At 45.5% G+C, this 60,948-nt stretch overlaps 3 protein-coding genes across 5 annotated transcripts; 1 reads left to right on the top strand and 2 right to left on the bottom strand.

The window, feature by feature from the left end:
• Positions 1-3,042: 3,042 nt before the first annotated feature.
• Positions 3,043-6,754, bottom strand: KCNRG (potassium channel regulator). Its single transcript, XM_009990734.2, has 2 exons — positions 5,606-6,754; positions 3,043-3,691 (listed from the first exon to the last, which is right to left on the bottom strand). The coding sequence occupies exons 1-2, from the start codon at positions 6,181-6,183 to the stop codon at positions 3,439-3,441; spliced, it is 831 nt and encodes a 276-aa protein (XP_009989036.1). The 5' UTR covers positions 6,184-6,754; the 3' UTR covers positions 3,043-3,438.
• A 3-nt stretch (positions 6,755-6,757) lies between these two features.
• On the bottom strand, positions 6,758-12,755 carry TRIM13 (tripartite motif containing 13). 2 transcript variants are annotated; one of them, XM_086620771.1, is made up of 2 exons: positions 12,733-12,755; positions 6,758-9,109 (listed from the first exon to the last, which is right to left on the bottom strand). In XM_086620771.1, the coding sequence occupies exon 2, from the start codon at positions 9,101-9,103 to the stop codon at positions 7,877-7,879; it is 1,227 nt and encodes a 408-aa protein (XP_086476897.1). In that variant the 5' UTR covers positions 9,104-9,109; positions 12,733-12,755; the 3' UTR covers positions 6,758-7,876. The 2 variants fall into 2 exon arrangements, with proteins under 2 accessions (XP_086476897.1, XP_086476888.1); XM_086620762.1 differs by lacking the exon at positions 12,733-12,755 and adding an exon at positions 12,298-12,324.
• Positions 12,756-23,953: 11,198 nt separating this feature from the next.
• Positions 23,954-35,960, top strand: SPRYD7 (SPRY domain containing 7). Of its 2 annotated transcripts, XM_086620741.1 has the most exons (5): positions 23,954-24,069; positions 25,397-25,513; positions 28,569-28,735; positions 30,375-30,477; positions 35,362-35,960. In XM_086620741.1, the coding sequence occupies exons 1-5, from the start codon at positions 23,964-23,966 to the stop codon at positions 35,457-35,459; spliced, it is 591 nt and encodes a 196-aa protein (XP_086476867.1). In that variant the 5' UTR covers positions 23,954-23,963; the 3' UTR covers positions 35,460-35,960. The 2 variants fall into 2 exon arrangements, with proteins under 2 accessions (XP_086476867.1, XP_086476875.1); XM_086620749.1 differs by lacking the exon at positions 25,397-25,513.
• The last annotated feature ends 24,988 nt before the right edge of the window (positions 35,961-60,948 follow it).

The raw sequence follows: 60,948 nt of genomic DNA, 5'->3' as shown, positions 1-60,948 counted from the left end.
CTGCCAAGATTTGGGTGTAAGTACTCAGTTTAACACATAATCTGGTTTTGACCTGAAGGCTTTCAAAATCACTCAGGCTCGTAGCTGATCTGGGCTCCCATCAACCGAGTTCACTTCTAGTCGTACAGCCATTATCTTCTGCACCAGCATCCCTCTGAACTCTCTCTGCTGATGACACACGACACATCTGCTCTCTGCTCTATCGCTGCCCATTCGGGACCTCAGAAGGGAAGGAGCAGTAAAAATATCAGCCACTGCTTCTCCTAAATAACTGCCTCGGTGCCTGTGGGATACACTGCCTACCATTCCAAAGAGGGCACAGAAAAATTGTCATCCTGGTTCAGCAACACTTTACAGTAACGTAAACTTACAAGGTGGAGGGCAGCAGCTACCCAGGCCAGCTGAAGGTCCTCCTAGTAAATTGATGCTATTTTTATATTCATTTGTCTGCAAACAAGCACACTTTCACCCCTTCCTCTGTGATTACTGCCATTTAATTGTGGCTTGAAGCTACACTTGTAGTTGTACAATCGCTGCTTTCACTTTTTGTACACAGAAAGCCAGAAAGGTGCCTTCCTTTGACGAACCAGCTGAATATCAAATTATCTTCCATTAAAAGTCATGGTTATCCTACTGGTCTCAGTCAAACACTTTCACCAAATTTCTGTCAGGTTATTGACACGCATGTTCTCAAACTTATTTAAACAACTATTAGTTAAAAAAAAAAAACACCAAACACCCAAAAGCATTGCACAAGAACCACGTCGTGTTCCCTGCAGGTGCACAAATGACAAAAGGTGACACTTCTCAGTTCAGTGCTAAACAGATTAAACGCTAGAAGAACTTTGGGAATCCAAACTTGCTGCCAGTCACGTGCTTCGCTTCAAAAAGATGCCTGGTCTGACAGGACACTGTCACACAAGGCCACCAGGGTAAAGCATGCATGGTCCTTGGAACAGAGGACAGGAACTTGCACTGGTATATTTTTCCAGAGCCAAAATGTGACATTCATAGAATGATGTTTATGCTGAATAAAAATTAACCCACGAGGAGAACCAGAAAGTGTTCAGCACTGGGCCATTGCAAGTTGTTACTGAAACGGTTATACCAAATATTAATTTTTCCAAAGCCACGGAGCGTGAGCGATGGCATAGGGTAAAACTCCAAGGCTTTTTAAAAATGGAAATATTTCCTATTTATTTTAAAATAGTAATTCAAACTTCAATTCCCAAAGTGGCTGCTACAGCAAGAATAAACTCACTACTTCTGCGGTAGGCGAGGTAGCCTAATTTTGTTACTAGAAAGGGTTCTGAAACCGGCCTCACTTAGCTTACACTGCAGCTGCCAGTGGTCATTTGAGGTGTGACGTTTAAATACAGCCTGAATTCTGGGGTTTTTTTCCTTTCCCTGTAAAAAGTTCTCACTTTTGTCTTGTGTTTCTTGCTATTATTTGTAAGTCTCTTCACCAAGAGTATTTACAGTCACTGATTCACTCAATACTCATCATTGGTTTCAGTTTTATCCCAATTTGAGGAATGGGAACTTTTCTGGAAAGTCAGCACATGGACCTCAAAATGAACTTAGAAAGCAAGTAGCTTTGTCTTTGTAGTACAGCAACCTGTCAGGACAGCTGTCACACAGCTTGTCTGCTGTGTCACCTGAACGCAGCCATCAGCAGTCTGACATCAAAGTCCACTGTGAAAGGCCTTCTGAGACAGACCGGCACAGGTGGTCATCACAGACCAGGTCAGGCTGGAAGGGACCTCAAAAGATCGTCTGGTCCAACGTTTCATGGGAAAGGGAGCCCAGGTGAGATTATCTAGCCCACTGTCCAGTCACATCTACAAAAACTCCAGTGATGGGGACTCTACCACAACCCTGGGGAGGTTGTTCCAGTGAATGGTGGTTCTCACTGTAAAAACTGTCTTCTATCAAGATGAATATGAACATACTGACATTACTGACAAAAGAAAATTCCATTCAAACTGAAAGCATCCATGCTTACATTCCTCAACATTCATTACATTATATAACCTGTAAGCAGCTTAGGAGTTGTAGTCCCATAATCACGTTGCTCTCAACCCAGACAGCTCTAGAACAAGCCAAGAGAACCGCATTGTTGCCACTCAACTTCTGAACTTGTGTCAAGCTAAAACACACTACAGTAGTAGCAAGAGAAAAGAGACATTTGACAGTGGCACCACTACTCTGGGAAAATCCATTCCATTAAAACTCCTAACGGCAAGAAACAGATGGGTGATTCCCACCACCCACCCCCATTCTTACGTGCTGCAAGTGAAGTAGTAAATTCATGTTTTAAAGCTAACAGAAAGCCACAGCTAATCAGTCAGCCAAGAAAGTCCAAACGAGTTCTACTTGGCTGTAACTTTGGAAAGGTGGTGTTTCATCAACAACAAAAGTCGGATTCAAATAATGAATCCTTGAAGTTATCACTATCTTCTTTCCCTGCCTTGAAGGGAGGACAAAAGATTTTTAATTTATAAGGCCTCATTAACTTACCTCTCCTGGTACCTGAAATAATTTTGGCATCTTTACAAAGCATCGCACAGGGCTAACATTCCCAAGGCTTTTAAAGCCACTTCTGCCAAGCTTTCCTCCTAAATATGTTTTGCACTTAACAAGCATTAAAAAATCCTTTGTACTATTTTAAAATTGCACTAATTCTTCCATCTGAAGGGCTGTTTATGACATTTTCATTCTTTTTATAATTAAAGCTCTGAAGATTAACTGACCCTTTGTTCACAACTGTTTTCTGAAGACCTTTATTGTTTAATTCTCAGCACTGAAGAACAGCTTAGAGCCTTTGGAGTGAGAGGACAGAGGAGCATTCTGCAAGAGACAGGAACACGTTATTTCACGGACAGTGGTGGTGGCTTCACAAAAACACATTCTCATGTCTGGAGCCACACATCGATACAACTTGGGATGTTTCCCTTACGTTGCTTTTGGCTAACTGCAGGAGAATCAGTTTTTATGTATCTTTTGAAAGTCGAAGCAATATCCAATCGTTGAGGTTGTTGGGACAACAGTTGTGTCAAGCTGTTACTTTTTCACGTATTAGTAGGCATTTAAAATCTACTTACAGATTAGCACAGAACATAAAAATTATTTTCAGGAAGGAATGGCTGATCTTTTTGTGAGTCCTAACACAAATTTCAGCCACAAACAAAAACAACCCTTGAAAATGCTGGAATCTGGTCCACAAAACCAGTAGTGAATCTGCGGCTCTTTTATTTAGAGTTGAAAAGGGTAGAGCAGTAAAAAGCAGGAAAACATTTTTTTTTTCCAAATACTTGAAAAAAAAAATTGTTTGTTTGTTACTTCCCTCGATAGTTGCAGTTTCAAACAACCCAACAAAAGAGGCCACTAGTGCTGACACACCCCTCTTCCATCTTCAAAAGACGAAAGGAAAAGGCTTTATTTCCCTTTCTGCACTTGGCTTCTCTTTGCCTGTGCTGTCCGGCAGCTCCCGGGGGTCTGGTTCACCGTGACACCAAGGCCTGCTGGCCTCCTCATCCTTTCAAAACTGTAGCATTCGACTTTTTCTTCACGGGAGACTGTCCTGGTGCTTATGAGGCGAAATCCACTTTTGAGTAAAGTGTCAAGCAGCAGGCCCAGCACATTAGCACCATTAATCAGCTTTCTATTATCAGGCTTTATGGAAACGTACCTAAAATAAGAAAAAAGCAGTTACAACACACTTTAATCACTTCTTGAAGGATGGAATCAAATTTTTTTTGAAACAAACCAGGTCCTTGGATGGTGCAAGTCAGCACAATTGCACAGGTTTGCAGCAACCAAGGTTCTGGATGTTTTTTCCTCCTCTGAGGAAAATTTCACTGTTTCCCTTGTTGTAAGAACAGTAATCCTCAGCTCGTCCAGTTATACGTTAGAGAGGAAGAACTTTCACCCCCACACCAAAACTTTCTGAAGAAACAGCTGCAATAACCTCCATCCCATCTCATTTCGTGGAGGAGAGGCGAACGGCATGCTCTATACAGCGCTGCAACAGTTCTTCAGGTACAAGTAAATGACAGAAAGGACAGTGGAGCCACATTCACCCCAACAGCATCACTTCTCATTACACGGGATCTCTCTCTACAAACAGTGACATTTATTGCAAAGTCATCCGTACAGCAGGTCTTGTGGTAATAAGTATGAAAATCGTTTTCACATTGCCTCAAATGATTTTACTTGATATAAAGTACAGTTTAAGAATCTATCCAGACATTTCGAGGAACAGAAGTCAGGTAAAAATACTATTACAAAATACACAAGCTGACAGGGGTGAAACTGTTCCACAGTTCACAGAAAGTACACCAAACATTCATGGGAAGCACAAAAAAGGTGAGAGAGTCCACATCACCACAAAGAGTAAGTCAATAGAAATTCAGCAGGCAACATAATCAAACTTCACTTGTTTCATTAATCAAGGTCAGCTTTTCCACTGATCTGCAAAGGAAAATTTTTACCAAGTCTGAAAAAATAAAGGAAAGAATCAGGAATATTTTTCCCACTATTTAAGTTGCCATAAGCTACTCAACCAATTGTTAGTCCGTTAAAATTAGTAATACATTATAAAACTAAGGTTTGGCACATAAATGTACGTTGCTTTGCAAATGCAAAGTAGTTTTTCTTCTACTTGCTTGTCTAAGAAAAGCTAGAAGAAAGATAAACCTAATTGACTTTATTTTAAAAAATAATCAAAGGATTGCTGTGTTGATTCAGATATTCAGAGAGAATAATCCTTCTGGAACTCTTTCAGTAAAATCTCCATAAAATTCCAGATGTTCTAACAGCCACAGAGGGCAAATTAGGTTACATTTTCTTATACAGTAAGAACGTGTCTCCATACAATAGAGATATTCAGCAAAAGCTTGTTTAAAAAAATGTAAGTTGTCATTAGAATATGATACTGCTATCACAAATGTCACTGATATACAGTAATCTTAATTAAAAAAAAAAGAAACTGGCTCTGAATTCAACGAAAACCCACTGTGTAGCATACAGTTAATAAACTACCCCTTCTCCCTCCCCCCAGTAAAAAGCTCTACAAAAGCTTTCCAGTGCCTGAACTGTAATCTGAGTTCTACTGGTGTTTTCAACCCTGTATAGCCTTTTTTCCATATGAGTGTCTTTTGGGCTATGAGCTAGTGGAGATTTTAGGCTTCTCCAGTAGTTCACTCCTTATTTATTTTGTTTCTTTTGCTTCATTTTACTCTGTGTTTTTTTTACTCTAGTCTTCTAGAAGGTTACTGATGCCATGAAATTCTAAAGCCTGGGAGAACAAGTGGAGAGGAAAGGGCAGAGAGAGAGAAAGACCCAAGAGAACTCAAAAAACAACCATTGCAAACAGTATTTTAGAAAGCTGAAGAACAGGCAAATCGGTCAGAAATTAAACTGAGTATTTCAGAAGCAGAAAAAGGTAACATTAAACCAGCAGAAAGAAGGAAACATATCTCTCTTCTCTGAGACAGCTGTCCAACAGTTTCTTTAAAATGAGCTTTGCTAGCACATAGCATGTCCTTCATGAACTAGAAGTCACAGACATTTCCACAATGAGAAGTCACACTAGGGAGGGTACCTGGCCACAAACTGGTCACCAGCAGAGTAGTCAGTACCGCACTGAAAAACCATGTCGTGATGAGAAGGTCTTTCCAAAGGAAGTGGAACGAGTGGTTTCTGAGAAGGAAAAGGGCTGTTCCAGCTCTGTCCTGACTGCAGCCCTGTAAACACGGTGATCTGTTCAGCTAGTGTCTCAACAGTGGTACTGCAGGAACCAAAGATCCGGAAAAAGGCCTGCATCTCTTGGAGAGAAAAGCGCACTTCCAAGATCTCCAGCCTTGGCTTCAGCAAGTGTTCCTGGCTCAGGAGGTCGGCCAGAGGGTAGAGCCCATAGAATTCTGCTTCTCTCTGCAGCCTCTGGTAGTCTGAGAAATCAGCAGGTAAGGAGACCTGAAGAGTCCTCAAGAAGTCCATGATGTAACTAAACAAAGTTCCATCTCTGTCCACAAAAAACTCTCCATTGACTAGTTTAAATTCTCGGTCATCATCGTTCAACATCTGTGCTAGCCGGGACTCAGGGAACTGCTGCAAGGTGGAAGCCCGGGTTACAAATCTCATTCCTCCCACGCTCAGAACGACCACCTCTCGATTACTCATCGCGATCTCAGCCACTCAAGAATTGTAACTCTCTGACCTAAGTGTTTGTGACTTGATCTTTCCTAAACTGCAAGGCACCTGCAGCTGCAAGAACAATTCGGTGCTTTTAGCGAGTGTTTGGAGCGAGGTGTGGAGCAGCAACAGGCCTGCCAGGCAACAAAGATGTAAATACCATGTACAATAGTTTTGTTTGCAGGGCTTGGTTGCTCGGAAACTTTGATTCTTGGAATTTCATGTTTTAATTTTGAAACCAACAGCTTGCAAGGACTACTAGAAGACAACAAACCAACTGTCACAACTTACTAAACCTTAAGAGAGGCCAAGGAATATCCCCAAAGCACAGCACGTGTTACATCTGTTTTCCAGAAATGTCAACTAAATGTTTTCATTCTACCTAGGCTGTCCATAGGACTACTGCAAGAATAGGTTAGACGTGCTTCAAGCAACATATTTCAGTGTCGTACGCTCTTCAGGAAGGTCGCTTCAGTGAACTCGCGCTTACAGTCCACTTTAAATTACTGTTATCCTACAGCCAAGTCAATGCACTCAGAAAATTCAATTCACAGAATCACAGAATCACAGAATGTTAGGGATTGGAAGGGACCTCAAATTCACTCCTGAAACAAGGTACACAAAACCACAGTAGCAGCAGAAGAGCCGACACATGTTCCAGCGCTAAAGCACTTCCAAACACTAACAACATCCATACTCCTGTCACATTACAAACTCTATTCCAAAGAGCCATCCCACCATTTTCCCCAGCTCTTGGAATCATGACTGGGAGAGACAGAGAGGAAGAGGAGAGAAACCGCTCTACCTGCCACCTTTGCCAGGCTAGAGCGCAAGCTGCCTTCCCGCGGCTGACCCATCCCTGCCTTTCGCCGCTCAGAACTGTTAAGGCCACTTTTTAAGAAACTCTGGCTTCAGAGAAACACAGATCTAACAAGACAGCTCAGACACGCCAACAATTTGATGCTGGAAAAGTAAACTGTGAAGTTTACTTGTTCTTCTTTTACCAGCCTCAACTGATTTCTCTTTACCCCTAGAATTTATGCTTGCCCCGAAGATATATTTTTGTATAGAACATGTAAACAATAATTGGTATCTACAGTAACCTGAATGCACGGGATAATTACAACATTTGGTTATACCAAAACCCCACGTATTTCTGTTTCAAGTGAGAAGTAGCATCCCCAGATGGTTCCAGAACATGAACGATGCACTCTGCATTTCGCAGTGGAAGGGCAGTCCTCAACAAGCCTCTCAGTACAGCACTCTTCTCCATCTCCGCTCTTCTTCCTGTTTACAAACACTCCCCAGTTAGAAAAAATAGCAATAAAAATTAACTGTGATCTTTTAGGAAGTGACACTTTTTATCTTATTCTACAATTACATTAACATTAAACTAAGTACAAAGTCCGGCCCTATATTTTGGTAAGAAAAATGATTTACAGTGAATAATATTCCTATAATCACCGCTGAACGAAGAATCCAGAAACAAATGTGGTTTCCAAAGCTCCGTTTCATCTTCCAGTTTATCAGTGCTCAAACTACGTGAACGGTATGAATACTTTGGAAACATTTTGAATCTTTCAATGTTTTCACTGACAGTCTTAAAAAAAACAATTAATTTTACAAAGTTCTGTGTTTTCTTCACCAGATCTCTCATAGTTCTTACATTTCAGTAGGGACTTTACAACAGTTTATATTTGCACACAAACTGTGCAACATTATCCAGCACTACCAACGTATAGTTTTTACACTTTTCTCTTAGAAGTGAAGCTCCATCTGTCATCTGTTCCCAGTAGAAGACTGCATGATCTGCAATCTCCACAGTATCTGCCAAATAGGACAAGCTAATTGTAAAGAATTGAGATTTCCAGCACTGGAGATTGTCGACGACTGACTCCACAAAGGACATTCTGGTGACAGCAAGAATAAGCAAGCAAATAAGCGAGGTCACTATCAGTCTGCGTGAAAAGACTGAGGGAATCTTGAATTTAAGAGTGTTGTTTTCCTGAGGCAAGGAAAGTTTGTCCACATCAACTAGTTTTATTCCATTCCACTGGCTGGTATCAAAGCTCTTCATTGTAGGGCTGATGTCCACACTGGAACAAGGTAAAGGGGTTTCTTTGAGCACCTTGATTTTTTCCCTGAACTCCTGCATCTGTTGCAGAAATATAATGGGTTCGGACACATCTTTGAAGGCCTCTGCGATGTTAAAAGCCATCCGTTGCTCTTGCAGAATTGTGTTCAGTTTATTGATTTCCGGATCGTAGGCCTGCATCACAGCAAGCTTCATGGTCTCAAAGTCAGAGAGAATCTCGTTTCGCTTCTGCTCCAGCGTGTGCTGCAGCTTCTCAAAGAACTCCTTCACTTTGTCAGAGTCTTTGGTCAGCATCTGCAGAGCTTTCCTCTTACTGGTTTCTAAGGTATCCAGCCGCGAGAGGGCATCTCCACAGCGCCAAGTTTCAAAGCCCTGAAATAGGGTTTCAAAAGCCCGCTTCTCCTGGGAATAAGCTTCTTCGATAGAACAGAACACATGCTTTTTATGGTCACCACGGGTGGCACAAACCCCACAGATCAGCTGCATGTCTGTCTGGCAAAAAATGTTAAGGGGTTGCCCACTGTGCACTTTGCACACAGGCATTTTTGGAGTTACTTTGATTTTGTTATACTTCTCCACGATACCTTTCAGGGAATAGTTGACTTGCAAGCTGTTGACTCCAGTAACAGGAGTTTCCTTCCTGCATGTGGGGCATTTGAAAGGGGACAGCCTCCAAAGCACATTCCGGACGTTTCCCTCAAGAATTCCTTCCAGACACTTTCTGCAGAAATTGTGCGAACAGGGCAGGACACGAGGATCATCAAACAGGCTACAGCAAATGGGACAGGTGAGATCTTCCTCTAGGAGCTCCATCGTATCCTAGGAGAGAGAAGAAAGATGGTAACAGAACTTACAAAACTTATTTCTCCAACAGGGGAACCATGCAAAAACCGATCTCCAGCTGAAACACAGCTCAATGAGAGAAGGATCTACTTTTTTCTCAAGTATCCTTAAGACAGAGCCTCCGCTGGGTTCCTGCCACCAGTCCAGTCAGCTGTGGAAGGCGGCCACCAGATGGCAGGCAGAAGAACGACTCGGCGTCCGGGCAGAACCATGTTTGGATTCTCAGCTAGAAATGCAGGAAAAGAGGGCTCGCCAAACCCAGCAAGGACTTTGAATGAAAATAACTCATGTACTCATAATAACAGTTCAAGACTTCCACCTTTCTTCACTGATGTAACGTCCAGAAACTGGATTTTCACCAAAGACACCCAGCCGATACGCCCTGCTAAGATTTGTCTACTATCTGCTTGCTCAACTCATCCCAAGCTTACAGTTTCAAACTTCATGCACTGCTACTGTAAGAAGACAATACTAAAGGGGACTTAAAAAGTCCAGCTTCAGAATTTCCTCAGCTACAGAATATGTCACGTGGCTCTCTGCTCTACCTGCAAAGACAAAGGGGAGTCACCACTCACTTAAAAAGTTAGCTTTTCTCTTCCTCCTGCAATACTCTTAAATAACCAAGTGAATGTGTTATCGTTGAGCTACTCAGCACAAATTTAAATTCTTCAAAGAACAACTGCCCATAATCACAGAATCACAAAATGTTAGGGATTGGAAGGGACCTCAAAGGATCATCTAGTCCAATCCCCCTGCCGGAGCAGGACCACCTAGATCAGATCACACAAGAACGTGTCCAGGCGGGTTTTGAACATCTCCAGAGAAGGAGACTCCACAACCTCTCTGGGCAGCCTGTTCCAGTGTTCTGTTACCCTTAATCCTCGATAATTCATCATGAAACAAAACCATTGACCATTTTTACTCATCCACAATCTCTGTTTCCAATTCCATTCTCACAGCATGCATGCCTTCACAATTTGTTTTTGTGGACAGGACCTAAAGGAAGAGGATTTATCATGCAGTCCTTTGTACTGGAAAGCCTCACTGAAGGGACCCGGCACACTACCCTCCCAGTGCCTCCACCCAAAGCCAAGTTCTCAGATGCAGACGCCTTACAATTTACAGCATGCTCTAAGAAAACAAATAGCTAATAAAGACCAATGTGGGTCTGTCTTCGCCAAAACTCTCAAACACTCCATTCTGAGCTATAATTAGAAAGATGCTTCCCTGGTATAAAGTTGTTCCATATTATACAATATGTATTCATACACATATGTAATAAAACTCCTTTTATAAGGAAGAGGATGTTTTTTTCCCCCATACTCGTGAGTCTTCCTCTTTATGAATAGTTCCCTCTCTCCAACTTGTACTCACAGCTTTTAGCCATGATAGCAGCACAAAGATCAGTTTTGGTCAGGTGTTAAGAGGGTACCAACTACCAAACTAAAAGACAGTTCTCCATCTTTTAGTAAACGGAAATTCACAATGCAGAAAATATTTACTCTGGTCCGTCTCCTTTACCGGGGAGGATTTTACTTCTTAGTTAGGGAGCTGGAAAAGCAGCTGTGCATGCCTGACAGTGAGGACTGCAAACCACTGCAGAAAACGCTTACTACAACACATTCCCTCAAAATTGCAGGACAAACACTGAAGGCTTTCATGCTTCTAAAAATACAAAAAACATACACAAAAAGTTTTCATGATCCAAAAATACCCCATCCTGGTGCATTCCAAACCCACTTACCCAATTAAATAATTACACTTTATAAATATAACTAAATTTCAAAACCATTATAATGACATCATTAAAAAAATAGGATTTTTAAAAAAGAAACGGGCAATTCTACAAGCTTTTTCCCCCCTCCCTCTTACGACACCAGTAACACCAAACCAAAAATACTGAAAACTTGTACGACAGGTTGGGACAGCTGAACTTCTGTCTTGTTTAGGACTTTAATTTCAGAGTAAGTTGCCTGTGGATTGAAACATCCCTTTGTATTAGCAACTTGGTATTTGTGTGAGGAATGACAGTAACATTTCAACTTCTCTGCTGGGAATTTCTCTGTGTAACTTCTGATCCAGGTTTGGATGGCCCCAGAATTCCCCACGCGTAGCACACAGACAAAAAGGCATAGTGGTTTCTTCCTTCACTTGAGCTACGTAAACTCTCTGGGTCCAAACCCAGCGGATGTCACCCATCAGAAAGAGCAACCTGCACATTTTTATCATTAGGAAGAAGAATGGCAAAACAAATCAAACTATAAACGCAAAAACAGCCACAGTAGTTTTTTCCCACGCTCCAGAGAGAAATTCATCTAGCACGCTTCTCAGCACAGAAGTTGGGTTTATCAGCCAGCAGCAGGCTGAAAGCAAAACTGAAATTTCACCAAGCTTCAAACAAAACAAAAAGACAGCTCTTAAATTACAAGTTTCCTGCAATGTTGTGTAAGTATTTTAAATAAAACTTGACCGAGTCAGGCTGCATTTCCACAAGCAGTTGAGCTAGTCAGGAGAGGTCTCGTCTCCCTTCCTCCGCAAGGACCCTGGTCCTTGTCGGGATCAATTCTACCAGCCTTCTGTCAGACTGGTGTGTTGAATCAGCCCATAAACGTGTCCTGCGCAGATAAGGCAGGAGGAAGGGAGATGGAAGCTTCTCCTTCCAGCAGTAAATAATCTTTACTCTGCTCACCCCGTAGGTAGGAACCGCAACCTAATGATGGGGTCAGCGTAGACATTTTAAGATGGAACGATTGACCTCCAGCTGCAGTAGATATCCAGGCGGCCAAAAAGAGCTGAGGAAACTGGCCATGCTTTAAACCTGTTAATTCACTGCCAAAGTTTTTTCCCGGAGTACCAGGTAGATCCAACACGTTCAGCCTTCAGGAAGCTAGAAAGGCCTGCAGAAATAAGCAATTCTGGTTCAGTGCAGTTACGGCCCCAAGAACACCATTTTCACGGACACGGTTTCACAACGCGCCGAGCGCCAACACGCACTCCCCCACTGACCCCCTCGTCCCTCCGTGCAGGCAGGAGTCCCCTCACTGCTTCTGGCTACAAGCCCTCTCCGGCCAGGGAGGGATCCCCGGCACCCAGGGCACTCCCGCCAAGCCCGGCCGCACCCCCCCGCCGCCGGCCACGGCCACCACGGCCTCCGCGGCGCTCACCGCCGCTCCGTCGGGCACCGCGGCTCGGCGAAGGGCGGCCCTCGGAGTCACCCTGAGCTCCGCGAAGGATGAACCGGCAGCGGCGCGTACGCGGGACGAAGGCTGCGAGCGAGACCGACGGCAACGGCCCCGGCAGCCGCCCGCCGCGCCGCCACCTCGCAACGCCGCGGCGTTCACTCGCCCAGCCGGGCCTGCCCCTCCCGCCACCGGCGCGGCCCGCGCCGCCACAGGCCCCCGCTGCTCGCTACCCCGGGCCGGGGCTCGCGGGGAGGCCGGGGGGAGGCGGAGGGCCCGGGCTGCCTCGGCCGCCCCCCCCGGCGCGGCGCCGCGGCCGGCCCCCGCCGCCGCCCCGCTACGGGCCCGAGGCTGCCGGCCGCCGCTTCCGTCCCCCACCCGCCGCCCGGGCCTGCGCCCGGTCCGGTGCTCCCCTCTCACCTCGGCGAGCCGCGGCAGCGCGGTCAGCGGCAGCGGGCGATGCCGAGGGCCGCCATCCGCCGGCCGCGCCGCCGCACGCCCCTCCTCGTCGCGCCCCGCCGCCGCCGCCGCCGCTTGGCCAAGGAGGGTTGGGCAGGCCCCGGCCCGCAGCAGCGACCGGCCCGGAGCCGCTGCCCGCCGGCCTGGACGCGGCGCGCCCACCCACCTTGGCCGGCAGCCGCCTGTTCGGCCCCAAGGCATCAGCTGCGGCGGCTCCTCGGCGAGGAAAGACCTCGCGGCTGCCGGGAGAGAGGGACGGGCGTCCTCCGCGGATGGCGCCTGTCGAAGCCGGTGGCCAAAGTCTGCAGCCCACAGGAGGCTGCCTGAGCCTCCGCCGAGGTATTGACGGGTTTCTGGTGTTTATTCACTCCGCTAAATTGGACTTTGGACTGCAGCTCCCAGGCGCGTGTTGCACAGCGTAAGGAGCGCTGCTGGGTGCCGATCCCGCTGAGCATCTTCCACCTCCCGAAAGCACTTATTGAAAAAACCCCACATCATTTTAGCCAGATACCCTTATGTGCTTCGTAAAAAGATGGAAATGCATTCATTTGTGCCGTAGTGCACTGGCTGTACCATTTCCTACTAGCGAATCCGTTAGAGAGTGACGCGGCCTGTCAAACCTATGCAGGTCTCCTGCAGCAGCACCGACTAGTCCCACACCGACAGAGCAGGAGGGATCCCGTGTCCGCCTGGGAGGACCCTCTAGTTACAGGACTGTGAAACGGGCTGGAAGTGCTGAGATTGTGGAAACCTTTGTGATGTGTATCTTTTTTGCAGTCCTTCTGTTAGTTCTCAGTCAACGTAACAGCTCTTGCATCAAAGCCAGCTTGAACTTACTTCCGAGTTAGACTTTGTGGAACGTTACACCAAAACACAACGTTGTTCCAAAAAGCACGTACTCTGCCTCCTGCATCCCTGTCACTCCCTACTCACTCACCCACTGCAGTCACGTCACTCGTCAGCACAGGGGAGACTATTCATGTTCAGGACTACCCACACAAGTAATGTCAGAGGCTAGGCAGTATTTCTATCAGATGAAGCTCCCTCATGCACCTGACATGTTTCTTCCAATTGTTTAGGAATCTGGATTTCAAAAGCCACTCAATAACAGTGGCTGTGGTTCACCAATTTACTGCAGCCAGAAGAGGAAGAGCTTTCCTCTTCCTCGTCTTCTCTCCTTCTGCCTCCAGCCAAGCTGGCCTGCCCTCTCGGCTGGACTCAACGGGAACAGTTTGACCAAGGACAAGTATTTTCGAAAATCCCCTTCATAGTGCTCACACACTTGGGCATTTCATCCACCATCTACGGGAGCATGGTCACAGAAGGTAGAGTTGTTGCACAAAAGCAACCAAGACCTTTAGGTGCACTTCAGCGGTCTGCTTGTTTCTTCTTAATTCTCCAGCATCTTCTTTGCTGTTTATTAAAAGCAAGTGATTCCAGGTAGTTTCTGAGAGGAAATGGCTTAATCCATTCCTCAGCTACCCAAATTGCATTCAAGTGATATCCCAATGCTTGTGCATTTGTGCTTTCCAAGTCTCCTTGTCTATGCTTTCCCAGCAGCCATTTTATATCAAGAATTTCCTGATTCTACTAATCTTCAATTTTATGGTTAAAAACATCAACAACAACATGGCATTTGAGATTCCTCACTCATTATAAGTTCATATATTTCTCATATAACTTTTTTCCTGATATATTTCTAGAGTACATTTTATTCTCTATTAATTCTTTGGGCTGGTCCTACTCCGTCTCCTTATAAATGAAGAAGGAGCTGTGTGGGCATGAGAGTGGATGCCTGCCCACCTGGTATATCTCCTCTTCATGAGAACCATCTCAAAATGCTCTTGTCCCTCCTTACCTGGGCTTTTTTCTGCCAAAGATGAAAGCTTAAACTGCTGGGCAAACGCAGCACAGGATTTCTATTCTCGGTGCATAGAGACAGTGCCCAGTCAGCAGCAGTACTTAAGCGTACCATGGCTGTCCTGAGCATGACCAAATGCAATTTGGGTGTTGTATCTGATTGATATAGTTGCACACAACTGTTTTGCACACATGTAAGTCCACCTTCCTATACTACCTAACTATATAAGTGGCCTCAAGTTGCACCAGGGGAGGTTTAGATTGGATGTTAGGAAAAATTTCTTCACCAAAAGGGTTGTCAATCATTGGAACAGGCTGCCCAGGGAGGTGGTTGAGTCACCATCCCTGGAGGTATTTAAAAGACTTGTAGATGTGGTGCCTAGGGACATGGTTTAGTGTTGGACTTGGCAATGCTAAGTTTACGGTTGGACTCAATGATCTTAAGAGTCTTTTCCAACCTAAATGATTATATGATTCTGTAAGTATTTTGTATACACTTTGATGTTCATAGAGGTCTTTCAATAGCAGTTTGCTTCTTTCTGAGCTTGCATTCCTTCATCTGAGAGCACAGAGTGTCTTCCCAAAGCAGCATCAGAGGCCATTTGTTGAAGCTTCGGAGAAAAGTTCTGGCTGATGGAAAAGGGCGTTAGTAGATCTCTGGCAATGTTTCCCTATCTAATAAGGAAAAAAACCCAAGAAAAATCTGGGCTCAAAGGAAAGGGCCAGCTTGGAGGGAAGAGTTAGGACAAATGTCACTTACCCATGGGAGGGTTCAAAATACAGGGGTAGGAGTTCAGAAGGAATTATAAAATAGTGGCAACTTCCAGCTTTACGAGATAAACACCGTGTTTGTTGTAAGACAAAGGGATAGCACCTATTGTCATCTTTAAACTACAGAGAGAACCCAGATCACGGCTCTTCTACTAAGCATTATGACAGGAGATTTCTGAGACTGAAGCTGTTCACTGTGGTTCAGTCAGCAACCTCAGAGCTGACGGCTACTGCCCTCCTCACCTGAACCAGCCCTGCCAGCCTTGGCAGTTGCTTTATGGAGCTGATTCAACCTGCTAAGCCAGCAGAACACTATTCCCTTTTCCTTGCCCAGGTTAGTTTTCTGCTGATTCAATGAACTAAACCAGTTCGGTGCAAGATTAGACAATCACCAGATCTAACATCAGAGGAGTGAGGAAAAGAGGAACAAGATTTTCCCCTTTCTGTGGCAGCAAGCCATTAAAGTCACTCAAGCTGTAACAGGTAATTTTACCCTGAGAGGTAGATTCACGGGGGGTTAAGCCAAGCTGAGACTGTGCTACTGGCAAAAGAGATTAATTCCATTCTTTTCCCTTCCCTTAGTCATGCTTTCCTGATGCCTCCTCTCTGCTGGCTCCAACGTTCATGCGGCCACATGTTAGGCTAGATCCGCTTGCCAACAGAGCTGAAAGCTAATCCAGTTTGTAAAAAAAAAAGTTTTCAGTGGGATCAGTTTTGGCAGCCAGCTGATCCCGCAGCCGAACAAACACCAATGCCAGGACAAGCCAGCGAGGGGGCCTGTTTTGGTGGCAGCCTGCACACACGTCAGCATAAACCAAAAGTGCCCCCACAAGCCCTGATTTCACAAAGGCTTCCAGCCAGCTATTGCCGGTGCTGCTGCCAAAAGTAACACAGCCTTGCCCTTCGGCCACACCAGCTGCTCATTCCGGGCCTCAGGCACCCCCTGTGCTGTGCTAGAGAAGATGTCTAACACAAAACTGGTTGATAAATGTAGCTGCAGTTAAAAGAAGCCTTTTTTTTTCCCGAGTTTGTATTCCTCATCAGTAAGGCTTCTCTGAAGCCACACTACCAAAGACATGTCAGACCGTAATTGTCTCCTAGGGTGAAACACCAAGGAAAAGAGGTGAGTTGAGGGCATTTTTCAGTCTTATCCTTGGCTGCAAGCCCGCCTTTTAGTTCCCACTGAAGGAGGTTAAGGCTTCACGTCTCATTACAGAGGTGTCAGAGCACATACAAGGGTACGCTCTGGCGTCGGGACAGTGACTTCTTGAAGCATGCTGCTTTCTTCAGCTGTGCTGGTGTGGGCATACCCTCAAATGGAGAGAGGCAATTTGAGATGTACGATGTAGTTGCTGTGAGGACCTAAATACAGAAATAAATCTGCAAGAGCTTTGATGCCGACAGCACCTTCGTAAGAAGATGCTGTAAGATAACACAAATAAAGGAATTATTCAAACCAGCTCTGTGTATCGAACACCTTCCTCATGCATAAAAGTTTCACAACTATATCGTATCTGACTCCGTTTCTTTTCAACAGATACATCTGGACTATATTAAACACTCCAAACGAGGGATCAGAGAAAGCAGTTTCTTGTTATTGTTCCATAAAAGCTACTTTTAATACGCATTGTAGAAATACCAGGCATTAAAAATCCATGAAGGATTCTCAGCGTTTAAAACGATCAACTGCTGTTTTGAGGTCTGAATTTCAGGGACTGCCTTGATACCTGCAGGGTCTCCGATGACTATTTTAGCGGTACTGAAAAGCTCTGCAGTTTTACATTCCGAACTCTGACCCACGCAGCTAAATAATATTTAACACTTTGCCAGATTTTCTTGCAAGGCGTGGGGCGGAAATCGACGATGATTTCGGTTATCTCCTTAGCATATTTCTATTTATTTACAAAGAACGTACAGCCACGTCCCATTTCCTTGCACGCAGAGGAAGCAAACGGGTTGGGGGGGGGAGCACTGTGCGGCAGTCCAAGTTTGCTGCTCTAGCCAGGATGCCTGCCCAGAAGAAGCTGTCCCTTGGCTTTTTCTCAGGGCCATGCACCACTGCTTCTCCCACTGTCTGCTGGCTCTCGCATGGTGTTTCCGGTCCCGGACATGCACACAGGCAAACACAGCTGCAACCAATCTGTGCTCTTGCTGCCGCGTTCGCAAGCCGTCCCCAGAGAAACCTCTCTGACTTTCCCCAAATTAGTGCTTGCTCATACGAGTGAGCTCATCTTAGCGCTTGGCCATGTAGCCCTGTGCCGTGGGCAGCGGTTTCTAGTTTTTAGCTATCTTACGCCATAAAAGAACTTAATTGCTCCTTCCTGAATGAAGCGTGGCCAGCACGCCTGTCAGTTTTAATGAGGTTTGTGATTGCCTATAGATCAAAGCTCTGCTCCGGTGGGTTTTTGCTCATATTGCATAAAGAGCAGAGGAGAAATGACCTCCAAAATAAATAGAACAACGAGGAACATAATTAATTTTCATATACAATTTCTTCTATGACTTGGCAAGCGTCAGATTAACTGCATAAAACAGAAGACTTCCTACAGAATGTTAATCCTCACAAGAACACATTATAATGAAGATTTCAAAAGTACAAGCACAACCTGTTTTTCATCTGAGACCTTGTCTGTATCATCTTCCAAACCACAGGCCTGACCCTGGGAGTGGAAGGACTGCTTTCAATAAACAAACCTTGATTTTCCAGTCCTGCATCATCATTTACTTCTGTGCAAGTTGCATGGAGACGTTACTAAATCCGTTCCAGCCTATTTAATAACTTCTTTTTTCATTGGTTTTCACAGGTGTAAATGCCTCCACAAAGTTCGTGGTAGCAGAGAGGCAAGCCCCAGTGGTTTTTACTAGCAGGGCGAAGAGGAATTATTTTTCTGAGAACAGATTAGTCATGTTGTATTACATGCTGTAACAACGGGAGAGAGTTCCCCGCTCTCCTGCGAATTTGGCATTATCAAGGAATATTTCTGAAACACACTTGTCTGCGGCCAGTAGATCTACTTTGCAGGGCTAATGAGAGACAGTTGTATTTCGTGAATGAAACTCTGAGTTAGAGAACAAAACAAGCCAATGACCATTGTTTTCCTTCAGCAGGACCTCCAAATATGCCTGCATTTATGAAGTGGATGGGGCTGGTCTTTCTCCTGTTCTTCTAACATGGTTCCCAGACAAAATGTCTCTGCTGCTACTGTTCAAGGAAATAAAGTTAAAACCCTGTGAGCAACAAACATGTTTAGGCATGCTGAGCATAATTTTGCTTCCAGTGTGGGAGGGTCCTAAATACTTGGCCTCCCCAGTGAAAGAAATGCACATTCAAGAAAGGCAGAAGCTGAATTAACCCTTCATTACCAAGCACAATTCTAATTCTAAATATTGGAGACCAGGTCTTCATTTCCTCAGGGCAGCTCTTTGTGCAATGTAAAAATTTTGGCCTTCAAATATGCTCTAAACAGGCTGACAAGCACATTTACAAACATGGTACTATCCTGCTGGAATTGCTTACCTCCGAGGAAGGCATACCAGTAAGCCATGTTTCTTACCAGCTGACTTTTGCCTTACTTCCACTGGACCAACATTCTTGTCTGCTTGATTTTGTCTGGTGCCGGAGCCTTCACTCAGGGCACGTGTACATCTTCGCATGACCCGTTGTGGCACTGAGCTGTCACCAGCCACTGTCAGAGTGCTCAGCAGCTGGGCTCTGCACCTGGAGGGAGACAGGAGGGGCGCAGGGATGAGAGCTGCACTGACCTTGGCCCCCCGAGGCTTCCTGCCCATCGAGCACATAGGCACCGGAGTCAACATGCTCTGAAGCAGCACCGGTGACTTTTCCAAGCTGTGGCACGCACTTTACTTCACACGTGCTGCAGTCTGCTGGCCTGTAAAACCAGCCTCTCAAGTTAAGAAAGCAGCGGAGCAGGAAAACTGGCAGCAAGGCGCAGCCAGCCACTGCTCCCCAAAGCCCCATCCCCTTGAGTCCAACTGATTTGGCAATGCTGACTTCATGTGGTGAGATGCGTTCGTATTCCCACTGCTCATTCTGGGGAAGAAAGGACGTACTGGGGCATAGAGAGAAAAAATGGAATGGGGAGTCATCTGAAGGTTGAGTCTCTTTCTAAGTTTGTTTTTTTTTTAACTATATTAACATTTGTCATTTAGCATTTCCTGTAACAAACCCACAGTGTGTGACAGACAATAAAAATCCCGCAGTGCCTTAAATGGGACTAATTATGTGAACAACAAGCTACCAGTGAGGATCATGATGCCCTCCACACGAAATAAATAAGCACCAGTTTCCACCTAATATTTGCTTCTTAGAAGTTCAAGACTAATCCCATTTGGCATATTTTAAGGAAGTGAGCTCTTGACCCCAAATGTTTATGGGCTGTAACAGTAAGCCCAATAAAAGAAAGGAAGCATATTTTAAAGCTGCTCTTAAAATCAGATTGGTTTTAGGCACAATTTTGAGAAAGACAGCGTTTCACCTCATGTTTCAAGTACAGGGGTAAGTGTGACTGATACAGCCCATCCAGACCAATAAGATGTTTCTTGCTATGAAGATTTCTTTTAACAAGGGTTTTTGAATATCTGCTTAACCCCTTACCCCTCCCAAGAGATATAATGTTGTACCACATGGGTTACCTTAGTTGCACCATACATATTATATACTGTAATAAAATGTTAAGGGACCTTTCTAGGTGAAATGCCACTAAATAAGACATCAGCTGAAAATCGGGAGAAAGAAAAATTTCATCTCAAACTGGTTTGGAAATAAATTAGTGTTTAAATATAAGTATTTAAATCATCTGCTGTCTGCAAAACATTCTAGATCAGCAGTTCATGGCACAACAATTATCAGATTCTTTTTTAGGTAAATAAAAGTGTGAAGTAGGTACAGGTGGGCTTCTATAGCCATGTTATCACTATTTACTGTATTTGTTAGAGCCATGTTTGTAGCCCCTTTTCTGAATGCTGTGTGCTGTAGGGACAGACAGGGGAGACGAGGAGGAGGTGTTGCCCTCTACGTCAGTGACCAGCTGGATTGCATGGAGCTCCGCCTGGGAATGGATGAGGAGCTGACCGAGAGTTTATGGGTCAGGATTAAAGGGAGAGCAGGGACAGGGGACATTACAGTGGGGGTCTGCGACAGGCCACCTGACCAGGAAGACGGAGCAGATGAGACCCTCTATAGATAGATAGGAGCAGCCTCATGTTCACGAGCCCTGGTCCTCATGGGAGATTTCATCCAAACTGATACCTGTTGGAGAGACAACCCAGCAGGACATAAGCAATCCAGGAGGTTTCTGGAATGCGTTGATGATAACTTCCTTCTCCAAGTGATAAAGGAACCAATGAGGAGAGGTGCTATGCTGGACCTTGTTCTCACCAACAAGGAGGGGATGGGGGGGAATGTGAAGCTCAAGGGCAGCCTTGGCTGTAGTGATCATGAAATGGTGGAGTTCAAGATCCTTAGGGCAGCGAGGAGGGTGCTCAGCAAGCTCACTACCCTGGACTCCAGGAGAGCAGACTTTGGCCTCTTCAGGGACCTGCTTGGTAGAGTACCATGGGATAAAGCCCTGCAGGGAAGAGGGGCCCAAGAAAGCTAGTTAATATTCAAGGATCACCTCCTCCAAGCTTAGGAGCGGTGCATCCCAACAGAGGAAGGCAAAAACACCAGGAGGCCTGCATGGATGAACGAGGAGCTCCTGGACAAACTCAAACACAAAAAGGAAGCCTGTACAAGGTGGAAGCAGGGACAGGTAGCCTGGGAGGAATACAGAGAAATTGCCCGAGCAGCCAGGGATGAGGTTAGGAAAGCTAAAGCTACATCAAGGGCAACAAGAAAAACTTCTATAGGTATGTCAGTGATAAAAAGAGGACTAGGGAAAATGTGGGCCCTCTCTGGAAGGAAACAGGCGGCTTGATTACCCAAGATATGGAGATGGCTGAGGTGCTCAATGACTTTTTTTGCCTCAGTCTTCACTGGCAAGTGCTCCAGCCGCACAGCCCAAGTCACAGGTGGCAAAGGTAGACTGGAAGAATGAAGAACTGCCCACTGTAGGAGAAGATCAGTTTCGAGACCATGTAAGGAACCTGAAGGTGGATAAGATGCATTCGCGAGTCCTGAGGGAACTGGCAGATGAAGTTGCTAAGCCACTATCCATCATATTTGAGAAGTCATGGCAGTCTGGTGAAGTTCCTACCGACTGGAAAAGGGGAAACATAGCCCCCCTTTTTAGAAAGGGAAAAAAGGAAGAAACATGAGACATCCTTATCTCTAAATTGAAGAGACATGGATTTGACGGATGGACCACTCGGTGGATAAGAAATTGGCTGGATGGTTGCACTCAAAGAGTTGTGATCAATGGCTCAATGCCCAAGTGGAGGCCAGTGAATGGTGGTGTTCCTCAAGGGTCAGTAATGGGACCAGTGCTATTTAACATCTTTATTGGCAACATGGACAGTGGGATCGAGTGCACCCTCAGCAAGTTTGCTGACAACAGTAAGCTGTGTGATGTGGTCGACATGCTGGAAGGAAGGGATGCCATCCAGAGGGACCTTGACAGGCTGGAGAGATGGGCCTGTGAGAACCTCATGAAGTTCAACAAGGCCAAGTGCAAGGTCCTGCACATGGGTCGGGGCAATCTCAAGCACAAGTACAGCTGGGCAAAGAATGGATTGACAGCAGCCCTGAGGAAAAGGGCTTGGGAATGATGGTGGATGAGAAGCTCAACATAAGCCGGCAATGTGCGCTTGCAGCCCAGAAAGCAAATCGTATCCTGGGCTGCATGAAAAGAAGCGTGGCCAGCAGGTCGAGGAAGATGATTCTGCCCCTCTACTCTGCTCTGGTGAGACCCCACCTGGAATACTACGTTCAGTTCTGGGGCCCCCAACGTAAGAAAGACATGGACCTGTTGGAATGAGACCAGAGGAGGGCCACGAAGATGATCCGAAGGCTGGAACACTTCTGCTATGAAGACAGGCTGAGAGAGTTGGGGCTGTTCAGCCTGGAGAAGAGAAGGCTCTGGAGAGACCTTCTAGCAGCCTTTCAGTACCTAAAGGGGCCTACAGGAAAGCTGGAGAGGGACTTTTGACAAGGGCATGTAGTGATAGGACAGGGGGTAATGATTTTAAACTGAGAGAGGGTAGATTTGAGTAGATCTAAGGAAGAATTTCTTCACTGTGAGGGTGGTGAGGCACTGGAACAGGTTGCCTAGAGAAGCTGTGGCTGCCCCATCCCTGGAAGTGTTCAAGGCCAGGTTGGATGGGGCTTTGGGCAACCTGGTGTAGTGGAAGGTGTCCCTGCCCATAGCAGGGGGGTTGGAACTAGATGATTTTTAAGGTCCCTTCCAACTCAAAGCATTCTATGATTCTATGACAGCTCTAGGGCTTCTGCTAAAAAAAACTCTTGTGTAACCCAAAGGCCACAAATCAAACTACAGATTTTTAAATTACGTGGCCTTCTGCCTCTATGAGATCTCAAAGCGTGCTTTGCAAAAAAATGATTAAGTTCAACGATAGCATGCTGAATTTCCACTGTAGGAGTCTTTACAGTTAAGTTCAACTGGCCCTGAGAAAATCAGGAAAAAACGTTCTGCCAAAGCTTTTGAACAGATAAGAAAGCACTCTACAAGCAAACAGGACTCAAAAAGTTCAGAGTTAAGACTCACTAGTTGGACAGGTCTGGAAGATGAGGAGAAAAGGGCAACCCATAGGGAGCAAACACTATGGAGGCAGGCAGAGAGCCCTAGAGGTTGGAGAGACAGCCGGCCCCGCTGGGCCCAGCTGCACAAACCTTTCGCTTCAAGGAGTCCTGTCTCTTTTGACTTTTCCAAGAATTAAAAAAAAAAAAAAAAAAAGAAGGGAGAGGGGGAAAAAAAAGGAAAGAAGATAAATGGGGTTCTTGTTACTTAGAGCCAGGAATAACCGACCAGTAAATTTCCATGAAGCAGTCCCTTCCCACACGGCCCAGCAGCGCGAACTTCGTTGGGGTGACACCTACCATCTGCCCATCACGATCACTGCCCTCTTTTTATATATATATGTATATATATATATATGCACACACATCTATACGTATTTGTATAAATTGTCCTTCCAGTGGCGGTGCGCTGAGGCTGCGCGCTGCCGGCGGAGCCGCCGCCGCGCTCCAACTCGGCTCCTCAGCTGCGGAGGAGGAGGAGGAGGAGGAGCAGGTTTCCGGCTGCACCCGTTTTAATTTAAATTTTCACTTCCTGAGGAAAGACGGGATTTTAATGGGATTTTTTTAGCCCGTACTGGAGTTAACGACACCCCCGGCGCCGCGCCGCGTCCGCAATGTCGCACCGCCCCCCGCCATGTCGCGCCGCGCCCGCCATGTCCCACCGCCCCCCGCCATGTCGCACCGCCCCCCGCCATGTCGCGCCAGGGCGGGGAAGGGGCGCCCGTCCGCTCCGCCGCGCTGCGCGGCGCCACCTCCCGCCCGCTAGGGGGGGCTGCCGCCGCTGCCAGCCCTCCCCGCCCCGCCGGCAGCCGCTGCGTCTGCGCGGCGCGGCGGGCTCCGGCCGGTCATGGCCGCCTCCGTGTTCTGCTGCTTCTCCTGGTGCAGGAATGGCGGCGCCGGCCACATCCCGCTGAAGGAGATGCCGGCGGTGCATCTGGACACGCAGCGTATGGGTAAGCGGGGCGGGCCTGGGTCTCTCCTCCCCGCGGCGGGAGCCGCCCGTGACGGGCCGGGGCCGGGGCCGGGGGGCGGACGCCTCCCCGGGGGAAGGCTGCAGGCCCGGCGCCCCGGGCGCCTCAGGCGGGTAACCTGTGAGGGAGGCGGGTGGCCGGGGCTGTGCTTCCCCGGGACGCTGTTGGCGGGAAGCTTGAACGCGGAGCTGGTGGGGGTGTCGGGTTGTTTAATACGGTGTAACGGTACCGGCCCGAGGGAGAATGTGCACCTGCCTTTGAAATTTATCAGCTCTCCTCTCAGTGAAGCGGACTGGGAAGGTCGCTTTTTGGCTATTTTATTAAAAAAAAATAAATAAATCTCGTTTTGGTTTATATTCAGTTGAAGCTCGTCAGCAGAATGAGTGTGTGGGAGCGTGCCTCAATCCCAGAGGGGATGTTGTGAGCGTGGAAGGCTGCCCGATGGGGGCTGAAGGTCTCGGTCCGGTTGGGCAAGGGATGGTGGTTGGGAGCAGAGAGGGGGATGTTATGGCAAGAAAGTTACAGAAGGAGCCAAGCCATCCAGAGTCTTGTCCATACCGCTTTTCAAGCATCATCCTTAGGATGAGCTATTCACAAAACCATGCCCAGGCTTTGTTGAGGAGAGAAGCAATCTGGGTCAGCTGCAGCAGAGCTGGGAGAAAAGCAGTGTGGCCGATCCAGGGGTCCAGGGCTCAAGCGCATTATTAGCCTGTTTTTATTCAGTTGTATCAGTGGACTTTGACTGTCTCCCATGTGCTTGGCCATGACAACAGTGCCTAAAGATGAAGCCTTCCACTGGAGAAAGAAAACTTAGCAGAGGGTTTTTTCTCTCTGTATTGGAAGGCATGTTTCTAGTGAAAGGATTTTTTCAGACGCCTTGCAATTCCATCAAACATTTCTAATCAATTTGCCTTTCCTTGTCTTTGCAGATTTTTTTTTCTCCAGTACATAGAGACAGGGTACAGGGCTTTGGTCTCACTGAATCCTTTCTGACTAAATTGTAAGTTATGCTTCTGATGTGGCTGAGCAACGTTATAATCAGCATGGTGCTGTAAAACCCAAGAGGCAAAATTAAAGCAGCATATGGATTTTAAATAAATAAACCCTAGTGGAAGGATGAACTAACCTGTAAACAGCCTTCTTTTTCTTACATCAAAGCATGGCCCATCATCATAATTCTCACAGACTAATGAAGCTTTTACTTGGGGCAGAAAGAACAAGAACTGTTCTCTATGTTTAGGGCTCTGAAGGACTGGTTCCAGACTTCAAAAAATGTTTTGAAGTTTTGTGGGTTTTTTTCTTCTTGCAGGAACAGATGTTGTCGTCGTTAAAAATGGCAGAAGAATATGTGGCACAGGAGGCTGCTTAGCCAATGCACCTTTGCATCAGAACAAGAGCTATTTTGAGTTTAAAATCCAGTCCACAGGTTAGTCAGCAAAAATGTACAACTTTAAACTTGGAAGGTATGTCAGATTGCCTGCTGGTGGTCAAACCTCCAATACGGAGCACATGCATCTTTCTAATTGCATCCTTGAACTTGTGAACTTTGGAGAGTTTTACAAGTTGTCATTGTGTAAAAGTAAATTTCTTTTCTTTTCTTTTTTTAATTTGTGGCTCTGAAATACTAAAAAGAATTGTAAGTATTTTACTAAAGGAGTGCCAATACTAAAACACTGTATTGTTTTGTATAGAGTTACATGCATGTTTTTCAGTTAGCATATTTTAGAAATGGTTTTTGCTAAATGAATGTTTATGACCATGTAAACCACTGTAGCTATGAAGTTGGGGTTTTTTTTAAATAGTGCAGTTTATGCAGCAGTATTTGTAGCTATTTGTCGACCTTCATTCGCTTTTAACATGCACTGTGTTTGCCCAAGCAAGGGTAATGCTCCTTGTGCTACACTTTGCTCTTCAAATCAAATGTGCAGTGCTTATTCCGACACCGCCTTATCAAGAGGAGCCTTTCAGCACTCTCTTTCGTCATTTGTTTTGCACAGATCTAATGCAAGGCAGCTGAAAGTGAACGAGATTTGGAAACATTACACCTTTACTAAATACAGTCAGCTTCACTAGTACAGAGTGCACTCCAGGCTTGCCGGTGTTCTAACATTAAAAATCAGCCTGTATTTTTAAAGACAACAGACGCTGTGAAAATGAAGCTGTTCTTTTCCTAAGTGTGTAGGGGGCGGGAAGAAGAAAGGAAGTGTTAGTCGAGAGACAGGCCTTACGACACCAGCTGGAGCTTGAACCTGGCGCTTTTTGGTTAAGGGCTGTTTGCATTCAGTTGGATTGGAGTGCAGGCAGCGCCAACACAAATTTGTCGAAAACACCTTGCGGTCAAACCAGTTGTTTAGTTTTAAACTACATATAAACCCCGGATCAGTCTTAACTTGACAATTTTAGTATCCTTTCTGCTGGGGGAGGAATCTACTGCAGCTGTTGTTCATATATGGTCATTATTCATGCAGATACAGTGTCCATGTTCTTATACTTGAGAAACACATTAAATAAAGTCGCCTGGTCCTTATGAGCCATGTCTCGTCTATTCATGTGCCCCAAGGCAGGAGAATTGTAGATTGCTTAACTTAAAACTTTAATTCCCAGAAGTGTTCCTGTGCCATCTATTAGGGGTTGTCTCTGGGGTCACCCTGACTATTGGAAAGTTTTCTGAAGTCTAATCTGAATCTTGTTCACACTGTTTTCCTTGTCATACTGGGCATGTAAGTATTAGAATAAACTGTTCTGCAGTTTTGTCTTTTGAAACTAATTTTCTTGTATTTTTTGCCTCGTTTTAGTCTTCTGTAGATTAAAGAGTCCCAGGCTGTTTTTTGTTTTCATCATCTCCTTAATAGATGATGTTTTTAGTTTCGATTGGTTTTGTTGTTTCTTCTAGAATATCTCTAATTGACCTGATTTGTCTTGAGGTATGATGCTTAAAATGAGTGCTTTGCTCCAGCTGCAGCAGCAGTACACATCCTTCATCTGCTGTGCATACAGTATGTCTGCTTTATGCATGCCATACATACAGAAGTTTTTGACAACAGTAGGGCACAGACTCACCCTCAGCATGTGGTCTGTGATAGCCCCCAAATTATATTCTGTGAACTGGTTGCCAAGTCACTATTGTGTTTGTGCCACTCGCTATTCCTACTTACCTGCTGTTCTTTGTAATTCAGACAAAGCAAATGCATTTTCCTTATTTCAGACCTATTAACCGATTTGTCAGGATTATTTAAAACTCAAGGGGCCTCTGAAAAGCTTGCAGTCCTGTCAGGTTGGTATTGGCAGCATGTTTAATAAGCACATCGTCATGATATCCAAGTCATGGATGTGAATACGGAAGAGTGTGTGACCTTGTGCATTCGGTGCAAAACCTCAAGCCCCACTTGAGTCATCTTTTTTGATTTGACAGAGTGCTGCTGGTGAGCAGTCCTGGAATACAGTTTTCTAACCAGTTGTGCATTCATATTGCTGTAACTGTCTAGATCATGTTTTCAATGTTGTATGAGTTTCAAAAATGTTACCAAATCATGATTATCATATTTACAATTTCTTCTTTTTCCCTAAGACTAGTCTAACCAGCTGAAAAAGGAAGTAGTGTTGTTCACAAATCCATGCTAGTTGAATTTATGTTTTACATCCTACTATAGTCTCAGAGTTTGTTTTCAATATTTTTCTGGGAATAAAGGTTAAACTATGTGGTTACAATTCTCTGAATCCTTCTTTTTCAGGATAGATGCTGTTTATCTTCAGTCTCTTGTGACTGCTTGTACTGGGCCTGGCCAGGATGCAGTTAATTTTCTTCATAGCAGCACCTGTGGTGCTGTGTTATAGATTTGTGACCAAAACCGTACTGATAACATGCTAGTATTTTAGCTATTGCTGAGCAGTGTTTGCACAGCATCAAGGCCTTCTCTGTTTCTCACTCTGCCCCCTGAGTGAACACGATTGAGGGTGCACAAGAGATTGGGAGGGGACACAACTTGGTGGATAACCCAAACTAACCAAAGAGTTGTTCCATGCCACATAATGTCACGCTCAGCAATAAAAGGGAGAGGAGAGAATTTAGGGAGGTTAGCCAGCTTTTGCTTGGGAATTGGCTGGGCATTGGTCTACCCCATGGGAGGTCGTGAGTGATTGCCATTGCATCGCTTTGTTTTGCTTTGCTTTCTTTCTTTCTTCTACCTCTCCTTTGCCTATTAAACAATTTTTGTCTTTACCCACAAGTTTTCTTGGTTTTACTCTTCCTTTCCTCTTCCTCCATCCCACTTGGGCCTTTGGGAGGAAGTGAGTGGCTTGGTGGTACTTAGCTGCCTACCAGGGCTAACCCACACTAGTCCTGGTCTTTCCAAGAGATACTTACTGGTAGTACCACCATGGCACTAGTTAAAAAATACATTCTTTCTGCTGTCCTGCTTCAGTTAGATAGTCTTCAAAATAATGCGTGTGTTTTTTCTTACCATATTAATGTCACATTTTAGGGATTTGGGGTATTGGAGTTGCAACCCAGAAAGCAAACTTGAATCAAATTCCACTTGGTCGAGATGGCCATAGCCTGGTAATGCGAAATGATGGAGCTCTCTACTATAACAATGAGGAGAAAAGTAGACTACCAGCAAACAACCTTCCTCAGGAGGGCGATGTGGTGGTGAGTTTCTTAAGGCTTCTTTATTTCCCCAACTGTTCCCAGAATCCTCTTATTTACAGCTCTGTGGTCAGAATGACCATTCCAGTCAAATTGTTTATCTTTCATCTTGCTGTTTGGAAAGCGCTGATACAAACTCCCGTTGTGTTTGAACAGATTAGCGGCCTGGATATCAGCGGACATCAGTCTCAGCACTGATATGTTTCTAAGGAGGGACAGGCTTTACCAGTGTTTGAAAAGTAGCCTCTGATGCTCAGTTGCAGTATCTACCTTATGGATAAGTCCCATCGCAAGGATCCTATGTTGTTTGAGATGAGACCTTCCTGAGCAAATTATGTGCTGGAATGCATTACTTAGCTATGCGCCATGCCCATCTGAACTCAGGATCCCGTTGCTAACTGGTTAATGATTAGAAGGACAGAGCTGAGCAGAGATAGGTCCTGGGTGATAAATGAATTGTATTTTTAGCCAAATTTTTGTAGGGAAGGAGAGATACTAAGTGGGGAGAGGGTAATGCTTACTGAGACAATTAAGAATGAGAGGAAATGGAGAATCTTAAGACTTTTTGAATCTTGTTATTCCAGGTTTCTCAAAACATCTTTAAGTGACTTTGTTCAGAGAGTTGTCTTTTATTGCTGTTGTTTTCTCAATGTCCCGTTAGAGATTTATTTTCAAAAATATGTGGGAGCAATGCAATGAAATTTAGATCTTTTATTGCCACTACTTTTTCTTGCTGGGTAACCTTGCCTCTATATAGCAATGGCTAGAAATTTTATCTTTAGAAGCCCTAAAAAGTTATGGTTGACTCCTCCATTCTTTACTCTCAGGTACTGTATTATTCTTTTAATCCCCTTCTGAAATGTTTTTTTTGGAGGGTTGCAGGCTGTTCCAGGGTTTGGCCAACGTACGTAGTCCGAACAGCTTCAACTAATCACAAAAAAGTAGCTGATGTGTTACTGCCAAATCCTCAGTTTTAATAAATTTCAATTTATTTTGTTCTGTCATGAAAATGGATTTCTGAAGTACTGAATGACAACACAAATTGTCACACTCAGCCATACCAAAACTGAGAAAAATCATTTAGCCAACAAATAAGCAATTTATTACCTTAGTGTTTGCTTTCTGCTCTGTAGTCAGCATATTTGTAGCGTTGTGTATGAAGCCGCGGTCTGCTGCTGCTGGCAGAGTGAATGAGCTGAGAGGGATTTCTGTATGGCAGTATGGATAGTTAGACTTAATTCATGGCATCACTCTTTATTAAAGTTATTTCCGTGAGAGGATATAAACAAGAAGTTGGCAAACTGCTTAATACTCAGAATAAGTGAAAATTTTGTGTTTCTTTAACTCGGTGAGTAATAGTTTGGAAGTTTGTTTTGTAAACTTAGTAAGATGCGGCGTGTGGAACTGTGCCGCATCCGAATTGAATGCGCGTTAAGGAATCCTGAGTATTTGAAAATACAAATGTTACTGGTCATTTATTAACTTCTAGTCCTTTGCAGGAATATTTCAAGTGAGATTTTGTAGGATACTGTGGTTTGCATAATGGTGTTAGAATCTGCCTGTGGCTAAGAAAGCTAAATTAAGTAGCAGTCTTATGTGTATAAACTTGATGCTTTTTTTGTTAATTTTCTCTGCTGTTTAGGGCATTACATACGACCATGTAGAATTAAATGTATATTTAAATGGGAAGAACATGCATTGTCCAGCTTCAGGAATCCGAGGGACTGTCTATCCAGTGGTCTATGGTAAGTCAGGGGTTGTCAAACTGTTTCACGGTATGGACAATATTTCTGTACCAAGTCTCTCTTGCAAGCTATGTATTCTTCTTAAATGGAACACACATCAGTCATTTATTTTCGGCAACTACAACAGTAAATTGCATGAAAATACAAAACTAGGAAAACACAAAAGTATATTTTCACCTAATTCTTAATGCTGCTTAATAGCTAGAAAAAAAACCACTGCTTACTGACTACTTACAGTGTCCACATCCAGCAAGCTGGGGAGTTACTGCACTCAGTCTAAAAATTGCCATGTAAAAAACCTGTGAAACAGATGAAAAAAATAAAACCAATAAATTTAAAGTAATGTAGACTTGTGGGCTAATCTGATCAATCTCTGAAGCTTGGTATGTATGCCTGGAATACTGCATTCAGCTCTGGAGTCCCCAACTCAAGAAGGACATGGAGCTGCTGGAGCGAGTCCAGAGCAGGGCCACGAAGATGATCCAAGGGCTGGAACACCTCTCCTACAGAGACAGGCTGAGAGAGTTGGGGCTGTTCAGCCTGGAGAACAAAAGGCTCCAGGAAGATCTTATTGCAGCCTTCCAGTACTTAAAGGGGGCCTACAGGAAAGCTGGAGAGGGACTTTTTACATGGGCGTGTAGTGACAGGACAAGGGGCAATGGCTTTAAACTGAAAGAGGGAAGATTTAGATTAGATGTAAGGAAGAGATTTTTCACTCAGAGGGTGGTGAGGCACTGGAACAGATTGCCCAGAGAAATTGTAGATGCCCCATCCCTGGAAGTGTTCAAGGCCAGGTTGGATGAGGCTTTGGGCAACCTGGTGTAGTGGAGGGTTTCCCTGCCCATGGCAGGGAGGTTGGAACTAGATGATGTTTAAGGTCCCTTCCAACCCAAACCATTCTATGATTCTAATGATTTCACATACTTCATAACTGCATTCAGTGTCGAATATGAATAGATACTGAATTGCTGTTTGTATTTCGTTACGGAAGTAATAACTTAAATGTAGTACTCGTACAGCTGCTTGCTGTATAGTGGTACAGCTCTTTGCTGCTCTACCAAATCGATGCCCAGTTTTGAAATCTAGCAATTGGTGAGCAAATTGTGGTAGCTGTTTTACCAGCAACCATTGATACAACACAGCAGTTCTGTACAAGAAACAAATACCCTATCCAATTAATCCTTGCATAGGCAGTTTGAGAAAGAATTTATGAATTATGGGAGCTGGAATTTGGCCAAGACCTGTGTTAATAATTTACTCTTCTGGAACTTGGTGGTGTTTTTTTTGTTCCCAAGTAGTCAGAATTCTGTTTAACATCTCATCCGAAAGGCAGCGCTTCCCCCCCTAGCTCAGTGCGTCATCAACGTGACGCTCCGAGTTGGCTTGTCACTTGCAGAAAATGGTAACTGCTCATCGGATTCCCTGTGTTACACCTACTCCAGTTTGTCTTTATTCCTATAGGAGCTTCATCTAAGTAGTAGCCTCTTCTAAAATCGTTTTGCTCTTGAGATACCATTAGCTATCTGATGAGGATAACTTTTTCATTTCATGGTTGGTCCTTGGTGAATCGTTGGCACATTCCCATTTATGTCTTGATACATTTGTAATACTGAATTTTATGAAGAGGAAGAAAATATTCTAGATGTGTTGTGGAGCCTTTGAAGTCTATAAACGTAGTTGACAAATGATATCTTTCCAAACTATTGGAGTGGGAATTTTTTATATGGTCATTCTGTGATGCGTCCTTGAGCCACGTGATGGCGCTGGGAATATGCTGTGGCCGGCAGCAGCTGCCCTGCGGCACTGCCGGATCTCCTTCTGCAAAAAGCCTCACTAGCAGCAGGAAAAGAGTTGCTGTGTAATAACTGATTGTTACATCTTCCCTACATTTTGGAAGCGGTGCTACATAGCATGAAGAACACAGGTTGCTTTCAGAAAACATTTGGTGGCATGTTAGCCTGCTGTAAATCGTCTTTCTCTCTGACTAAGGAAGTTCTGTGCCTGGGGAATGCAGTGACCTTTTATTGCCAGGCTCTTATTATCGTCTTCCACAAGTGGGCATAATTTCATCATAACTGTCATGTCTCCTACATATAGTTATAACAATTGAATCCTGCAAAGTGCTTCTGCATGCGACTTACCTGGTGTAGGCTTTAACTATAAATGTCCTTTAATGTGAACTACTTCTAGTTACGTGAAAGGATTAGACCGTAGAGATTCATAGAATGGCACAGGCTGGAAGGGACCTTAGAGATCATCTAATCCAACCTCCCTGTCATAGGCAGGGACGCCTCTCAACTAGATCAGGCTACTCAAGACTCTGTCCAACTTGGCCTTGAACACCTCCAGGGAGGGGGCATCCACAACTTCTCTGGGCAATTTATTCCAAAGTCTTACCACCCTCATACTAAAGAATTTCTTCCTAAGATCTAATCTAAATCTGTTCTCCTTCAACTTAAACCCATTTCCCCTTGTCCTATCAGTGGACACTCTTGTAAAAAGTCCCTCCCCAGCCTTCCTGTAGGTTCCCTTCAGGTATTGGAAGGCAGCTATTAGGTCCCCCCGAAGTCTTCTCTTTTCAAGGCTGAACAATCCCAGCTCCCGCAACCTGTCCTCGTAGCAGAGGTGCTCCAGCCCCTGGATCATCTTTGTGGCCCTCCTCTGAACACGCTCCAACAGATCTATGTCTCTTTTATGGTGGGGACACCAGAATTGGACGCATTATTCGAGGTGGGATCTCACAAGAGCAGAGTAAAGGGGGAGAATCACCTCTCTTGACCTACTGACCACGCTTCTCTTGATACATCCCAGGATGCAGTTGGCCTTCTGGGCTGCATGAGCACACTGCTGGCTCATATTGAACTTCTCATTTATAAACACCCCCAAATCCTTCTCTTCAGGGCTACTCTCAACCCACTTTGTGCCCAGTTTGCATTTGTGCCTAGGGTTGGCCCGGCCCAGGTGAAGGACCTTGCATTTTGACTTGTTGAAGCTCATGCAGTTAGCACTGGCCCATTTCTCAAGCCTATCAAGGTCCCTCTGTATGGCATCTCTTCCCTCAAGTGAGTCCATGGCACCACACAACTTGGTGTCATTGGCAAACTTACTGAGGGTGCACTCAATGCCATCATCCATGTTGCTGACAAAGATGTTGAACAGCACTGGACCCAGAACAGACCCCTGAGGGACACCGCTTGACACTGGTCTCCATGTAGACATTGCACCATTCACCACAACTCTTTGACTGTGATCATCCAGCCAGTTCTTTATCCATCGAGTGGTCCATCTGTCAAATCCAAGTTTCTTAAGCATTGACCCAATCCATAATTCAGACATATATATAGATACGTATCTTAAAAGAAACATGATAGAGCAGGCAAACACGGTGTCAAGCTTGAAAATGTAAAATAGAAAAATGGACTTAGAGGTTGTTCCCCACAACAGTTGTACCTCAGGCACTTTTGAGGAATTGAGATGTGAACACTGTGTAAGTACTACAGAACTGTACTAAAACACTAATAGGAGTTTTAACTGAGGAGTTAACTAGGAATGAAAAATTGCTGCCTTGGCTCTGAGATACCAAAACATGGAGATGAAGCTTTTCTGGTTTGATCTGGTGTTGCTAGTGTACCAGGTTTGTCCTGGAAGAAGTTGTCTTTGAAAGGGATCTTGCTTTTCTGTCTGCTTGAGTATTTCAATTTGCTAATGCAGTACATGAAAGCTTTGCCCTGAAAATCCTCAGCAGCTTCTTTTTTATATTCTGCATTGAAGGTGGTAACACCTGTGTCTCAGGTTACGCAGGGGATCCAAGACTAGGAGAGGTATTGTAAAAAAACCAGTAACTTCCAACATGAAGAAGCAGTCAAAGAAGCTTTCTTTGAATCACATGCTAAAACAGATGGTTTAACATCAACCACTACAGACATCTGAAACTTGTAAACCTCCAGAAAAATTGTTGCAGACAGCTGACGCTCCAGCAGAATTAGGAAGAGGACAGAAAAATAGGCAGCTGAGAAGGTGACAGCCCTGCAGTATGTATCTGGTAGTGTCCTTAATCTACTCTGCCCTCGTGAGACCTCACCTGGAGTACTGCGTCCAGTTCTGGAGCCCCCAACATAAGAAGGACATGGACCAGTTGGAGAGGGTCCAGAGGAGGGCCACAAAGATGATAAGAGGGCTGGAGCACCTTTCCTATGAGGACAGGCTGAGAGAGTTGGGGCTGTTCAGCCTGGAGAAGAGGAGGCTCCGGGGTGACCTTATAGCGGTCTTCCAGTACCTCAAGGGGGCCTACAAGAAAGATGGGGAGAGGCTGTTCAGGAGGGCCAGTTGTGATAGGACAAGGGGTAATGGTTTTAAAATAGAGGGAGGTAGATTCAGATTGGATATTAGGAAAAAATTTTTTACCATGAGAGTTGTAGAACACTGGAACAGGTTGCCCAGAGAGGTGGTGGATGCTCCATCCCTGGAGACGTTCAAGGCCCAGTTGGACGAGGCCCTGAGCAACCTGATCTAGTTGGAGATATCCCTGTTCCTTGCAGGGGGGTTGGACTAGATGACCTTTGAAGGTCCCTTCCAGCCCTAACCATTCTATGATTCTATGATTCTATGATCATAGGCAGCATCCTCATTGACTTAACCAAGGACCATTACTGACTAAAGTAAACAGCAGAAAAGAGACATTTTGGTCTCCTTGGGTATGTGTGTAGGGCTTTAGCAAGCTTGTTGAATAGATTTCTTTTAATTATGTTGTACATAGGTAATGGATGTATTGGAGAATATTCTTCATGGTTTGAGCACAGTATGTAATCTAATAAGATGGTGTAATAGAGGATGAAACTGTAAGTGTTCCTTCTCTCATTCCTTCTGTTTGATTCTCTTCTGCAGTTGATGACAGTGCCATCCTGGATTGTCAGTTCAGTGAATTTTATCATACACCTCCACCAGGGTTTGAAAAGATCCTCTTTGAGCAGCAAATCTTCTGAATGTCTTCGTACCGCAAATTTGCACCCTGCACTGTTGCAAAAGCTTTGTCGTCTTAAATAAAGCTTCACTTTACTTTTAGGAAACATATCTGTATTTTTAGTAAGTATTTGTGACTGTTGTCTGCAGAATTAACGTGTTAACTGCAACACCAGATAACTGTGTTGCAAATACAAGATTTCTGACAATGTTTTGTGGTTGCAAATGAGTGGTTTTGGGCAGGGTTTTTCTCTGATTTGTACTTGATGCATAAGGAGACAAAGGGATATTATTGACATCAGTATTACATTCAGTATTTTGAATAAACTGGAGCTCTGTGAAGCCAATGGTTCTTATACATATGACAGCTACGGAGATGGATAATTCTCACAATTTTTTTTCCCAGCTTTTTTCGCACAGAAGTTATGTGCTTTGTGTGAAGGAAGCACTGTGTTTCTAGTCTGTGATTTGGAATTGCGGTGTCCTGTTTGTGCACAGTGACTAATAACACGACGGCATAACTAGTAGATAGCTACTTTGTTTTTTTTTTTCAAGGTGTAATTTAATCCATTCCCTCAGTCTTAGACTGGTGAATATAACTTATCCATTTCCTCTAGCTTTTCACTTGATTTTATTGGGACAAATAATAGGACGCTTTCTAGTAATGCTTTTTTGTTGAACCTTGAAAAGTAAACCTGAACACTACCTGTGTTTTTGAGGACCACCATGCTGTGTTACTCTGTGAGGAGAGTAAGTACAGATCACTCAACTTGGGTATGCAAAGAGCAGGGGAAGGGTGTGAGATGTTATGGTGAAGCCTTACTTCTAAACTGTAAATTAGATTATTCTTTTATGGAATATCGTATTTAATTTCTTTGTGAATCATTTATAAATTATTAATGGCTAAGACATTGTTCTAAAATGTGATGCCCTTGAATATAAATTGAGATGCTTTTTTTCCCCTCTTGTCACATGTTTAATATACTTCCTAGAAGAATTTTTATTGTAAAGGGAATCTTCATACTGGATGTTTGTGGTTTTTGTTTTGGCTCTTCCTGGGTTCATGCATTTGCATAAATGAATGATTTTATTTAAATATTTTTAGAAATTATCTGATTCTGAAATTTTCAAATACAAACAGCTTTCTCAAAGCCTTTCACCTTATGATTTTCTGCATCTGTCTTTTCATTCTGAGTATCCTGTATTTTCCTTCCTTTTAGCCTTGTTATCACATGACAATGTTGGGTAGAACTTTTTGATCTGAAAAGAATGATGCCCTTGTCAGCATTATGGTATAAAGCTCAGGAGATTAGAGTGCAGTTCTATCGTGTCTCCTTGAAATCTCTTCTTTGCTGTGCTCAGATATGTAATCTGAGTTATACGAAACATTCATATATTTCGTTTCAGTTTCCCCAGTAGACGTGGGAGCAGCTGTCCCTGCTAGGTCAGAGGGTTCTGTGGTGGGTTGACCCTGGCTGGACACCAGGTGCCCACCAAAGCCGCTCTATCACTCCCCCTGCTAAGCTGGGCAGGAGAGAGAAAACATAATGAAAGGCTCGTGGGTCAAGATAAGGAGAGATCACTCAGCAGTTACCGTCACAGGCAAAACAGACTCAACTTGGGGAAATTAGTTTAATTTATTACCAGTCAAATCAGAGCAGGATAATGAGAAATAAGGCCAAATCTCAAAACACCTTCCCCCACCCCTCATTTCTTCCCAGGTCTGCCTCCTCCCCACAAGCAGTGCAAGGGGACAGGGAATGGGGGTTGCAGGTCAGTTCATCACACCTTGTCTCTGCTGCTCCTTCTTCATCAGTGAGAGGACTCTTCACACTCTTCCCTTGCTCCAGCATGGGGTCCCTCCCACAGGAGACCGTCTTCCACAAGCTTCTCCAATGTGAGTCCTTCCAGTGGGCTACGGTTCTTCACAAACTGCTCCAATGTGAGTCCTTCCACGGGGTGCAGACTGGAACAGACTGCTCCAGCACTGGTCCCCCATAGGGTCACAAGTCCTGCCAGCAGACCTGCTCCAGTGTGGGCTTCTCTCTCCACAGGTCCTCCCAGGACTCTGCTCCAGTGCAGGCTTCCCATGAGGCTATGGCCTCCTTCGGGCATCCACCTGCTCTGATGTGGGGTCCTCCGTGGGCTGCAGGTGGATCTCTGCTCCACCATTAACCTCCATGGGCTGCAGTGGGACAGCCTGCCTCGCCATGGTCTTCACCATGGGCTGCAAGTCTGCTCTGGTGCCTGCAGCACCTCCTCCTCTCCTTTACAGACCTTGATCTCTGCAGAGTTGTTTCTTTCACATATTCTCACTCCCCTCTTCAGGCTATTGTTCCACGCAGTTTTTAACCCTTCTTAAACATGTTATCACAGAAGTGCTGCCACTGTTGCTGATTGGCTCAGCTTTGGCCATTTGTGGGTCTGTCTTGGAGCAGGTTGGCGATGGTTCTCTTGGACATGAGGGAAGCTTCTAGCGGCTTCTCACAGAAGCCGGCTCTGTATCCCCCCTGCTGCCAAAACCTTGCCATGCAAACCCAATGCAGCTACCGCATAGACTGAGCTTCAGAAGACCGATGCAGCCCTCCAAGTCCCAGGTTGCAGGGAGTGCCTGGGACCTCTCTCTGAGGCTAGGAGTGGTGGCCCTCTGTCCTTCAGGAGCTGTGCTGTCCTGGAGAAGCTGTGCTGCTGGGGGATCAGATTAATGTATATAGATACTTGAAGGGAGAGTGAAAAGAATATGGAGCCAGGCTCTTTTCAGTGGTGCCCAGCATCAGGACCAGAGGCGACACAAACTGATACACACAGGAGGTTCCCTCTGAACATCAGGAAACAGTTTTCCACTCTGGGGTTGACTGAGCACGGACACAGGTTGCCCAGAGAAGTTGTGGAGTCTCCATCCCTGAAGATACTCAAAAGCTGACTGGACATGGTCCTGGGCAACTGGACCTAAGTGGCCCTGCTTGAGCAGTGTGGTTGGACCTGGTCCAACTTCTGAGGTCCCTTCAGAAGTCTCTTCTAACCTCAACCATTCTGTGGTTTTTCCTTGAGGTGATGTTGCTATACTAGTTGACACATAGCATAATGTTTCTGTAATCACGTTTGTCAGCTCTTCAAACTTGAGATGATTATATATATATATACACACATATATATATAATGGTGGTGAGGTATTGGAACAGGTTGCCCGGAGAAGTTGTAGATGCCCCATCCCTGGAAGTGTTCAAGGCCAGGTTGGATGAGGCTTTGGGCAACCTGGTGTAGTGGAGGGTGTGCCTGCCCATGGCAGGGGTGTTGGAACTAGATGATCTTTGAGGTCCCTTCCAACCCTAACCGTTCTATGATTCTATATAGGAAGGGGCGGGCGTGTATCCTTTTTCCTTTTGATATCTTTCAACAGTGCCTTCAACAGTGATTCTTTGCCATGAAAGACTACTGAGATGAAAGTGTGCCTTGTGGAATTATATTTCTCATGTTCATGGGGAAAGGAGGAAGTATTTAAAGAAATTCTTATCACTTTGTCTAACTGCATCGAGCAAACAACTGTTTTTGAAGTCTGCTGTGTTTAAGAATATTTAACAGCAAAAGCAGCTACCTTGAGCTTAATGTAGACTCGCTTTAAAACACAGAGAAGGCTGTCTTCCTCAAAGCTGGTGCTGGAAATGGAAAACATTTTGGTAAATGTGAAATATTCAAAATAGCTGCTAAATTCACCAAAAATATGAAAAGAGCCTGCTTTTATAGCTCAAAGTTGCTCATTTCTCATCTTCAAAAAAACAGGGTAAGATGCATTTGTAATACTGCGCACTGTAACTACATCTCTTGTGTAAAAATCAGAAAACTTCTTGTTCTTTAACTGGTGACACAGGGAAACTCTATAATAAGGGGGATTTGTGAATAAAAGATTATTACCATGTATGTATCAATATGGAAAGAGCACAGATTTCACCTGAAAACAGGTTTTGTGGTGATAGTTCATAAGAGAAAAAGAGTACAGGTAACTCCATTGCACAGGTAAGAAGATGGGCCACGGAAATAAAGTGTGAATTAACCTGTGTCTCAGCATGTCATTTCAGGATCTGGCAATAAACCCAGGTGTTTTCCCAGGTATATTCCTAGTCCCAGCTTCACCCAGAGAAATGAGATGCAATATCTGTTTCTAAAAGTTGCACTAGAAAGCAATTTTCAGTTAAGATTTAGCAATATATTTACCAGTAGCAAATTCATTTTAATAAGAATGAATCATGCTTCCCAGTGAAATGGTTGAGGTATTTCCCTTAATTGTTTGCACCCAAATGTTTTCTTCATCTTTGAATGTAACAATTTGGACACCCTGTCTTTGAGTGCAAAACTTTGTATTGACTCATCCTGTAAGTTTTCTGAGTCCTTTTGAGATTATGCTGTGGCAGCAGGATACGAAGTCTGAACCAGTCTTGATTGGTGCATCCACAAATCAAAAGAAGTGATAGGGCACATAGTACAGGTTGCATATATATCTATCAAGTTGTTATTTTTTTAATACTGGAACTGTTTATAGTGCTTCAGGGACAGACGAAGCCAGGCAGTACTATTCCAAGGAGCTTAAAATCCTAATTAAGTACTACAAAGCTAGAAGTACCTGTCAAGAATTGCCTGACCAGGTACTCTACCACAAAAGAATCATGCCAGGAAACGGTAACGTAGATGCTCTGCAAAGAGAAACTTTGTGATGTGCATTGGGTCCCTTAAATCCCATTGAGAGCAGTTCTACTCCCAGGCCTACACAGAGGTGGCAGGACATGCTATTTGGATGCAAATGTTCATGAGAATACCGACTTCCATGAGTATTCACCGTTTTCCCTTTCTGCAGGCTTTCTTGGGAATGTGCTGCCGTGTATACAGCTGTGTGCAAAAACAGTAGAAGGAACAGGGTCCTAGTAATTGATGTGAATTTCTTAACTTTATCCAAGTGAGTTCTTAGATTATTTTTGTAGTATTCATTCATCTTTCTTATCAGTTTGTGTTGATGTTGCATTGTATACTGACAACCGATCAAGCTTGTGGTTCAGATAACGTTTCACAAAGGTCCACAAGCGAACCAGTAAAACACGTATTCTTACATGTGTCTCTGAATCCAGGCTTTCAGGCCCAAGGATCCAGCTCCCCCAGCATCCCTTACATGTCAAGAGCCAATGTTGCTTTTGGAAATGAGGTTAATTATCACCTCTTGCTGTAGCGAGGGAACCTGGGTACATAAATATGTCCAAAACTATGCTGCTAAGGTATTTGCAGGAAGCCTGTGACGAGATTTGGAACAAAGCTAACTGCCAAACCATCCTCTTTACCGTTTCTTCCCTAGTGCCACAGTAAAGTACTTTTCAGGTCATTGACATCTTGGATATGGAGCTCTAGACAAAAGCTCAAGGGGTTAGGGAGAGCTCTCAGCTCTACAGTGGCAGACTCTTTCTTGAGCGCTTCATGTAAGCTCTCTGTCGGGGCAAATCTTGGTGGCTTGAATGTTGAAGTTTTGCAGGCTGAATATTTGCAAGAACAAACAGTTGTTAGGACCAGTTCCTTCCTGGCTTGTTCAAGAGCCTGTTATTTTATTTTCTTTTTTTCCCCGTCCATCCAGACATTTTAGATTTTAGCTTTTGGCTTTTCCTAGACCCTATTCTAGCCCTGTGTTGGACCTAAGGAAGCCCACCTGATCGGCTGCCAAGATGAGTCAGCAGAAGAGCTCTTTATCTCCCCACGTGGTCCGAGTGTCTGACACTTCCAGGGAAGAGGAATAGTTGCTTAGACACTGGAATTTCCTTTGCTGCAGTCAGGAGAGGTGGGCTGGGGATTAAATGAGATTGAAAAAACATTCTCAGGGGGAGTCATCTGCAAAAATGCCAGAAATTCAGTGTGAAGAGAAGTGCATAAATAAAACTAAGGTCACTTTTCCCTAATTCCAGAACATGTCAAGAAAAAAAAATTATATCTTTGTGTATATTTATTTAGGTTGCATTGTGCCTGCAATCTAATTCAAGATAATACAGAGAGAGCGAAAATAGAAGCCAAGTCACATCCATGGAAAACTCTGGCACGTTTAGTAGACAAGACAGTTCCAAACTTCAAGAAGCATGAAGACTTGAGTCATATTTCTTGGATGTGCTCATTTTATTGGCAAGCAGTACATGTTAAAATCCCCATTGTTGAGAAATCTGAATTCCCTTTTGCCTTAAAATATCCGCACTGAGTATAAGGTGCCTTATGACCTTTTCATAAGTGAAAAAGTATTATTCTGAATAATGGCTGTAGTAGTTCGGTGAGGATTTTGTGTGGAAAAAGTGCAGCTCTTGGCCAAAGTAAACTCTGGCAAAATCAAGATAAGCTGGTGGAAGCGGTTTGTTTCGTGCAAGTTGGTAGCATGCTCTAGACAAAGTCATCTTTTCCTGTATGTTGGATGGAAATAGTGCTTCCCACTCTGGAAGGATGTCAGGAGAACACATCTAGAGAGTGCGAGGCAGCCGGGGCCGTGTTCAGACTGCTTGTACCCTAATGCCTGTCACAACTCCATCTCTCCATTGTCTGAGAAATCAAGCCTGAACAGTCTGAATCACTCATGACTAATTTGAATGTAGTAGTTATAACTCCTAAATTAAGCTCCCCGAGTAGGGGGTGTGAACACACCTTCAGGCATTACAGTAAAGGGAGGGCCATCTAATTATCTTAGAGTCTGTATTTTGCCAGAGATTTCTTTAGGAGAGGATGGAGCTGCTTATAGCCTGTTTCCTTGCTTCTCATCTAACTCATCGTCTTTTCTTCATCTGCTCTAAAGGCCCATTTTCCCACTAGTATTAAAACAAGTGATACACCAGCCATTTATTTGTCACAGGCTGACAATTCCCAAGTTCTGGGAAACTTTGCCTCTACTTAAAAAGCAATGGTCAACATAATCCTGTCGGCTAAACCCCCTGTGGGGGATGCATGTCACGCAGCAAAAGAGCTCTGCTGATGCTGCTTGTATGATTTCCTCAAACAGAGTGAGCAGTAGTGACAGATGGCCTTTTTTTTCCTTTTCTCTATGTATTGCTGGAGCTTTTCCTTGCAGAGCTATGCTGGTTGGGATAAGGAAGCAAACCAAGCTGCCTGGAGGCTTCTCAGCAGTATCAGCACGTTGAAGGCTGGGGCTCCAGGGAGAGGAGGCAGAGTTGGACCAAACGGTGAGGGCAAAACCAAAATCCTCCGCATTTGCTACGTTTGCTGCAGCTCCTGTCCCAGTGGGGTGGGAAGGGAAGAGTCAGTGACTGTAACTGGTGGGAAAGCACACCTCTCCCACTCCAGCAGGGCTCTGGTAGAGCTCTACCCTAAATATTTTGTCCCAGGTCACACAGAAAGTCTGAATCAGGTGAAGCACACCATCTCTATCGATGAGGAGAGAAAAGGGCTGATATCCCCAGCTAACACAGCCGTGCAAATGGGAAGGAGCTTCCAGGCTTGTGAGTGTTAAACTGTCAAAAAACATTGCTTGTAGCTGCATCGCTGCTTGCTGCATTCAGGATGGTGTTACTCTGCTAAAAAAATTTCCAGCTTTACTGAAATACCTCTGTCCTTGCTAGACGTGCTTTGCAGGATGGCACGCTGCTATTCCACTACCGATAAAGCCGTCCTGTTGTGCAGATAGCCTTAACGTTGCTGCTATTCGTCCTCCTCTGTGGAATGGCAATCGCAGTATTTCCGTTCCCCCACCCTTTGTCTTCATCCTAAGAGCCAGGGATGTCAGATCCATCCTGGGGAAATGGCCAGATTCCTCAGGTTCGGCTGTCAATTCGGCTCTGCATCCGTCACTCCACAATGAGCCTCCCACTGAGGGCAGTGGTGGGGGAAGGTAGACTGTGACCTTGTGTAGCAATGAACTGCTTAGCCGAGCTTTGTTGTTTAGTACCTTATTGTTGCTTTCAGGATTGCTCTGTAAGAAAGTAAGTTCCCTTTTAGGGCCATCTCTGTTTCTGCCCTTTGTTTCTCTTCCTTCCTTATTTTCCGGTCCCTGAATGTAGCGGCGCGCATGATTTATACCAGTGCAAACCCTGTTGCATTGACGTAGAAGGATCTGCAGCTGCTGGTGTTAGCCTGACTGGTGAATTGCTGGGTGGCTTGGACTCCTCCTAGAGCCTAGAGTCATTTTGCACTAGAGTAAGTTACACTGCAGTGGTTGCTGCCCAGTTCCTCTCTTGGTCTGCATGATCTTGTTTTCATGCAGAGTTGTGCTGGCCTGCAGCCAGGCTCCACTGCTTAGTGTCTATGTGCTCCAGAAAATATATCTCGCACGTTCTCCTAGTTAGCTCGATGCCCTGCCTAGTCACAATGCTTTCACCTGGTCCTGGTTTTCCTTTCCTCTGAGGAGAGAAGTAAGCACAAGTCTTGATTTCTCTGCAAAACTGCTTTGATCATCTACCCACCTGCAGTACTGTGTTCAGCTCTGGGGTCCCCAACATAAGAAGGACATGGAGCTGTTGGAGCAGGTCCAGAGGAGGGCCACGAAGATGATCCAAGGGCTGGAGCACCTCTCCTCTGAAGACAGGCTGAGAGAGTTGGGGCTGTTCAGCCTGGAGAAGAGAAGGCTCCGGAGAGACCTTCTAGCAGCCTTCCAGTACCTGAAGGGGGCCTATAGGAAAGCTGGAGAGGGACTTTTTACAAGGGTGTGTAGTGATAGGACAAGGGGAAATGGCTTTAAACTGAAAGAGGGTAGATTTAGATGAGATCTAAGGAAGAAATTCTTCACTGTGAGGGTGGTGAAGCACTGGAACAGGTTGCCCAGAGACGTTGTGGATGCCCCATCCCTGGAAGTGTTCAAGGCCAGGTTGGATGAGGCTTTGAGCAACCAGATCTAGTGGAAGGTGTCTCTGCCTATGGCCTATAGCAGGGAGGTTGGAACTAGATGATCTTTAAGGTCCCTTCCAACCCAGACCATTCTATGATGATTCAAAGATGCTACCATTGCAATGATTGAGCAGAGCTACAAGCAGGATGGCACCTAGAGAAGAACAAGCAGGAGGAGTCAAAGCTGGTCTGCAAGAAAGCAGAGAACAAAACCCTGATCCAGGCACAGCTGGCCTCCCAGCCAGTTAGCGTCTTGTCCATTGTGGGCTTCCTTTCCCTGTGCCATATGCATGTTCGCGGTCACATCAGGTTAAAACGAGGATAGCTTGCTCTAGAAACATGGTTACACAAATCCAGGCATGCCATGGCTGTGTTACAAAGCACATGATATATTCTGATCCCATGAAGAGTATATATAGACAGCAGCATAAATCACTAATCAATAAAAATTCTAGACAGAGTTTCTGTGTAGTATGTCTCATCAGGGCCTTTTGTTGTTGTTTTAATCGGGAGAACTTTGGCAAGGCTTTGTATTTTCAATCTGTATGAGCTTGAAAAAGGTGCCTTTCGTCAGCAACCTTTACTCGTGCCCTCCCCCAATCTGTTACCAAACCCCATATTGCAGTAACATACAAAGTCCTTACAGCACTGCCCTGCACACCTCAGTGTTCAGGCACTACAAATTAACTTGAAAATCTCCTGAAGTGCACCGCAAACCAGCATTAATTGCATAATGGTTCTGGATGGTGCCATGAGGCAACGGTTGGTTGATGCCAGCTAGAGTTAGTAGCAAACAACTGGCAGCAAGACTGCCTTTTCCCCTTTCCCAAGTTGGAAAACTTGATGATACAAAGATTTTCAGTTGGAAAACTTGGGAAAGGCACCGAGATTGTCAGGGGGTGCTGCTCCCCTGGCTAGGGGTAACATGTTTGTTGAGTCGCTATTAGCCTGCGGTGTTAAATTGCCCGCAAAAGTTAAAATGCGCTCGTTGGCTTATTTCCATTGATGACAGCATGTAAATCGTGCAAAACCCTTCTACCAGGTTGTTAACGGGGCAAGATCTGGCATAAACTTGTATGCTCATTACATCTTTCTCCCAGAGCATTGGTGGTTTGGACATGATGTCTGAAGGTGGCTCAGGGCATCCTGAATCACTCTGAGTCTCCTTTTAACTACCAGTAGCCACCCTTTGTTCTTTTAAATATCTTTGTCGTGGGTTAGGCCACTCCAGCAACCAAACCCTACGTAGTCGCTCACTCACCCACCCCCTGGGATGAGGGAGAGAATCAAAAAAGAAAAAGAAAAGAGACCCGTGGGTTGAGATAAGAACAATTTACTACTACTGCTGCCAATATATGTATGTGCGGATATGTACAAGGATAAATATATACAAACGAGTGATGTACGGTGTAATTGCTCACCACCCCTTGACCGAGGCCTGTCTCGTCCCGAAGCTGCAATCCCAAAACAGATAAAACCCGATACCGCAATCCCGGATGAACAGGAGGCCCCGAGACAGAGAGAGAGAGAGAGAGAGAGAGAAAACACCCCGAGAGTCTGAAAGTGAGAGTCCCGGAAGGGCAAAAGCCCTTCTTTCCGGCTGACCCTCACTCTTATACTGGGCATGACCCTGCATGATATGGAATACTAATTGGCCAGTTTGGCCCTCAATCTTAAGTTCAGGTACAAATCGTAAGGAGAGTTGTGGACCCCTTGTCCCGGCCATGCTCCCCCCCTATCCTGTTGTGCTCCTGAACACTGGCAAGAACACGACAAGCCGAAAAGTCCTTGAGATCTCAGTGCCAACTACAAACATCAGTGCGCTATCAACATTCTTCTCAGAGCGAGCCTCTGGGTAAAACCAAAACATGGAGCTCTCCTAGCTGCTATAAAGAAGAGCGAACTCTGTCCCAGCTAAAATCAGGACAATCATGAAGAAGACTTTTTTTAACAATAAAATGTCCATATTGGGTGAAGCCGAAAGTTCGCTCAGCCCAGTACGCAGCCTCCAACACACTGTCTGACAGAGCCATAAACACAGCGGCCAAAAGTGGATTTGTAGAGAAGACCACAGCAGACAGCAGGCATGTGATGATGCTTTCCTGAATACCCTGTAATTATCCAACACTTATGGAGTGCAAATCACAAAACAAGTCTCAGCACAAGACCCGAAATGTGAAGTGACCCTCTTACCCAGGGAAGGAGCCTGTTTGTTAACGGATTGTCCTGGAGGTGGGTGGTTTGAAACTCTGCAAGTTGTGGAAGAGCCTGGTTACCCACGTCCTGGTCAAAAACTGGGAGTGCAGAGCCAAAGTATGAATAAATCTATAGCTCAGGCAACATAGAAGAGGCATCACCACAGCATTTCCACCCTCAAGCAGTAGCAGTCAGCTGTGACCCGTACAGCTTTCCAGAAAGCATCACTGAGTCTGCAGCCCATTCCCAAGGGGATCTTTGGAAGAAGATATCCAGAGGGAATAACTGTTTTAATCCCCATTCCTGGAAAACAGGCAACGGCATACAGCACTCGGGTAGTAATTTCAGGGTCTTTGAAAAGGCTCAAGAAATATTCACATAATTGACTTTCATAATTCACAAGTCCACACTGGCACCAGTAAGGGTATCCATGCTTATCCTCTTCCTCGTGCTGGCACTAGGCTTCTGTAAAACCTCACAAGTTGTTCAGACCAAGGAACAGATCCAGCTGCAAAACACTGGGGAAAGAGTATGATCAGCAGTTATGTTGGCTCCGAGGAGAATGAGGAAAGGAAAAAAATGTCTTTTTTTTCTAGACAGAAGCCTGAAGTCCAGTCTGTACACTGCTTTTCCGTTATTCAAGAAAAAGGCCACAGGGTTTGGGAGAGGGTGGGAGTTTTCTTCCGAAACACTTGCAGAGGTGTAATTCAGGGTGGCATGCACAGGTACTTTAGCATAACAATATATTTCCCCTTTTTTTGTGAACATAAGTTACACTACTGATGCTTTTTGGCTGGAATATCTACTTTCACGTGCAGCAAGGAGAAAGAAGTGTGGAGATCATGCAGTACTAGAAGAATGAAAGTGAAGCAACTTTTGTGTTTGGACAGGGTCTGAGTGTCTGTCAGGAGCAGCAGTACAATCTGGGAACCGTTTTGCAGAGCTGCATGTTTCAGACTAATTCTAGGCTGTCAATCCACGGCAGAGACAGCTTTTGTTTATTTTTGTTAATTCCTTTTCTAATGCATTTTGAGGGAGCAAGGTCCTACAGTTGAAGGCATTTTGCCTTTTAATCTGTTGAGGAAGTAAAATGTTCCTAATTCCAGTTCCAAGAAGCCTAGATGTACGGCCACATCTTTCATCTCAAAAAGGAGACGGGGCAAGCCGCCTGCCTCACAGATTTGCAGAGCGACTGTGGTAGGACGCGTAATGCATCCATCTGTCTTGTAAGCCACATAAAACTATCTCTCCTTCACTGACAAGTACCTGTTTTTTTCAAAGCGTAACTGAAAACAAACCAAAAACCACACAAAAAGGGAGATTTAGATGCAGGTTCAATTGCATTCTTTTAAAGACATTCATTAGTTGTATCTAAAAACTTGGAACCAAAACTGATTATTATTTTTTTAAAGTACAGTCTGAACACTGGGGCTGTGTAGGACAAGGGAGAATCCAGCTCTGTGTAGCACCTTCAGTCCTGTAGCTAGGAAGGAGCTGATCTTGGTAATGAGTTTCTGGATCCACCATAAAGGGTGGTCCTTCTCCCCTCCTCAGGAATCACCTGTACAATGACACTGAGCCTTTCTCCTGCAGTGCAGGCAGAGGCCAGCCTGGGAGTCAGCTGGAAGTAGGAGTCCTTCTGTCAGCTTCACAAGGAGATGGTGAGGGACAGCATGGAGCAGGGACTTGCTCCTCTTCCAGCACTTTGCTACTACATGAAGCTGCAGTGGCCAAATTGCACAAGGCCCCAGCTCCATCCATTCCCCGAGCACTGCTACTCCTGTGCATGCCTCCCTCCACTGCATCTCCTCGTGGGGCCACGGCAACGTGTCCTACCATGCATAAAGGCATTATTCGAAATATTATTTAAAGTCATTGTCATGGTTTGATGTGGAGGGGGGGGTGGTTCTGGTGGCAGGAGAGGGGTTTTGGTCCCTGTGACCTCCCCGGTTTTGGAACCGGGTTAGGCTTAGTTCTGGCCACCAGATCAGACTGCCATCCCCCTCGGGATTGAGCCAATAGGGCGCCTCTGCAAATTGCCCTATTTAAGTCAGGACAAAGGGACCGGAAAAGGTGCTTCGCCCAGGATCGAGCAGAGAAGGGAGGAGGGCACTGGCCCCGCTCCCTGGCTCCCAGCCAGGCAGCTGCCTGCGTCGGGCCGGCGCCGCCCACGGAGAATGGCGGCGGCGGAGCCAGCTGGGGAACTCGGGGGCACCCCACTCCCGGGGTGCCCACTGGGCTGAGTTCACCTGGAGAGGACTGAGATCTGAGAGAAACAGCTGCATCGACAGCAGGTCAGTGAGGATGGAGCGGGAGGAGGTGTGCCGGAACCGAGTTTCCCCTGCGGCTGATGGTGAGATAGCAGGCGGCCCCCCTGCAACCAGGACGGCCTCGGTGGAGCAGAGACCCACTCGCAGCCCATGGGGAGAAGATGCCTGAGCCTGAGGATGGTCGTGTTGGGGTGCACGGCAAGCAGAGCCATCTGGAGTCTGCGTGACAACCCACGCCGGAGCGAGTGGCTACAGCTCCCTAAGTACCCGAGACTGTGGTAAAGCCCACACCGGAGCAATCTGTGGGGAAGGATTGTTTCCAGTGGGCTGGACTCACGCTGGAGAAGTTTGTGGATTTTTCCTCGTGGGTAGGGGATCCATTGGAGCAGGGGAAAAGGGTGTAAGGACTCCTTCTCCTTTAAGAAAGAAGCAGCAGTAACAGCACGGAATGAACTGACCTGCACTCCCCCAGTCCCTGCCCCCTGTGCTGCTGAGGGGAGGAGGTAGAGCCGGGAGGAAAAGGAAAGGAGGGGGAAGGTGTCGGTTTTAAGATCTGGTTTTGTTTCTTTCTGTCCTCTCGAGTAATCGGTTTTTGTTTCCCTTTGTCCTTCTAAGTAATCATTAATAAACTGTTTTGCTTTGAGAAAGCCCTGTCTGGTTTGCCCGGGACCATGGTTGGTGGGTGCTCCCTCTGTTCTTGTCTCAACCCTCAGTCCCTTTGTTGTTTTTTTTTTCCTCTCCTCTCTACTTTACTGGAGAAGGAGAGACTGTGTGAGTTTTAGTTGCTGGATCAGCCTAAAACCACGACAGTCATAAATAATATTGCATATAGATTCGTGGTGCTGTTAGAGTATGTAGCTGTTGAAATCTCATTTCTAATGCCATTAATGATGTTAATGAAGAAAAAAAAAACAAAAAAAAACAAAACAAAAAAATTTTTTTAATTGCAGGAAACAAATAGCAATCCTTTCCGCTTTCTGATAGGCCATAAGACCTGGGAAAATAGCCACTAGCAACAATATTTGCATTTGCAAGAAGCCTTCCTGTTTTTTTCCAGTATATTCTAATGAATTTTTCTAATGATGGTAACCCCTTCATAAATATCCACACAGTGTGGTAGCAGCATTTTGTGGAATCAGCAGACTTTGGTGGAGAGTGAAATATTAAAATTAAGTGATAAGCTTGAGTATCAAGTGTTCCGGGGAATATGCTGTTTTGGGACAGGGTGATATTCACAAGCACTTTTTGAGATAAGCCCCATGAAAACCTTTTCATAAACCTCTGCAAACGAAATCAGCTAATGTAGCAGTCCGCAGGAGAGGACAGACTTGCAGTTGGAAGGGAACAAAGGCCACATGAGGGGAAATCCAACTTAGCAGATGCTAATTCACACCTATAAACTACTGTGAGAAAAAGCAGCTGGGATTGAATTCCCCATTCCTTTTCGACATAAAAAAAAATTGCAGCAGTATTGGCTTAAGCACCCTCAGAGAAATGCTCTCAAGGGGAACTGAACAGGGGCTGGGAGAGAAGAGGAGACCCAGGATTTAAGTCTAGCAGCAGTGCCGAGAAGTCTGGCTACAGATGCCCAGAAAGGTGCTACTGCCTCTGCTTCTGCTCCCACCGATATTGGGGTAGTGCAGCTGCGTAACGGAGCACACTTCTGCTTCAGCAATGAAATGGCACGTAATCAGAGACGAATCTTGCTAGAACCTCGGTAGATGATGATGATGATGATGATTATTGTTATTATTCTGGTTGCTCTCTGATAAAACCTATTTTAAGCACGCCAACCTCTCCAGTGTGCATGCCCAGTGAACGCACCCGATGTTAATCTTAAGTGATGCATTCCTGGGTGTGCTTCGAGTCTTCACACCAGTTTTTGCTTGGAAAGGAGGGGGACACTTGAGAGGGTCAAGCTGCAGCCTGCCTCAACCCTTCACAAAGTTTAGAGGAATTCGGGTGCTGGGGTTCTTACCTCTGACAGGTAGATTGGCTCACCAAACTCCTCTTTCCTCCTGAAATCTGGCTTATCTTGAGCAGCAAGCAGTCCTTTCCATTTTTGCTTGCGAAATTCCCTGCAACGGCTTCAGAGCTTGGACGCAAACACTTTTTTTCGAAACGCAAAGTGACAGGAGCAGATGCCTTTATAGACAGCAAAAATCTTGAAGAAGGGCAGAGTAAATAAACATCAAAAATTAAATATATAATCTTGCCACACAGAGAGGAGCTTTCTCTTCAAAATGAAGCAATTAACATGTACGGACTCATTCTGCCGGGCTGGGAGGAAGCAGGAGGCACGTTATTTAAACGAATTGCCGTGCAGCCCGTGATTATCATTAGGACTCATTCAAACCCAGGCATTCAGCAAAGCTTCTGCTCCGCGGCTGGCTCCGGGCTGCCTCTCTATCAGTACCTATTGTTTCATAATCTCGCCATACTCGACGCTTTTTTTATCCCAAGCAAGTCTGCCTTGTTTATTACCCTCCCCAGTGACTAAGCTGAAGCGCGTTAACAATGCATGGTTTCATTCGGCTCTTCTTCTCTCGTTAGCTGAAAGAGAGATGTCTTCTCCCCTAATTGCAGAGGATCTCTTCAGCTTTGCAATTTCTGTACTGAAAGCTTGTTTAGGGGAAGGCGCGGGGATATACATAAATCTGAGTACTCACTGACAGGGGAGATAATTGCCCTCTCCCTCCAAGCATGCCAGAGCCCTCCTAAACAGCTCTGCACAGGCAAGTTTCTGCGAGACGGATGAGAACCTCACACGTGGCTCAGCAGCCACGGGCTCTCTTCCTCCACCCCAGCCAGATGGTTTCCTTCTGCTAACAGGAGCCCAGCTCAGGTGGGTTCTCTGGGGCCAGATCTGGCCGTTCCCAGCCCAGGCAGCTCCGACGTGGGGTCTGCAGTTGAATGGGATGGGGATGCGCTGCCAAGAGCAGAGCTTGCCCCTTGCACAGGCACCACCACCACATGCTTCCTGCAGGGAAGGAATCACTTTGGGGTGATTCTTCCTTTCCCTTGTGAGAAGATGGATCTTGTTGAAAATACTTCCAGGTTTTTAACTTTTTTATCCATCTGTTCTGATTCAGAACAAAACCAATGCCTTTTTGTTGCTTTGGGAACATTGACCTGACTGAGGGGGAACCTGCCTTCCCAAATGTCCAAAGGAGCAGCCTAGCCATCTCCAAGCAGCCCCAAACCTTGCACGGCCACCTTCCCCATGGTACCTCTGCGATGCTCCCCATGCTCGTTGTGTCCTGTGGCAGGTGAGTTGCAGCACCAGGAATCCCATCCCTGCCCAAGCCCCATCATGCTTAAATCTTCCTTAGTGTCTTCCTTCTCCTCTTCCATGAATGTCTGTGTCTCCCAGCACGAGCCAAGCATATCCAGCACTTGGGCCACTCCACCGCATGGACTCGCAGACTCGCCATCACTCACCTCTCTCCGTCTGCCGGGAATACACTGCAAAACCACCTGTCTCTCCTGCAGAAAGCTGGTCCCATCGTCTTCCACAGTCTCTCCTATCGAAATCTCAAAACGACGTTTTCGGGAGGAATATGAAGCATGCCTCGGGGTGGGTTAAACAGATTGGAGCTGGGCTGTGTTTTGCTTTTCTGCACGCTGTGCTGCAAAGATGCACTCTTCACAGCGTCAAAGACTCTCCACCCGTGACTGAAAGGAAAGCGCAGCACTAGGTATGTAAAACACAAAATGTAACATAAAAAAATACGTATATCATATATAATGTATCTATATAAACCAAAATTATATAGATTATATAAATCTATATATACACATGCAGAGCATTTATATATGAAAGATATATTGATACTACATAATAACAAACACGAATCCGTACTTCTATACTATGTTCATGTATTTACATTTCTAAAGATACATTATGGCTCTGCAATGTACTTGAGTCACTGTTTTTAGCTCAAATAAGCCATTTTTCAGACTAACCTTTTCCCACATGTCCAAGAAGAGAAGCCTGCACCCAGAGGTGGACGCCTGTGGTTCAGGTACCACAGATGGGGATGGAGATGGGGTCTCGAACACGAGGAGCGGAGAGACCTCTTGCAAGCGCCAGCCTAGGGCTTTGCTTTAAGTCATGTCCCTTACATGAGGGGAGAAGCTGCTTCCTCACCTCACTCCACTTGCTGGTGCCTAAAGCTGTCCCTCTGCAGAGCAGGGTAACCTTGTAATGGCCCAGATCTGACCAAGACAGGAGGAGGACGATGTCCAGTGGCACAAGGAGCTGCACTCAGCAGGATGGGCTGTCACCCGAAGCAGGTCTCTGTGCACCAGGCCCTCCAGGGTGGGTTTGGCTGGGCTGCAGGTCACTGGCTTTTGCTGCTTCTGCTTTCTAAGTGTGAGGTGCATCGACTTGCAGTCTCCAAGTCTGAAACCTCTCCAAGCTTCAGCATCAGCTTAGGCAGAATTTTGAGGTTCACTACCCTGGCTTTAGGCTCGGGAGCTGTGGGCTGAGCTAACCACAGCCACTAAATCCTCCTCTGGAGCAGGACCTTGATGTGGTGTGCCCTCAAAATGTACTTTCCACTGCAAAACAACCACTGGCTGCTATGGGACCCAAAAGGGACCCGGGATCGTGTGTGACATGGCAGCTGGCCAGATGTGCTCACCTGTGTTAAATCATAAAAAATGCTGAGTCATGAGAACCAAAATAAATAAACCCGGGTATCTAAGAAGGGGTTTTATCTTCAGTTTGAGACTTTAGAGCGCAGCCAGCTGTGCTAACCCAGCCTTCCTATCCTAAGGCTGCTAGAGTTAATACAGGCAAATGAAACCCCTAAATAGTGAGTGAGAGAGGAAAATTTAAGAACCAAAATAGCAGCATTTTGCAATTTCTGTTTTCTGAAGCATGCAGACATACTAACAAGGACGCCTTAAGTCTGTAGTCCCTCCAGAAGAGGAAAGCCACAATAAAATGCTAACAAAAGTGGTCTTATCTTCATTGAATGTTGATTTGCCCACTCCTCATTTTCTTGTCTTTATCCCTAGTGAATTTTGAAGTTCATTTCCATATTTTCTGAAATTTCTATGCATCATCTGTAACTGAATTTCATAGCAATTAACTCCCTAGGACATATCAGTAGTGCAAGGCAAGCCTGAGAAATAGGCTCAGGGCATTCCTGAAGATGGTCATTGCACAGCTAATGATTAATCATAATATGCGTAATAATACGGATGGTGATGGCTATGCAAAGATGAACATATGGCCAATGACAGTGTAAATATTCTTCACTCAGCCTTTTTGCTTTTTGTCTTGATGCTCATTTTGCTTCTTGGAATGTCAATATTGAGAAAGAATTAACTAACAGATTAAATTACAAATCCATCAGCGCAAAAATATTGTGTTGCTGCAATTAGGATGTGAAAAAGAAACAAATAAACTCTCTAGCTAGCTATTCTAAAATATTTAAAGTAAACCAGCAAATAGGTGTTAAATCAAAGACTCCAGTACTAATCGATTGATGCTAGTTTATCCAGGCTCGAAGAGATTTTTCTTCCTCGGATGAAACGAGCACTGCGATGTGGCGTTGCCAAAGTGGGACGACCTATGGTTTCTTTGGCATAACTGATACCACCTGAGTTCAGCTTTCAGCTTCCCAAATTACTTGTGCAATCTCAGCTCCTGTAAGGGATTAACCTGTCTCTCCATGTCCCAACGTCTTACTCGGGGCCGGATGGCTCTTGGCATGAAATCCACAGCCCTACACACTGCGGCAATGCTCCTTGTACCTGCACGAACCCGTCAGAGCTCACCCGACGCGGCGTCTGGTGACCTGGCGTGACCCAGCACAACAGTTCAAGCTGTCCATGTTTTCCCGTAAGACTTGAGATCTGCCTCTCATCTCCCTTTGCAGTGGACCACAGCAGCACCCTTTAAGGAACGGGCACGTGGCACCTCGCAGCCAACATGACACATTCCAGGCCACCACGTTGGCCCAAAACTGGCCACCCCAGAGGGTTGGTCCTCATCCCTAGCACGCTGGAGAGGACAGACAGCACTGTAAATCCTTGGGGTGGAGGTGCCCAGCTTTGGGGCAATGCTCTGTCACATCTAAATAAGCTGTGAATGGGAAGGGACGGGGAGACTGGTCATGGGAACAAGTAGGGCAGCGCTGAATGATAGCTGCCACCCTACCGAGCAGTGGGTGACCCCTGTAAGCATCAGCTGGGCAGTCGTTGCTCCAGGCTCCCTGTGACAGCAGAGGCTATGGAAACCTTACTCCTAAACCAGACTTGCCTTCTCCAGTGCAAGCCTAATGGAGATGTAAGCAGTTAAATCCCTTTTTACAAGGGCATGTAGTGATAAGACAAGGGGCAATGGCTTTAAACTGAAAGAGGGGAGATTTAGATTAGATACAAGGAAGAAATTTTTCACTCTGAGGGTGGTGAGGCACTGGAACAGGTTTTCCAGAGAAGTTGTAGATGCTCCATCCCTGGAAGTGTTCAAGGCCAGGTTGGATGAGGCTTTGGGCAAGTGGAGCGTGTCCCTGCCCATGGCAGGGAGGTTGGAACTAGATGATCTTTGAGGTCCCTTCCGACCCTAACCATTCTATGATTCTATGATTCTATGACTTTCTCAGAGTGTGATTTTACACAGTCCTGCCCTCCCCTCCTCCTTTCTACCCCTCAGCCTTAAGACTGTAAAGTTTTCTTCCATTTCAACTTGGGCTTATTCAAAAGAAAAATTACTACTTTCTGGCCAGTTTAAACAACTGTCAAATAACCTGCCATAACCAGGCAGATAGGAAAAATGTGGGGGAAAATACCCTGCCCTCCCCTGCCAAGTCACCTTCCAAAGCAATATCTGCTCCTCCAGCTGATTACAGGTGTCAGGTTGCCTCACGATCCCTTGGTGATTTTATAGGATGATCCATCAAGGAAACACGTTACACAACTCTGAGCTCATCGGTTTATCCAGGCAGCTGCCAGGTACAGGCATGCAGAGATAGAGCTTGGGTCACGGCCCCCCTTCTCACCGCAAAGTGACTTTGCTGGAGACCTGAGATGGGCTTTGTGGTCCCTGTCCTGCCTGGAGACCTGCGTGGCTGGAGCCTCTGCCTGGGCAGAGGTCCCAGTACTTACGGGGAGAAAACTTCAGAGGAGGAGATAATGCTTTTTAGGGCAGCATCCAAGGAAGGATGTTACTCCATGGCAGCATGAAAACCTGAAGAAGGTCCTTTTCTCTTGGATAAATCATTAAGTTCTCAGCTTACTGAACATAAGAGATAGGATATAGCTATGAAAATATGGTAAAATGATGCGATTTTTGTATGCTTCATTTTTTGTCACCCAGAAGAGGCACAAAAATGCAGTAGCTTTTCACCACTTTCTTTCCCAGACACACTGATGTTTGCTGTGCACCAGAAACAAGCCTTGTGCTTCAGTGTCTTCCTTGTAAACTCACCTGAAATCTAACATTGTCAGCAGTTTGACATGTCCATCACCAGGAGACACTCCACACACTGAAAGAGTCATGCTTTTGCGAAACCACTTTGGCGTATACTTCAACAAGTGTTGCTGCTCCTTTAACCTTTTCATGTTGCATTGCGCCAAAAGTCATGAATGATTTTAAGAGAGTGACTCGCAGCCCTCAGCAATTTCCAAGGACACTGTCTTCTCTTTAAAATAATGAATACGTGATTCACGGCCAATAACTTCACCGTTTATATGTGCTTCTCTGCTGGGTCGACAATATTTAAAAAGTCTTTGGCCCTAGAGTATGTGTGTCTGTGTTAAGAGGCTGAAGGTGATGGGCACAGCCCATACCACCCACGCTCGTTGCTCAGGCAGGCTGGTATGTGGTGGCTAAAGGAGACAATTTAATCTTTAATCTTCCTACTTTCTCCGCAGTTTAAATCAATACCAAAAGCAGAGGGGATGCTCTTGTGATTTGGCTTAAATCTGCTTCTGATCTGTGTAAGCCAAGTCGAGATTAGGCATTTTTATGCCATAGCATGTGGTTTCTTACATATAAACCTGTCATTTCAAGGACAGGTTGAAGAAAGGAAGGGAAGGCAAGGGAAAAGCAACAGTCCTGCAGTGACAAAGCCATTCACGTGTTTCCTGGAGAAACCTGCTATGGAGGGCCATGAGAGTGGTCCAAAAAAATACCCAGGCCAGTCAAACTCACCATGAAGAAACCCAAGTGCAACAAAACCAGCCATCAGTGCCCTTTACAGGCCTGGTGCCTGCTAAATCTAAAGATGAAAGATGATGTTTGGAAAACAAATCGTTTGAGCCTTAATTGGATTCTTTGCTCTCCCCTCTGCTGCTCAAGAAGAGATTTGTATGACCAGAGCACAAGCTTTGCTGAACACCGCAAGCATAATGCCACAGGCGAGAGTGGTGAGTGCGTAGGTGACACGGAAGGGTCTCTGGTGCCACTGAGTGCAGGGCAGGTCATGGAGCAGAGTAGACGCTCTGCCTTTGGAGCCAAACTGCAGTTAAAACTCTTGGGGCAGTGTTCAGAAAGAGGTTGACACAGCGTAACCCATTATTTTGAAGGGTACGTAGGAGAGGAAAGGGTGGCAGCCAGTCTAGGCCTGAAGCAGTCCGACCCGTGGCCCCTGTTTCATTAGCAGCAAGCATTTGCTCTGGGTCCTTTCTCCATTTTTTGGCTTCTCACAGGTGGGTTAACAAGCCAGTTCCTTGAGGCGTGGACAGGGCTGGCACCTTGGGAAGCCACTGCTGTAATAGACTGGTTTGGACCTATGCTTGTGACAGTTATCCAGGTTGCTGCTGATGTTTCTTCCGCCCATCACCGTGGCATCTTTCATCACTGTGACTGTTTTTTGCATAGGTGTCCTGCTCATCTGCCAGAAATGCAACCGGGGCAGCCATTAGGGAGAGCTGATGAAAGGCATCTGCCCTCTAATTCATTGTTTCACTACTTGGCATCCTTTTGGGGAATGAACCGAAACGTAGATGCTAAATAATACTCACTATGAAGGATTTATTGCTATTTTAATGCCATAAGTAACTTCCAAAAGCTACAGCTCCAAAAAACACATGTATATTGGTCAAATATATCTAAGACATGAAGTTTTAATAGCTGCATTCATCTTCCTGAATTGCATTTCTACTAGATTTAGAAAATGCGTTTGTATTTCACTCTCTCCTTACCAATATGAGTTTCTAATAATCTGCACAGAAATCTTATCATTTCTGCCTTAACTGTTAAATGTAAAAGTTAAATGTAAAGGGAAGTTAAACAATGAGCGGCCTTCTTCCCTCCTCATAATCTGCAAGGATTTCCCCTCCAGCTTCAGGACCCGAATGTATATTCCCAGTCCTTGATACCACTCAAAAACGTAACTATGATGATAAGCAAATCACCACCCGCAGCTAGTGAGACTCCAGACAAAGCCCCAAACATATTAGCTGTAAAACCAGGTATTTACATCTAACTACATCTCAGTCTTTTGAGTCTCTGTAGTACACAGAGATGTTTATTCTGGCACTTTCCCCATAGCAACCTATGAGGTTTCGGATATAACAGCCATCAGTCAATGCAGGTTGAGCATATTTGGAGCAGAGAGACCCCCTGCACTTCTGTCACAGCTGTAAGCTTAAATTAAAAAGCATAGTTATCTTTTGTAGCCTGGAGCACTGTTATCTCTTTAAATACAAGGAAGCCTTATTCCTTTTACACTGACAGAGCAATGCCAGGTATTCACCAAGTATGCTCTGTACAACATTAAAAATAAATAAATAAATCAATCTGGTAATTATCTGAACTCTCACTTATTACCTGGAAGGGCAGAAATCTGGTGGGAATTTTGTCAGAGCCAGCGCTGATTTTCTGCCAGGGAAGGAATTCCCCATAGCCAGGAGCATTTCGGTTTCTCTTCCACTTGGCCTCCCTCTTGTTTTAATACCGGCTCGCTGAGTGCTGACAAGGGATGCGGCGATGTGCGGAGCGGAGGGGGACGGCAGCTCAGTATTTCATGAAGCAAGCAGCCCTCCCGCCGAGGGGCAAGAGGGAGCACGGGCACCTGCCGAGGGACTCTTTGGAGGAGACCCACCCAGGAGCCCCTCCAAACAGGGGCCCCTGTCGCTATCATTTTTCAAAGTGGATGAAGAAGCCTTGCAGGGTTCTGGGGTTTACCACTGCTGGTTTTCCTCCCTGCTTGTAATTACCTTGGTAGCATGGTGAAATACCGAGTCGTGTTTCTGCAGGTTTGCTGGAGGGCTTCAGGGAGGGCCAGGTGGTCTCTTGCTTAGTAGCCGGCTGAGGGCAGGAAAAAACAGCCTGGGGAAAAAAAAAAACCACCTTCTTCCGTTTTCATATTTTCCCCCTGCATCAGTTCTCCGATCTGGTTCACCACCAGCTTGCCAACCACCCATCCTGGCTCATGGCAAGGGCCCTTGGGGAGCAGAATCAGCCCTTGCGGCTGGGCTGGCAGGGGTGATGCCACCCCAAAAGGCAGCACCCGTCTCCTCACCTAAATAAAGTGGTATTAAATACCAATTTCAGCTAAATTTTAGTAGCCACACCAGGCTGGCTGACACCCAGTTCATCTCAGCCAGATTTTACATCAACTGTGTTGAATCATCATAAAACTATCTGCAAACAAATGCTTACAAAAAGCTCCCTCCCCTCTCAATTACTCCACACTCATATTTTTTTTGTGTGTTATGTTGTCATCATCATGCTTTGGCTTATATAGAGCATTGCCAACACTCATGCTGTTTGAGGCTGCACTTTAAATCCACTGCAGCTTGAGACAAGCAGTAAAGAGGAACTACGGTGCTCCTTATTAGTTTTCTTTTTCCTCTCCTCTCCTCTCCTCTCCTCTCCTCTCCTCTCCTCTCCTCTCCTCTCCTCTCCTCTCCTCTCCTCTCCCTTGCCTATTATTTTCCTGCCTTTTCTTGCCTCTGCCTGCTTCTTCTTTTCTCTTGCCTTGCCTTCCCCTTGCCTTGCCCTCTTTTCTTTTGCCTTGCTTTCTTCTTACCCTGTCTTGCCTTGTCTTTTCTTTGCCTTGCCTTGCCTTTTTCTTGCCTTGCCTTGCCCCTTACCTTTCCCTTTTTCTTGCCCTGATAAAGAAAAGCTGAAAAACCCCTCCCAGGCTATCCCTGAAGACAAAGTCAAACTCGGGACTGGCTTAGCTCAATGCCTGCTGCTGGAAAAGAGCAGCTGGTGAGTCCGTTTCACCAGTGGGACAGATGTCCCTGCCCTGGGATGGCAGCATCCATCAGTGGGTGCTGGGGACAGGAGCAGCAGTTGGCTGCAGCGGTGCCTCTGGGCTGCAGTCAGACACCCTATGTAGAGCTCAGAAGTGATGGACTCTGGCCTCCTCTGGCAGAGCCCTGGCAAGTCCGGCATGGCACTTGGCATTGTCTCATCCTGGCCAGTGAGCTGTGGGGCCTCGGTTGCCTTGGCCAAGTCCCATGGGGATGCATCGGGGTGCCCTTGTGCCAGCCAGCCTACGAGAGCCAAGCAAGGAGCCAAGCAAGCACTTGCATTCAAGCAAACTCACTCGCAGCTGGTGAGATGCCATTGTAGCAAGCAGTTGTCGTCACCCACTCTGCTGGTCGTAATAATAAAAAGAGACAATTTAGAGCTGTAGAGCTCTGACTGGGAGCATTTCCCAGTTCCTTGCTCTGCATGTGCTTCTCAGCCATGCCCTCTCTTTGCTCTGTGTCGTGCAGAGCCTGAAGTGCCACAGCCTGTGTGACTTTAAGGGCTCCTGTCTGCGGCCTCCTCACTGCTCTGTGTCTCCCCACCATGCTGCTGGGTTCTCTCAAGCCTCTGAGTGGTGGTTTTCCCTTGTCAATCCACGTTGGTTTTGTCTTATTTTCATGGCCTTGCACCTGCAAGCCCTGTTACAACGGTCTCCCATGAGAAGTGATGGCCTCTAGCTTGAGAATCACCTTCCTTTCCCACCTGTCTTCTTATTCCTGGGCTGTCGCTCTTATCTCACATTAGGGGACTTGACAAAATGCACGCACAAAGCTTCACAAACAATCAGTGTGCCCCATCAGTGTGCAACCTCATAAGTACTAATAGCTTTGTAAGCAGCAACAACAAACAGGGAATTTGAGGGGGGTTAAAAAAAAAAAAAAAGAAAAATTTGCCTGCAAGGAGGGCAGCCATGCCACCAGAGAGGACGCCCAGGGGAGGACACTCCTCTGGGCATCTCCTGTTTCTTCCCCTCCCAGCTGG

This window comes from Tauraco erythrolophus, chromosome 1 (assembly GCF_009769465.1).
Source record: "Tauraco erythrolophus isolate bTauEry1 chromosome 1, bTauEry1.pri, whole genome shotgun sequence".
NCBI classification, from domain to species: domain Eukaryota; kingdom Metazoa; phylum Chordata; class Aves; order Musophagiformes; family Musophagidae; genus Tauraco; species Tauraco erythrolophus.
This window is presented reverse-complemented; position numbering and strand designations above follow the sequence as displayed.

Coding starts and splice junctions, on each gene's coding strand:
- KCNRG (XM_009990734.2), bottom strand. CDS start 6,183: ATGAGTAATCGAGAGGTGGTCGTTCTGAGCGTGGGAGGAATGAGATTT. Junction 3,692..5,605: donor GGTGACCAGTTTGTGGCCAG/GTACCCTCCCTA, acceptor TTCTTATTTTAG/GTACGTTTCCATAAAGCCTG.
- TRIM13 (XM_086620771.1), bottom strand. CDS start 9,103: ATGGAGCTCCTAGAGGAAGATCTCACCTGTCCCATTTGCTGTAGCCTG.
- SPRYD7 (XM_086620741.1), top strand. CDS start 23,964: ATGGCCGCCTCCGTGTTCTGCTGCTTCTCCTGGTGCAGGAATGGCGGC. Junction 24,070..25,396: donor TCTGGACACGCAGCGTATGG/GTAAGCGGGGCG, acceptor TTCTTCTTGCAG/GAACAGATGTTGTCGTCGTT. Junction 28,736..30,374: donor CTCAGGAGGGCGATGTGGTG/GTGAGTTTCTTA, acceptor TCTGCTGTTTAG/GGCATTACATACGACCATGT.